At 39.7% G+C, this 52,675-nt stretch overlaps 2 protein-coding genes across 2 annotated transcripts; one reads left to right on the top strand and one right to left on the bottom strand.

Moving 5' to 3' along the window:
* Positions 1-9,620: 9,620 nt before the first annotated feature.
* On the top strand, positions 9,621-22,819 carry ezh2 (enhancer of zeste 2 polycomb repressive complex 2 subunit). Its single transcript, XM_084566188.1, has 18 exons — positions 9,621-10,612; positions 11,187-11,315; positions 11,410-11,529; positions 12,237-12,357; positions 12,823-13,002; positions 13,818-13,923; positions 14,911-15,074; positions 15,420-15,517; positions 15,656-15,893; positions 16,967-17,133; positions 17,359-17,494; positions 17,693-17,818; positions 17,911-18,089; positions 18,181-18,276; positions 18,689-18,770; positions 18,895-18,975; positions 19,050-19,134; positions 20,189-22,819. The coding sequence occupies exons 1-18, from the start codon at positions 10,391-10,393 to the stop codon at positions 20,247-20,249; spliced, it is 2,391 nt and encodes a 796-aa protein (XP_084422314.1). The 5' UTR covers positions 9,621-10,390; the 3' UTR covers positions 20,250-22,819.
* Positions 22,820-24,937: 2,118 nt separating this feature from the next.
* Positions 24,938-48,036, bottom strand: LOC311503463 (cullin-1). The gene is made up of 22 exons (XM_084566189.1): positions 47,807-48,036; positions 40,511-40,925; positions 39,524-39,698; positions 39,262-39,429; positions 37,842-37,892; positions 37,581-37,671; positions 36,297-36,460; positions 35,700-35,862; positions 33,573-33,703; positions 33,321-33,428; positions 33,092-33,198; positions 32,783-32,831; positions 32,569-32,700; positions 32,362-32,479; positions 30,832-30,908; positions 29,933-30,051; positions 29,221-29,326; positions 29,071-29,118; positions 27,838-27,920; positions 27,636-27,741; positions 27,410-27,523; positions 24,938-25,730 (listed from the first exon to the last, which is right to left on the bottom strand). Exons 2-22 carry the CDS (start codon positions 40,648-40,650, stop codon positions 25,650-25,652), a joined length of 2,331 nt encoding a protein of 776 aa, XP_084422315.1. The 5' UTR covers positions 40,651-40,925; positions 47,807-48,036; the 3' UTR covers positions 24,938-25,649.
* Between the last annotated feature and the right edge of the window lie 4,639 nt (positions 48,037-52,675).

Here is a 52,675-nt window from a genome sequence, read left to right on the forward strand (position 1 = left end):
GATGTAGCCTAACTGATGTCAGTTGATGTGTGTATGGGGGTTCGATTGGAAATAGTTAAAATGTCACACTCATAATTAATTCTACACTCTAAAAAGTAATACTGCATGTTACTTAATTAGTGAAACATTTTTACACTTAAAAATATTGAGTTGATTTGAAAGCTCTCAAATCGGTTAAAACAAAATAAGATAAGTGGGTAACTACTCTGTGGGCTTTTCTTGTGTCTTTTGTGTGTTTTGTTTCGTTTTGTTCTGGTAATGTCTTATATTTTCTTTGATTTTGTCCTTAATGTTTTTTTTTTGTATCTGTTTGAAAACTCAATAAAAATACATTGACCAAAAAAATATATATATAATTCAAATTATGTGTAGGAGATAACTGCAAATTTACTAATGACTTACTAAACAAATGTGTTGTACTGACTGATTTTTTTTTAACTTAATTTACTACATGTTGTATTTTATTATTCAGTGCTATAAACCAATATGACCAAGAGCTCACAAAACATTAAAGCTTTATGTTAAAATATTTTTTGTCCACAGAAAATAATTTTTTTTTCCAGCAGCAACAAGTGCCCTACAAGTGCATTTCAACATGGAAATTTATTCAAATACTTCTCCACAAGAACTGATCTGTATCACAACGACAGAGGGGTTCAGCTGGGGTCCAACAACATCCACTTCAACAAGCATCTTTTGAAATACTTCAAAAATGTATTTTAGAGTTTTGGGGTATTTAAGGTCCAAGGCATGAGTTAGCCCAAGCAAGTAGCAGCAGGCCCTGATGAGATCCCCAAGGTGGTTTTGTACGATGGAACCCTCAGTGACGATCCCTACATCCCTGGCTTGTCCATTTCCATTACGCACATGGTACAGAGCCATCATCTCTGCTGCCAGTTCTTCTTCCACATTGACAGCTGAATCATCAAAAGTGTACAGACACTGTAAAGGAAGCTGGTTAGAGCAGGCAGGATGTCACCACAATAAAATAAATTACCAAACTAACTACATAAATCAGCGATACAAATATCATGTTGTAAGTTGTCTATTATTTTAACTAGTATATATGACAAATATGAATCATATGAACAATAATAATAATGACTTCAACATTAATGAAGGTAGCCTATCTGTGCATATTCCCATTAATCCAGGTCATAGATATCTCACAGATACTCAAGTAAGTCAACTGGACTTAGCTATGTCTGTTGGTACCATATGTAGTCTTTATGTTTTTTTAAGACAGAGCCCAGCCTGAGACGTTCAGGTACATGAGAGACAACCTGCAAACACGAGCACATGTGGCACATGAAATTAAAAACCGAGACACCTAAAATTGAGCCGAGACACCTCAAATTCAAGCGGACTAAAAACTCTCAACAAAACCCCGTGAAGCCACCAAAACAGGAAAGGTGTGTCTTCTTTGACCTAGAAGTTCGATCCCTGGGAGAGGACTCGGTCGGCGTTTAGAGCAGCCTAAAAGACAACATATTCGAGCTACACAATGTTTCAAAGAATCCTATGACTAACTTAAAATAGTGTAACGCCTAGAGATGTTCAAATGCTAACGAGGCTAATTAAGTAGGTAAGCTAGCTTTGGAGAGGAATTGGCTTCATCGCGATAATAATGTTCGTCAAATGATATTTCATGCTCATATCGGGCTTCTGTAACTAAGGAGGGTTATGAAAAAATATACATGTGTTCAAAATTACTCACGGTTGAGTCATCTTCATCTTCTGTAACTGCTTGTCCTGTGAAGGGTCAGGTTGAAATTCCATTCATTCCGCTGTGCCCGCCAAATCCACTCTATTTACTTGATTTTTTTAAGTTACGTCTCCAATAAAATTGAGTTGACTTTTTTAATAATTGCAATTGTATTAAAACTAATTGCTATTCGTAGCGTATTCTCAAAAATGTTGATATATATATGTTTCATATACTAATTATTACAAATATTTAAACCATGTAATCTGTGAATCAAATACTAAATTATAAACTTGATTTACACATGTATATTTCACACAAATTTCCTGTTGGAGTTCTACTGATGAATTTCTATGTAGTCAAATCGAATACTCATCATGATGATATTCAGCAATTTTATTAAGCATACATACCTATATATTACTGTCACATTTACAGGGTCCTTAATTTATTCTTTTTTTTCTTTTTAGAGTGTATTTGGAAAAAAATGTTTATCCAATAATTTAGAATTAATTTAGAGTAGTAGCTTATTCTGATTCACATATTTTAATGACTAATGTCTTGCAATTCATGTGTCTTGACCCAGAAGAGGAGCAGACAAAGGTCCTCATTGTGGGTGTCCTCGCCGTGTTGGAGGATGACAACAGTGCAGCTCCTCAAAGTGTTGTGAGTGTTGCAGTTGTTGTGGAAGAAGAGCCTGTCCTTCAAGATCTCCCCGACCTGCCAACTGCTTTTGCTTACCTCTTTGGATTGATCTATGCTTTAACCAAAAGATCTCAGGTATACATTTGAAACTGTTCAGAAGGTTTTCATGGAACTTGGTACAGACCTCTCTGCAAGGGTCAGATCCCTCAAACTCCTTCAGGGAACCCATAAGTTAACTGATAAGGTTGGATCTGGAATTGTTGACCTCTAAAAGTTCCCTTCTCTTTAGCCAACACCATGTTAATATACTCTTGCTGTTACTTGCTCTCTCTCTCTATTATGTACCTCGATCTCCCACTCTCTATGCATTTATTCTGCACTTTATAGGGTTTTCTTCAACATGTTACATATTAAGATTTAGTGTTTGTAAATTGTCACATAGTATTGAGCAGTGTTACAAAAAAGAATTTGCTGGTTATTTTGAGACCGGAAGTTGTGGCTCTCAGTAACCTTGTTAACATATTTATTAGATTCATAGTTGTATATCACACTGGTTCTGTATGGTCTTGTATACATGACTCATGTTTGATTTTTTTATTCAATCTCAAGGTTTACAAGTATACAATCTAGCATAAGTTGACTGCTAGGACTGGGACAATTGGGTCTCATTAGTTTACTTGCATTTACTTGGCCTTGTTGGAAGGGATTTGATGCTGGTACAGTTTAAATAAAATAAATGTTTTGAATGTATATATTGCAGTTATTTATACATTTGAGTAGAAGTTATTGGTTCTAAATTATAAAGTTGAGTTACATTATAAACTATAGCAGTGCACAATTTTAAATGAATTATTCTGCTATACTAGCTTAACCAAATTAAAGTGGATTCTGTGTAAGAATTCAGAGTTTTTACAATGTAGAATTATAAATTAGTACAATTCACCGGAGAGTTAGCAGAAGTAAGGATTAAAAGTTATTACAATGGGGACTTCCGGTGACGCATGTTGCAGACAGCAGCTTAAAACCGAGCTCCGTCGTATCAACTGTTAATTTCCTATTACTATTTTAAAAATTGGCAAACTTGCACAAACTCGGCATGGCAACTACTTTGAGAGGCAAAGGCTCAAAACAGCAGCACACGAAGGATAAAAAAGAAAATCTGAAGCAGCTAAGGCGGATGCTAGCACATGCAACCCTGGGTCCAAAATTTTAGCATAAGTGGAGAAGTTAAGGAAAGGAAATTTAGACGGACAAACGCAGACCAGACTGTCGCTGACAAAAATTGAATCTTCCATGCAAGAACTGAAAGACGAAATGACTAAACTTTAAAAAAAGAACCACTGAGGCAGAAAGACGTATTATACGGAGAGCAAGAAGAGATGTCCAGGGAGGAAAGAAAGGCTCTGTTCAGCTTCAAGAAGGTCACTATGTAACCAAACTGCCTTTTAAAAAGGAAAATGTCACCATGCCATACAATTTCTTGGTGGCTAAGCAGCGTATTCATGGTCTGAAAAAGAAGTTTCAGGAGAATGCAAGTTTTCACGAGGAATACGCAGACTTTCTCGCTGATGTTACTGGCAAAGGGCATGCTGAGCAGGTACGACAGCATCAGTTAGAACCATGTGAGGGAAAAGCACCTCATCATGGCGTTTACCATCCAAGAAAAGGAACGTTACGAGTTGTGTTCAACTGTGGAGCAGAGTTTAAGGTGGTCTCTCTCAACTGTCAACTTCTGCAAGGCCGGAATTTGACCAGCTCATTGGTGGGAGTCTTGTGGTGGCCTGAAGGTAAACTGGAACAAGATCTCATGGAGCATAGCATGACTGTCCATTTATTTGGTGCTGTATATTCACCCAGCTGTGCATGCTTTGCTCTTAGAAAAACGGCTAAGGATAACCAAACTAGTTTTCAAATAGAACTAATATACAGAGGTATATACTTAAGTAGTTTTATTTTTTTGAGGATCTGTGCTTTACTTGTTTTTTTTTTAATCAGGACTTTTACTTTTACTCTACTACATTTAAAAGTTAAAAAATATACTTTTACTCTGTTACTGTGACGTTTGCCACCTCGTTAATCGTTACAAATTAAAATAGAAATATAATTAATCATCGAAGGGTTATCTGGAATGGGCGTGTCCGAGAGGAACAACGTACAGTACTCTCACAAGGTTTAGAGGTAAGGGCAGGATGCGCGGGGCGGCGGACATCAACATGGCTACCCTCCGCAGTTAACGCTGATGAGGAAGACAAGTAGGACGTTACCACACTGACAGCATCTCCTTCGGTAGAAGACGACAGTCACCCGTGACTAGGAGATAGGAGCCACTTTTTTGTATTCTTAGGCGGACAGACGCTTTATTTTGTTCTCAGGCGGAAAGGAGACACTCGATTCACTCACTCTACAAATGTCTTTTTGTTTTTGTTTTATCATACCACATCTATTTCATTCACCTGAAAGTGAAATAAAAAGAACAAGGGCAGAACCATTTTTGGTTGTTTTGCTTCTTTTTATGCATACTATAAAAATACTTTGTACTTTACTTGTACTTATGATACTTACAAAACTGTACTTATGATGGTATTTGTACTTTTACTTTTATTTTTTTCAAGTAGCTACTTTATACACCTCTGCCAATATGCACAGTCAACAGAAACTTCTATATGGACGACCTTCTGAATAGCCTGCCCACTGAAGACAATGCTGTCATCATGGTTCAGAACCTCAGAGTCATTTGCAACAGAGGAGGACTCAATCTCACAAAATGGATTAGCAATAGTTGGAAAGTTCTTCAAAACATTCCTGAAGAACACAAAGCAAAAAATTAACAAGGGCCTAGCTTCGCAATACAACCCCTTAGGTTACCTGTTGCCTTTTTCTGCCAGGGCGAAGCTCATCATCCGGTACCTGTGGGATAAGCAGCGAGGCTGGGATGACCCGAACTTACCTGTGGTACTACTTAAAGGGGAACTCCGGCGCAAAATGAACCTGGGGTTAATAACTAGGGCCGGGACTCGATTAAAAAAATTAATCTAATTAATTAGAGGCTTTGTAATTAATTAATCGAAATTAATCGCATTTTAATCGCATATAAATATTTGACCTGAGAACAGTGAGAAGTAATTTTTTTCATATGGATTTTTAGTATACCATTGAATAATGACTAAATTTCCCATCCACGGGGCCAACCAAAGCGGTCTCATCAGCTTCTTCTTTCATGTTCACTGTGGTTTGTTGTTGTCTGAAGTAATGAACAGTGTTGCCAACTCCTCAGGAAAGGAAAGTAGCTATTGGCTGTCCTAAAAGTCGCTAGAAGTCGCTAAATGACGTCATCGGCTAATTTGCATAATTTACCTTTTGGATGTAATTGTGATGGACGCTGTATTATTAACGCGCCTCCTTTATCCGGGCTTGGTATTGGCAAAATGACTCTAAAGAGACACTCTGGCACAGTAACTTAAGTTTTTTTTTTTTTAGTTTTCTTAAGTTTGGTTTAGTTTCTAGCCTACAGGTCACAGGCACAGAAGAACATGAGCATTTTTTGCCATAACTAGAATATTTTTAACATTTTTTGTACAAACGGTTTTTACTTGACAAAATTAACAATCTAAATGGATTATTATTTTATTATTTATTTTAGTGTGACAGTGAAGAAACATTTACATCCCGCTCTGTAAACCAGGGCGCGATCAGCGGCAGTTTTGCGCATGCGTCATTCGTTTGCAGTCTGGACGCGGTGGCGTGGTTCTCCCTCTCTGCTCTGACCGCTGCTGCGCGGGGCTACTGTGAGACTGACCGCCTGTGAGTGCTTTGGGACGGGAGAGGGGCTCACGGCTGCACCCGCTGCTTGTTGAGGACACTGGTAATGAACGCTAGTTGGTGCTCCAGTATAATCGGTCCGCCGAAACTCATCCAGTGAGAAACGTTCCGCGGTGCAAAAATAAGTGTGATTAAAATGCGTTAAAAAAAATTAACGCGTTATTTTTGTGTAATTAATTAATCTTAATTAACGCGTTAAAGTCCCGGCCCTATTAATAACACATGTGTACTGATGAACTGAACTCTCTTTCCTATGCTCTCAGTGCTTTCTTCCGGCAACAGACAGTTCAGTTTCCCCAAGATGGCGCCCACCTGGATATGCGAGCCCGACGCGAACGGTACTGTGTTCCTTTTTTAATAAACTGCCTGTATACTTGCAAAGTTCTCAATGGTTCGGTTTACATGTAGAGACCCTAGTTATGCTACCGTGTAAGTGTGGTGATATTGTGAGCCTTGTTAGTGGTATAGAAATAGCGATTTCTTTTTATGTGTAGGTGTGCCCCGAAGGCTAGCGTCATACGCTAAATAGCGGTTTGCAAGAAAACTGGTCACATTTGACTAACAAAACAAATGCATGAAAACAAATACCAGAGAACGGTCGAACTCGGTACACATGTGTTATTAACCCCAGGTTCATTTTGCGCCGGAGTTCCCCTTTAAGAGAGTAGTACATTTTTTTTCACAGTGTTCTGTTTTTTTTTTTCAAACTTTGTCTAGAAAGGGACTTTGTTACTAAAAATGTGCCACATGCACTAACACGGCCAAAATGATGGCCAGATGAAGAGGAAAAATTTGCCAAAATGGACAAAAATGTCCCTTATGATGCATGAGGGCAGAGAAAATAAATGCATTCTATTTTAACAGTCCTGCACTAAATCTTGTCTTCGTGAGGATTCTTTTATTCACCACTTGTTTCAAATAACTGAGAGAACTGTTGATTCAACTGTGACTTCATTATAGAAGCTATGCTTTGTATTATTTTGACATTTTAGTCAGTGAGCTATGAAACACTTGAGACTTTAATTCAACTGTAGTTCAACTTCCAGTTCAACTGCATCACAAATTCCATCATCTAAAAGCATCATCCAGCTGAAATGGCACGTTTCTGGCGCTGTTTCAACATCAACTGATCATTCCCTGTGCTTTGATTTAAGGAAAACGCGTATCTCCGCTATTAATGAACGCAGCATAAAACGTGTTCGAGCCATCAACCAATCGGTGCATAGAGGGGCGGGGCTTAATACACTTGACGACCCTTGCCCTTGCTGTCTGTGGCGATAGAATCTCATTCATTTAACAAACCTTCTCAGACTTCGTTTTATTTTCAGGACAACCTGACTCTGTTTATTAGTTGCTAACTTTACACAGCAGCTAATATGAGTGTTGTACAGCTCCAGATGGAGAGCTGTCAGCTCTGCTTGTTCTCCACATGAGCTGTCAGTTGAGCTGGAGACAGATGGAAGAGGCAGCATCCCGACTGAAACACTCGGCGGCCATAATGAATTAAATACACCGCCGCATACACACAGTTTTGACTTATTACCAGTTGTTACAAACGTTTTAGCTCATTTACATGAAAATGACAACTGACATGCTTCAAAAACACTGGTTGAAAAATAAATGTGAGGCACAGAGTTTGTTGGTTTAGTTGGCAAACTACATATTCTGTGTTTTGATTTTTATTCCGATAACATACGAGAGAACAAAGGGAACCTGTCCACATGTCCCCGTTGCAGGGCCCCCAGCGCCATTGGCTAAAACCGTTAACCCCATCCGACCAATCACGTAACACCACACTGAAAAACTCGAACATCGGCTTCTGTGAATGGCCTAAACGTTTGGCGCCTCTTGAATCTGCTGCAGTCGTAGTGGGCGGTGAGTGCCAGACGGTGAGCAGTTTGAACAGTGTCTGTGTTGAGGCGGAAACACTGAATTTGAACAAATTGTTTATAGGCAAGTTGTAATTTATCGGTCCAGTTCCCATCCAATTACTTAGTGTGTTCGTGACAAAGCCAGGTCTGAAGTGGAGAAGCGGTCGATTTTTTGTTTGCGGACTCTGAGTACGTAAAGCCGGGTGTCGAGCAAAGTGAATTGCTCCCTCCTCCTGGGCTAACTGCTAGCTAGCCGTCGAGCTAACATTACAGCTAGCCGTAACACGGAACAAGCTAATCCCAAACACAAAGGACGACTTCTCCGGTGTTTGTTATATCGATTCCGAATCACACCGTTGAATGAGGACTGATCCTCCTGTACAGGTGAGAGAAGCTGTCAGAGTCGGTGTCTTTTTTCGCGGAGCCTTTGTTGCGATTCAAATGGCCCGGGTTCGTTCTTGATGCTTTGTGAGAGCTTCAATCTTTGTTAACTAAACAACTGTTAGCTAGCTCGCCGGGGGTGTCGTGCCAAATTGTGTGTCCCTGTCAGAATTTATATCCTCGTAAAGATGACAACTTTTTAGCATAGTTATTGGAGAGAATACATTTATCAAATGACACAAGCTAATGTTGCTGTAAGAGCCATTCTCACCAACACTTAGAATCCCTGCGAACCGGGTTGTATGCTAGAGGAAGCACATTTTTAGGGAATACAAACTTGGCACGACATGCTATCGTTAGCTTGAAGCTTGCTTAGTGGCTAGCGAACCAAGTGTTCCAAAAATCTGCTTCATAAGGTTAATAATAAGGTTGTTGTTTTTTTTTGTTTTTTTTTAATGCAGTTGTAACTATTTTCTCTGTGTTGTTATAGATAATACTAGTTGTTTCTAAGCGTAAAGTGTGTTTATATAAACTGTGAAGAGTATTTTTGAAACAAGAGTGATCTTTGACACTAATCTCAGGATCAATATAAAACCTCAGTCACGTAAGGGTTTAGTAAAAGGAAAGGCTATTTTCTCACTATATCAAAAAATGATTTGTCTACATGCCTTATGGGGGCGATATTTAACCGCATGCCTCAGATTCAACATCTTATGAACAGGAAGAAAGGGGTGGTTTGGGTTGCTGACATGTGACACAGGAAGCTTTCGTCTCACCTGTTAGAGAGGCAAGTCATGTCAAACAGCTCGATGTGATGCATCTAGTCACAGCGAGCTACTCCCTAAACTAAACCCCTTCATGAAAGTCGTAATTTTCAGAAACATAAAGTGAAATTTGTTTATAGATCTTATAAACTGTGTACTATATGATCTCATTGGCAGACACAATGTATAATAAGCTGCGCATTGCCAGCAAAACGCATGTGATTTTACTGAAATTCTTCAATTTTTTATTGGCACACTTAACTGCTAGCACTCGCACCACAATCTGTGGTCTGAAGATTAAGTATGGCAAAATGTGCCATGCCAGTGCAGTCATTTTCATGACAGCAGTCTGACACGTCTAATCTAAAGTGTGAGAGTCGGGCTGAGTGCCCGGGTGGCAGATGAATCAGAGTTTTGAACGTTACTGTCATGAATGGGTGAAAAGAGTGAATGCATGGATTTCCTGATGAACTTGGTGAGCAGATTTGGCAAAGGGTGCTAGGGAAAACGTGGATTAGACTAAATAACAGCAAGACTTTAGTGTTCAGTTCAATCTGGTTTAACAGCTGCACTAACTACATCCTCCAAAATGATCGTCCAGTTGAATCACCACCTTTCTGACACTGTTTCAACATCAACTCAACATTAGAACATTCATAAAGGAGGATTTAGTGTTAGTGTAGAAAACAGAAAATGAAGTGGAAGTTTATTACTGGTCTTGAGACATGGTGATCTGGGGCTATAGCACTGCTGCCAACCAACCTCCTGGGTTGTTGTGATCTTTAAAGATATAAATGTGTGGGAAACTATTCATTTGCACAGTTGTTACATTGTATTTCTGTCTGTTTTGGCTAGTTTATGTTTGAATCGCATATGTTAACTTGTACTCTAGTAAATGAAAAACATGGCAACACCAATATTTCATTCTAAACAATAAGAATTAATTTTAATTTACTGTATTCAGTCATTTTTGATAGTACAGAATCAGGATTCATTTGCTCTGCCTCTGTTGTTGAGTTTGACGAGTTGTGCTGCTTTTTGAAATGAAGTTGATAGTCTACATCTTCGAGTCTCCAAGAAATGTCTTAAAGGTGGTCACTGAAGGGTAAAATTTGAGATAACTGTCATCCACATGCCAATACAAAGCCAAAATGTTAAAGTGATGAATACTTAAGAAGTTGGTCAAACTGGAGCAAATCAAAAGCATGCCCTCAGGTGGTTGTGATGTTCTCGCATGTTTCAGCCCCACATTCCAGTGTAAAAATATAAAATGTGAAATCCTCATCGATCATTTTGTCTGCAGGTTGATCATGGTGCTGACAGGGAAGCGATCGGAGAAGGGTCCTGCCTGCTGGAAGAGAAGGGTAAAGTCTGAGTACATGAGGCTTCGACAGCTGAAACGCTTCAGACGCGCTGACGAGGTCAAGGTTTGTTCACACACAGACCTTCAGTGCAGATATCCAGAGAAGTTTAAGGTGTGGTGCATATTACAACAGACTTGCAAACACTTACGCATGAGTAAAGGCCTTCTCCCCCACACTGGCATCCAAGTGATATCCATAGGTTATCAACGATTAAAAATGTTGTGCAAACATTGGATATAGCCTAACATCATTTTCATTTATATTTATCAACTTTTTTTTGTGTGTGTACAAGTGCATCTTTTTGCACCACGGTTAGTGTGGATGGTAGTTTTTTGATTTTGGTTAGGCGTGTCAGATTTATGATAACTGTCTGTATAAAAGTCCATGAAACGGTGTGTTATTGTCCACATGGAGGTTGTTATCTTCAGTCTGCCCGAAAGTTGGCCCTTGTGTTGGAGTAGATCAATAATGACAAACATGACAGTAAAGCTATTATTTTTTTCCCCGCTTTCAGTCACTGTTTTTACAGTGGTGGGTGGCTCAACCAATCAATTGTGAGCATCCTGTGAAATGATGGCACATTTCTGCGATGTCCTGTCTTTACTTCTTTGCAGTAATTTTCTTGTAACTCTTCCAGAGCATGTTCAACACCAACCGCCAGAAAATCGTGGAGCGAACTGATATTTTGAACCAGGAGTGGAAGACCAGGCGAATCCAGCCTGTTCACATCATGACGTCTGTCAGCTCTTTAAGAGGGACCCGAGAGGTGAGTGGACTAACATTGGTCTCACTAAAAAAATAAAGCTTCTTTGATAAAGAGAAATGTTCTGACTATGCGTTCTCTTTGCCCTCCTCTGCAGTGCACAGTGGACAGCGGCTTCTCTGAGTTTCCTAGACAAGTCATACCCCTGAAGACTCTGAATGCTGTGGCCTCTGTGCCGGTCATGTATTCCTGGTCACCACTGCAGCAGAACTTCATGGTGTGTATTAACCTTAAACTTTACAATTTTTATATCCCACTGTGTAATAGAAAGACGGGAAACGTCTTTCAAGCGTCTTGCTCTCTGTTTAATAAATTTCCTCACTTTTGACGTCGTTGCAGCACTTCAACAGATAAGAGCTGAACAAAAGCAAAGACATGTGAAAGATGGGAAAATACTGTGGAAATGTCACAAATCTCTGGAACCAATAACATTTGTTTGTGAAAATGGCTTTCATAGCTAGGTAAAATTGTTTCAAAACTGAAATATCTCTAAATGAATCGAATTGGGACCCTGTGACTGGACCCTGACCCTGTGGAATCGACTCAGGAAATAAGTAGCGATATCCATCCATGTTTGTCAGTGGTTGGGAAAGCTAACTACGGCTGCGTGTTTCTAATGAGTTCTGGCTGAACTGTCCTCGATGCTGGACAATGAGTCCCACCCCCTGCACGGTGGCCTGGCGGAGCAGCTACAGTGACAGACTGCTTCACCCTCGATGTGTGAAGGAAAATTGCAGAAGGTCTTTCCTTCCTGCTGCTGTTAGGCTCCATGGCGAGCACTCCTAATATGTGCAGTGTGTGTGTGTGTGTGTGTATATATATATATATCATCTATTCTATCTCTGTCATTTCTGCATGCTGTTGCAAACTGCAGTTTCCCCATTGTGGGAAAGGTTTTTCTTATTCTTATTCTTTTTGCTTCAGGTGGAGGATGAGACGGTGCTACATAACATTCCCTACATGGGAGATGAGATCCTGGACCAGGACGGTACTTTCATAGAAGAGCTCATAAAGAACTATGATGGCAAAGTCCACGGAGACAGAGGTGAGAGTCAGCTGAGCGGTACAAAGAAGTCTTGTTATCATACACATAAAGATTGTCTCACTGTGAGAATTTTAGAAAAAGTCAGAGGAACAAAAAATAGTCTTCTGCATCACCACTTCAGTGTGTACTGTTGGGGGCAATTTCCATCAGGACAAAAGAGCTTATGAGAAGATAAATTGTGATTCAGGAAGTGCAGTAAGTAGTTTAAAAGCTTATCAGACCTTAAAACTCTTTAAAATGTGGGACACGATGTTACAAGTCTGGAAATCCAAATTTTTTTTGTGTTTTTTGTCTCTGTTCTTCTGCAGTTTTCAGATCAACGGTAGAATGATGCTTTTATTTTGTAATCTACCAGGAATATTTGACTGATTAATGCAGTACAAAGAGCATATGTTGTATTTTCTGTTTCCATTTTTGTCCTCTCATTGCCATATCCTTTTTTGATGCATGTGTTTTGCTTTGCAGAGTGCGGCTTTATCAACGACGAGATCTTCGTGGAATTGGTGAGTGCTCTGGCACAGTACAGTGACAATGAGGATGATGAAGAGGAGGAAGAACAGGACTTCAAAGTAGACAAGATGGACCTGTGTGATGGCAAGGAGCATCCAGAGGATGCCCGCAAGGATGGACTGGTCAACAATGAGAGTAAGGTCACAGCGAAGATCTGTGATCATCATACAACTTTTTGATCATAGTGATGGCTTTCAGCCTTCTAGTGTTGCTTTCTTTTGCTCATGGAAAACAGACAGGAACCATTGCTACAGTCTTCTGATAATGAACGCAGAACAGAAAGCAACATTATATAATTAAATGAGTGGTATAAACATTAACAAGCAAAGAGAACTACAAAGTGCTGCTGGTGCTTTGAGCCAGATCCAGTCAGTGTGTTAACTGCGTGTCAAACCATCTGGTAGTTGTTGGTCGTTTTAGTTTGGACCTTCAACAACATAGCCTAGGAAGTGTACTTCCTCAAAATACCCAGCTGTCCTTTCTTTTTTTACTTGCAGTAATTAAAGTAAAAGTAACTGTTGGTCAGCATTTACTTTCTCCAACATGAGCTGCTCCATTTAAAGCACACAGAGAAACTCAACACAGCTGACTAATCGCTAAGTGGAGGTTTAATTACAAGCACAAGAATAAATACTTTCACTTTTGAAGCTCCTGCATAGGCCTGTTGCATGAGTATGAACCAAGCTGGAAAAATAAACCTAGCTTATGTCGGAGTGCACCAAAGACCCACAGAAATGATCGCTGCTCTATTGCCAGCCCTGAGTTTGATACATTAATGGATTGTCTCAAATGAAAGAAGAAAAAAAGCTAATGTGAAACTGTACAACATTCAAAGCTTAAGAAGACGTTACTGCCACACCAGAGAAGGGTTAAAAATGTCTTTTTCATCAAGGGTATAATGAAAATAAGGCGTTATTCCCTAATGGAAAGTGTGTGTTTGTTGTCTCCAGCCCGAACCAACAGTGACACCAGCAAGAAGTTTCCTTCTGACAAGATTTTTGAAGCCATCTCCTCCATGTTCCCCGACAAAGGCTCCACTGAAGAGCTCAAAGAGAAGTGAGTGGGTTTGTTTGTGAGTGTGTTACAGCATCCGTTTCTGCACAACTGTGGGAAACTAAAACGTCATCTTTCAGATAAGTTTTTGTACAGCGCAGGCACAGTATCTTTGTTTATGATTCATTCTCATTTGGTGTCAGCAACATAAATATACAGACATGTTTGTATCCCGTTCATTGTTCATGCATCATAAATGCTAAGGGTGCATATTTTTAAGTAGAGTGACTCCTCGAATTCCATTGTTAGACAACAACAGATGTTTCCTCCTTTTGTGTTTTTTTTCTTTTCTTTTTTTTTTTTTTTTTTTGGTCAACTCTTGGATGAAATGTCCTCAAGAAAACTCAAACAAGTCTAGTTGCCATTGTTTTGTAAAATTAGGAGGCACATTTATACAAGTTGCTTCTTCAGAATGACTGGTGGAGACTTTGGGTATTTATTAGAAACATCTGTGGGTGGTGTCCACTGGAAACTCAACTGACAATGACCAGATACTCACCTGAATCAAATTGTCAGACCAAATTGTCAGACTAATGACCATTTAACGGGTTGAAACCTTTTGGGTATAGATATTAAGACCATAAGTAGCTGATGATTAGTGTCTCAGTCCACCTCCCCTGTTCAGAGAAGAGGAGCTGTGGAGTAGCGGTTAGAGGTGCAGCTTTGGACCGAGGGGTCCCAGGTTCGCCGCTCGCCTGGATCTAACCCCTACACTACTAGAGGGATATCACACATCTTTGGAACCACTGACATTAGTTTTAAGTAAAATAGTTTAAAAAGTGAAATGAATTGAGTCAGGGCCCTGTCAATCAGAACTGATTCAGAGAATCTGTAGCGATACCCAGCTCTAACACAGGGTGGTTACAGCCTTTGTTGACAGGATTTATAATGTTTTGACATGAAGAAACGCTACAAATTGTGACGTGTGCAAGTTTCATTCAACTTGTAGCAAAGAATTCAAGCAGCTTTCCTTCATTTATATATTTTCAGGTACAAGGAGTTGACGGAGCAGCAGCTGCCTGGCGCTCTGCCGCCTGAATGCACACCGAACATCGACGGTCCAAACGCTCGTTCTGTGCAGCGCGAACAGAGCCTCCATTCCTTCCACACACTGTTCTGCAGGCGCTGCTTCAAATATGACTGTTTCCTCCACCGTTAGTACTCACACACTCCTCAAACCTTTCTTTGCAGAGCTCTCTTGTTATTTTTTTGCTGAACTTTTGTCAGCCTGTGAGAAGTAATTTAAAGCTTACACTTGTCTGCAAAGAGTAGTGAAATATGAAGTTTTTCCAAGTACCTAGGGTCATTTGTTAAAATTCTCCTGGCCGTGAATTTAAGATTGTATTTTTAACATTAAATTAAAAGGGTTAGGCTTAACATTACTGTGTCTGAAAACAAAAGTTGTTAATTGGTTTTAAAGTAAAAAAAAAAAGTATGTTAAAATCGATCTTTTTAAGAGACTTTTTTTGTTAACTTTTCACCTAATTCCGCTCTCTTAGCTTTCCACGCAACTCCAAACACCTATAAGCGTAAGAACTTGGAGAACCTGGTGGACAGTAAACCCTGTGGCATCGACTGCTACAGGTACCTGGTGCAGGTGAGTTAGCTGATAATGTGACTGGAGTGGTAGTCGTATTTACTGTATCTGAAACTATGACCTAATAAAATATTGGTTTGACCTGCTACGTTAAAAACACTTGTTTTGTGTCATTGTTTTCCTGCTGTGATTCCTCAGGACGGGATGGTGAGAGAGTACCCTGCAGGCGTGGTTGCTGAGCGGGCCAAGACGCCCTCCAAACGCATGGTGGGCCGTCGCCGCGGACGACTGCCGAACAGCACCAGCCGACCCAGCACCCCCACCGTTTCCTCGGAAACCAAAGACACAGACAGTGACCGCGAGCTTAGCAAAGAGGACGAGCGAGACAATGACAAAGATGATGAGGACAAGAAGGACGAGACCACCAGTAGCTCAGGTAACAATCTCAAGGAAGCTGTTGTAAAAGTCTCTGATGGATATTAACATTCCTTTTGGATCCTTGGACACAGATGGTAATGGTTTTATTTCAAATGCTTAGTTCCTGTGCTTGCTATTTGTTAACGGAACTAATGTTTTTTAAGGAACTGTTGAACCAGAGGAACTGAAGTAAGAAGTGAAAATCATAGCACATCACTTAAAACTACAACGGCTTAGCAAACTAGACCAGTAACAAGACAAATACAGCATTTCGCAACTTTCATTGTTGCATGATCAGGTGTTGCCATCAGATTAAAGGAGAAGATGAAAAGCAGGAAAAGGGGAATGAAAACTCCAGAGCTCTTGTCTCTACAGGAACAATCACACAGACTTTTTTCTGGTTAAAACATAAGCCACATCCAGCTACTGTCAAGTTCATCATTTTGTCTGTCTACCACCTGTACATCTTTCTCATTCCCTCTCTGCATCCTTGTTTGGGGCATTAATATGTAACATTGCTGCCTCCTCAGGCCCTTTTGAAGTGATGACTTTTTTGTTACGTGACAAATTGTTATGTCAGTGTTCCTGAAGTCAGTGAAACACCCTCGGCCTTTGAAGACACAGACACACTAACTAACATCAAAGAACTATGAACAACAAAGAGAGAGTGTGACGTCACCTCTTGAACACGGCACAAAGACTACAACCAGTGTTCTAGCACTATAATGCTTTTGGCAGCAGGTGGCAGTAGTCTGTATCCATTCTGTCCCTGTGACATTATTACAAAAACACAAAAATATTAAGATGTTGCCATTTTTTGCTTGTTTTTGTTTTTTGAGGCAGTATATGAGTTTATGTCTATGATTGTTCTCACTCATCCAGGTCATGGTAGATCCAATATTGATGACATGTCTTCAAGAAAACTCCACTGTCCAATTGACATTGTTTAGGTGTTTGTTTTTTGTGTTGCACTAACCCAGTGGCTCCACCGTGAATAATCCTGAGGCTTTGCAGATTAGGACACTTAAAGCTTAAAGTTTTTTCCACCTGGAATAATCGAATGATAAATGAACTTGATTTTTGTGTGTACAGAGGGCAACTCTCGGTGTCAGACACCAGTGAAGATGAAGCTGAGCAGTGAGGCTGAAGCGATGGAGTGGAGTGGAGCTGAAGCCTCTCTGTTCAGGGTTCTCATTGGGACGTACTACGACAATTACTGCGCTATCGCACGACTCATAGGCACCAAGAACTGCAGACAGGTGAGCCGCCAGCACCATCATGCTCTCATCATACACATTTTGGAAGTCTATTATACTCCCAATTTAGGCCTGTTGCTAAATGTCAGCTGCCACAGTGCAGAAATAGCTTTTTTTATAAGAAGAAACTGAAGTTTTTATATACAAATGTTTTCCTTTTAAAATAAAAAACAAAACAGAGTCTGAGAGGACGGGTTTCTGACATGTTGTCGTTAATGCGTCCTGCAGGTTTACGAGTTCAGGGTCAAGGAGTCGAGCATCATCGCTCGGGCTCCTGCTGAAGACGAGGACACACCGCCAAGAAAGAAGAAGAGGAAGCACAGGCTGTGGGCCACTCACTGCAGGAAGATCCAGCTAAAGAAAGGTCAGATGACTAAGTATGCAAGATGACAGTGGAATTTCTAATGAGAGAAAGCAGGAACATGGCACATGTTTGAAAATTATTGCTGCAAGGGTTACGGCTCTTTCAAATGAAATGAAATAAATTTGACCATTTTAAAATGCAGAGGAGGATGATTTTAAAACAGCCCTTCTGACCAGCATCTCATTGTTCCTCTTACAGATGGCTCATCGAACCATGTCTATAATTACCAGCCATGTGATCACCCACGACAGCCCTGTGACTCTTCTTGTCCCTGCATCACTGCTCAAAACTTCTGCGAAAAGTTTTGCCAGTGCAGCTCTGAGTGTATGAACACACTTTTTAAAATAACGTGTCCTGAATATAGGCAGTAGTTCTTGTGTGGATTTAATTTATTTGCACCTTTTATGCGGATCCAGGTCAGAACCGCTTCCCTGGTTGTCGGTGCAAAGCCCAGTGTAACACCAAGCAGTGTCCCTGCTACCTGGCGGTGAGGGAGTGTGACCCTGACCTCTGTCTGACCTGCGGCGCTGCTGACCACTGGGACAGTAAGAACGTGTCCTGCAAGAACTGTTCCATCCAGAGAGGGGCCAAGAAGGTAACGCACATGAGTCTTTCCCTCACTTACATTTCTCAGAACCTTCAATCACACCTCAAGTGAGGCATTTCTGAACCTGTTTCTCTGTCAGCACCTGCTGCTGGCCCCGTCAGATGTAGCAGGTTGGGGCATTTTCATCAAAGAGCCGGTCCAGAAAAACGAGTTCATCTCTGAGTACTGTGGAGAGGTAAGGAGCAACACATTTCTCCTGCTTGTTTTGTTATTGACCTGTGTATCTTCTCATTACAGCCAGCTCTGACCATTAACTGTTAGGTGTGCGTAGTGTCTTAACTGAAACCTTAGTTTGATGGTGTGCGAGCGCTCCTCGTCCTACAGACTGCAAAAGATCATTTATGTGACAAGACACATCACTCTGTAACATCTCTGTACGACTGCTGGTGGACTGTGTCTGTAGCTGTACAGACGTCTATAAACTAATGATCCATACAGCAGCTGTATTTTTTGCAGTAAATGGATCAGACTTTCCCTCATTCAGATCATGTAGTTTGTAAAATTAGTCAGACTTGCACTTCCACTTTTCATCAGTATATTCTGTTCTGAAATGATACAACTTTAAATGTTTGACCCCGTGTTTGCAGATTATCTCTCAGGATGAAGCAGACCGCAGAGGGAAGGTCTACGATAAATACATGTGCAGCTTCCTGTTCAATCTCAACAATGGTAAAACATTTTACTTTGAAGGTTCCACTCTGTAGTGAGTCTGATTTGATTTGTCTTTCATCTGCTGGAAGACTTTTTTTTGTTTTGAACTGTTTTAATAGTGTTAAATTTCTTTTCTTTCCAGATTTTGTTGTTGATGCCACGAGGAAAGGTAACAAGATCCGCTTTGCTAACCATTCTGTCAACCCAAACTGCTATGCAAAAGGTAGGAAGATCTGCACGCACGGGTGTATGGTAGATATACGTCTGTGTGGTAGCTCATGTGTCTGTCCTGTGTAGTGATGATGGTGAACGGGGATCACAGAATAGGGATCTTTGCCAAGAGGGCCATCCAGACTGGAGAGGAGCTCTTCTTCGACTACAGGTCAGTGACGAGGAGGAGGAGGAGGAGGAAATTACTGCAGTGACCTGAATGTCAGTCAAAGACTCTTGAAGTTCTGAAGTTCATTCAAGCTTCCAACTGAACTGTTTACTTGGAAACGGAATGAAATCATCTGATAAGAAATATTTGTTTACATGCCCCAAAACATCAATCACAAGTTGTTCTGCCCACTGTTTAGCTTCAGATCGGCCAGACATATTAGAGAAAAACAACTCTGTCTCCAACAATGAATTGATAGAGTAGAAGAAGATGACCAAGATGTCTCCACGTCTCCAACGTTGCTGCCCATGGACGTCCTCCATGTCCCTCTGAAACTCCTTACCTGATGTTTACCCCATGTGGAGCAAACATGCTCAGAACGAATGGATTTATTCCAACCAGAGAGGAACCAGCAGTTAGTAAAGGTTTACACCAGCCCTCTACGTCTAAATCATCAGTCTGATCTGACTGAGGTGGTTACATGAGGCTGTTTTATTCCCAATTTTGGTGAAATACTAGAGCCCATGGAAAGAACCAAACGTATGGAGAAGTGTTACTCCCTTCACAGGAGAAGATATTAATAAACATTAAATTTGGACAAATGTGCTACAGTGAAAAGAGGAACAAATATAATTTGAAAATGTTATTTTTTATTTTTTTTGTCTCATGGGTATTTTTCTAGTGAGCATGTTTTCAGTAGCATCCACATGTTAAAATGAAAGGAAACTGCTTTTATTTATATCAACGTTTGATCTTAATATATCGGACACAAAGCTGCTGCCTTTTAACCATCATCATCAAACCAAGTTATGTGGGTTTTAGACTGTTGTTTGGACAGAACAGGACATTTAAAGATGTCACCTCTGAGCATGGAAACATTTCAGAGACGAATAAATGACAAATAGACTTGATGGAGATAAAAATACCAACTTACATGTTAGGGTGCTTTTAAAAATCTAGAGGCCGTAATCTGACAGTGTCACTACAGAGTTTTGAACTAAAAGTGAAGAATGAAAAGTGTTTCGCAAGATAAATGAAACATTTTGATGTTCCTCAGGTACAGCCAGGCTGACGCTCTGAAGTATGTTGGGATTGAGCGGGAGATGGAGATCGCCTGATCTGGACTTCTACCTCCAACTGACCGACAACTCAAAGGCCTTACACACAAACACACCTTCACTTCAGGAAATCCAGACGACTTGTCAAAATGCTAGAAAGCTTCAGGAAAACTGGGAATATTTGAAGCTGAGTTTTTGTCTCTTTTTTTTTTTTTTTTTTTTTTTTAACTTTTAATATCAGTTTTTTTTTTGTCATTTTCTGCTAGTGATTGTTTTCCCCTTTCTTTGAATGGGATTCAGAAATCTTCCCTCTGGTGAAGGTGCAGTTCACCTACAAACTTAACTTTTTAAGACAAATCCATGACTGTCAAACTTCAGGGACCAAAATCCTCCACCAGCTGCTTTCACACCACCCACTGGACTGTCTGTACTCCTGTGTGAGTTATGGGTCAGTTGTCATGTTGTGTGAACACCGTGTGTATTTTTTTTTTTTTATGTGGTGTGAACTGAATCAGTCACACACTCCTCAGAGTGCCACATCACTGTCTGAGGCAGGGCAGCATCCACAAAGCAGCATCGCAATTTCATTTCATCCTCCTGCTGGATTGACTTTGGTTTTCTCCATATTTTGTAAACAAAGTAAGACATCTGAGCGCATCATGGTGGGATTTATTCAAATGATTAAGAGGAAATTAAATGACACGTATGTGAGCAGACCTCAGGACATTTTTTCTAATCAACTGTGAAGCTTGAAAATTAAAAAAAAAAAAAAAAATGGTTACAGCAGCTCAATTTTGTTTAGAAATAAGATAAATCAGAGAAAACGGAAAATCCTATTTAAAACAAAACTGGAACATGGCAGTGCATGGTGACTGGTTTTCTCAGATTTATTTCTGTCAACAAAAAGCCATTTGTTTCTGTAACCGCACTCGTGAGTATTGTTGCCTCCTCTTAGATTAAAATAGGACTCATTGTGACATTAAAGAGTCTTCACTAAAAACACCAGCAAATGTTTTTTGCCTTCAGGCTTGAACCCCTTGCGGTGTTTCTCTGAGCTGGAGATGATGCTGCTTTGTGATGCTGCCTCTGCTTTTGGTGCTGAAAGTGTGAACAGGTCTAAAATAAAAAAAAACGGGAAGCTCAACAGCAGCCGCCAGACAAAAACCTTTGGTCTGGGGACGGTTTCAGGTTCCTGCTGTTTTTTAACAACCAGAACCGCACTGCTACCGATGAAGGTTTTCATTCACGTTCTCCTGACGCTCTGTGTCCTCTCTGAAGTCTGTCTCTTCAGGTTTTCCCAGCAGCCGCTCACACTGATTCAGCCCATCTCTCTGTTAACCTTTGTTCATCACGAGTGCCGAACTTGAGATAAAAGTTTTTAGATCTCTTTAATCATCCTTTAAATGACAGTATTTTATATTAAGTTTCTCGTTGTGGAACGCAGAGAACAGATGAGTCTGAAAAGGGAGCAGATCTCCTCTCTTGTTAGGCCTCCCTTGTTCAAATCTCTAACAGGACACGTTTTGTCAGTAAGTCAGGAGTGACAATCAGCCCTGATCAATAACTGATCTTTTTTCTTCAGTGTAAATCAGCCCAAAGCTGTGGCTCTTGTTACAGTGCAGTATTTCAAAATTAAAGCTCAGTTCTGTGATGGAGCATAGAGATGCTGAAGTCGCTGTGAGGGTTTAATGGGAGAACTTTGTCTGCTGTGCCTTGAGTCCTCCCAGAACACTCGGTCCAGATCCTCTTGTCTGCTCCTTTAGAGAACCTCCGCTTACTGCACATGATGTCCAATCGCTAGAAAAGTTTTTTTTTTTTTTTTTTTTTTGGGAGCATTCCTCTTGTTAAACAGCCTTTTAATACCAACAATCACTCTCTGTGCTCTTTCCTGACATGAATCCTGGTGCTTGCAAAGACTCTCAGCCCAAGGTCTGACAGACTTTAAGCAATAGCAACCTCTTCTTTCCTCCTGCTGTGGAAAAAAAAACACTCCCTTTTATCTCCACCTTCTTCTACACCTGTAATTTATGACAAACTTCAGAGACATCTTATGACTTCAGGGCCTCTGAAACCCGGTGCTTTACTCGTACGGTTCCTACACGTGTCTGGAAATATTTGGAGGGTGTTAAAAAAGAAAAGAAAAAAACTAGAAAATGTTACAATGAAAGTGTAAATTTTTCCAAAGAGAAATATGTAGGAACTGATGGAGTTCATTTAAGGTCAGATGTTTAACTGCTGATCCCACTTTTCGTTGTGTTTGATTGGACTGATGGCATCTAAACATGCAGTTTGTATGATTGTGACAGATCCAGAAGCTTTTGCAGGTTCATGGTTGTGTTTCCGTGATTGGAGGAAGGCTGATTAACAAACCAGAGGTTCCATCAAATTATGTCTGAACATATCTCCTAAAATCTTTAGTAAGAATTCAGTAGACACATTCTCGGCAGTATTCCCGGCCCTTCTTGGACTCTTAACCGCAGGTTATTTATCGTTTCAGACGTCCACCTGCGCCAGCCTCTTCTTCTCAAACCAGGACCACTTTGTTCCTCCAATGACACAGGTGCTGATTTTGTAATGTTTACAGGGATTTTGTTGTTCAAAGTGATGCAGATTAAAATATTATAAATGGTTGAATTGCAGGTTTTCATTTGTAAAGACCACAAATGAAGAAGAGTAGTTAGAAATGTTTTCCAAAGTGTCTTTTTTTTTTTTTCCTGCAGGTTTCACACATCTTAAAATTTTAGTATCACTGAAGCCACTTGTTCTTGATTATACCAGCCACATGAAGATATAACATTTTAAATATGATTTTGGGCCAGCAGTATATAGGATGCAACCTGAACACATGGCCCATGAAAATTTAATTTTACTGATGGCAATTCCTAATTTTCTAAAAATTAGACCTTGGGTCAATTACATTGCGTTTAAGTGTGCTATATAAATAAACGTGACTTGACTTGACTTGACAAAACAAATTATTTAACACTGGAGGTTGTTTTATACACTGCCTAGCCAAAGAAAAGGTTGCCACCAAAAAAAAGGTCACACACTAATATGTCAATGGACTGCCTTTAGCTTTGATTACAACACACATTCACTGTGGCATTGTTTCAATAAGCTTCTACAATGTCACCAGATTTATTTCCATCCAGTGTTGCATTCATTTTTCACCAAGATCTTGTATTGATGATGGGAGAGTCTGACCACTGCACAAAACCTTCTCCAGCACATCCCAAAGATTCTCAATGGGGTTAAGGTCTGGACTCTGTGGTGGCCAATCCATGTGTGAAAATGATGTCTCATGCTCCCTGAACCACTCTTTCACAATTTCAACCCCATGAATCCTAGCATTGTCATCTTGGAATATGCCCGTGTCATCAGGGAAGAAAAAATCCATTGATGGAATAACCTGGTCATTCAGTATATTCAGGTAGTCAGCTGACCTCATTCTTTGGACATATGTTGCTGAACCTAGACCTGAGCAACTGCAGCAACCCCAGATCATAGCACTGCCCCCACAGGCTTGTACAGTAGACACTAGGCATGATGGGTGCATCACTTCATCTGCCTCTCTTCTTACCCTGATGCCCCCATCACGCTGGAACAGGGTAAATCTGGACTCATCAGACCACATGACCTTCTTCCATTGCTCCAGAGTCCAATCTTTAAGCTCCCAAGCAAATTGAAGCCTTTTTTTCCAGTTAGCCTCACTGATCAGTGGTTTTCTTAAGGCTACACAGCTGTTCAGTCCCAATCCCTTGAGTTCCCTTCACATTGTATGTGTGGAAATGATCTTACTTTCACTATTAAACATAGCCCTGAGTTCTACTGTTGTTTTTCTTCCATTTGATTTCACCAAAAGTTTAAGTGATTGACCAGATTTCTTCCTCAAAGACGATGGTCCTTCCAGTTTTTAATAATGTGTTGGACAGTTCTTAACCCAATTGTAGTAGTTTCTACAATCTCCTTAGATGTTTTCTCTGCTTGATGCATGCCAATGATTTGACCCTTCTCAAACAGAAAAACATCTTTTCCACAACCACAGGATGTGTCTTTAGACATGGTTGTTTAAGAAATGAGAAGCTACTCATTGCATCTGTTGGGGTTAAATAACTTGTTGCCAGCTGAAAGATAATCACCCATGCAGTAATTTACCAATAGGACCTGTTTGCTTAGTTAATTCCAGGTGCTTTTTTTTGGCCAGCCAGTGTATGTTGTGGCTCTGGGATTAATAAGTATATATACAATACACCTTTAATAAAATGGAGTTGTTATGGAGGCAGCAGGGCTGACCGTTTTGATTTACTCCTGGTTTGTCTTTTGGATCAGTCCAGATGTACACAGAGTTACTGCTGTCTGCTAGCTACTGCTAGTCCTTCCTGCAGTTCGTTTGTAGTAGCTGCAAAGAAACTGACAGGCACCAACTCAGGGTTGAAGTATTTCCAACAACAGCTCTAATTATGAGTCAAACAACCTAGTTTAGCACAAAAAAAGCTTTCTTTGCCTTCCCATCAATCACCTAATAACCTCATACTAATAGTGAACCTTGGGAGGGCCCTGACTCCTAGATTAGGAAACACTGGATTAGAGAAGAGTAAATAAAGTAGTATAAAATAATAGAGGTATTTTCTCTCTGTTGAAACATACCTCATAATGAAATCCAGATGACGAGTTTCCACCAGACTAAAACACAAAGTTAAGCAGTGAAACCCTCTGAGGCGTGGACAGAGTCTCGGGGAGGCGAGCACTAGAGAAATCTTTCCTTGTTTTTATTTATCACACATTTAGAAAATGAACCACACTATACAAATGTCCACCGTTCAGTAATGAAGCAGGCCTCCTGCATTAACCCAAACCGAGCTCAAACCAAAACAACTTCACCCAGGAAGAAGCGTCATGGCAGCTCTAACTCACCTCCTCCGGTCCGGTGGTCGTGCGGTGGACTGCGTCGGCCACCCAGTGACTCGACTCTTATTTTTACTTCTTAATCTTTTTTTGTGGTCACTGTGGTGCAGGTAGGCAGTAGCATGCAGAAACCTTTGGAAGCGGCTCTCCTCTGATTGGCTGTAGGCTAAGTCAGTACATTTGCGCTATGTAAAGAAGGGAGCAGGGTTTGTTTGTTCCTCTTAGAGTCTGTGGTTGTTATTTACAACATGACAATAGAGTGAGTCATACAGATGGGACGGGACAGTTGAGCGTGTAGATGGGTTTCCCAGTTTCAACAGGAGGGGTTATGATCCTTCATTGCTGAAAGGAGAACAGAACGTTCTCGCCCTCATCCTCCCCCCTCAGGATGGTGGTTTTGGTTGTCACAATGGGGCAGTCACACTCACAACATGTCCGTCGCTCAGAGGGATCCACACTTTATTACTCAGACATAAAATTAAAAAAAAAAAAAAAAAAAGAAGATAAGAAATAAAAATAAAAACGGAGGAGAGCCGGCAGGCAGGTTGGAGGCATTCAGGCCAGGTAGCTGTAAGTGTCCTTCTCGCCGTCCACTCTTTCCAGGTACTCCTTTTCGATCAGGATGTCGATGCATTTCTGTCCACAAGAGGGAGACAAAACCCAGAAGATTAGTTTGACTTGCTTTCTGTACACTTTTTAAAAGAATCCTTGTTGTTCGTAAACAAGGATTCATTTGGTAGCAAGGCAATGGCCGAGTGACATATTCTAAATCAAACACATGATTACATTTTTATTTTATGCTGGATAAAATATAATTACCAACAACCACACACACAACTAATTTAATCATATATTATTTTATATTTACTTCTCCTGAGTGTTGCTTTAATGAATAATAATAAAAACCCTTTTTAAAACATTTTATGGACTTTTTTAAAAAAAAATTTGGAGTAAAAGCTCAGACAAAAGAGATGGCAATTCATTTCTGCAGGAAGGCAACACAGACCTCACTGATGAACATCCAGGGATTGGACGTTGACATTGTGGATGGATATAAATAGCTGGGTGTTCACCTGAACAATAAACTGGATTGGTCGGACAACATTAATGTCCTGTACAAGAAGGGCCAAAGTCGGCTCCACCTGCTGAGGAGACTGAGGTCCTTTGGGGTGTGCAGGTCTCTAATCAGGACCTTTATGACACCATCACTGCATCTGCAACCTTTTATGCTGTGTTCTGCTGGTGTGGTGGAGTCACAGAGAGGGACAAAAAAGACTGGGCAAACTGAGATTCCAGAGGTCCTTTGTCCCTTCAGCAGTCAGACTCTTTAACATTTGCATTTCTTAGTACTGCTGCCGAGTGTCTTTCTTGGACATAATACGTCTATTTATACTACTCGTCACTGTATTACTTCAACCTGTGTTATTCCGTCTTGCTTTTTTTCTTTTTGCAAGTGCAATATCCACACTCATTTGGTGCAATACATGTTTTTGAGAGCAATTTGTCCTATTGGAGTTTGTCGTTATTCATGATAGTCATGAATGTCGTTATGTATTAATACTGAAATTTAAAAAAAAAAAAAATACATGCCATTTCCTGCATCCTCTCGTTAAGATATCTTGCTGAAGAGACTGGTTTCGCAGAACAGATCTTATGAAACAAGTCTATGTATGAGGGAGATCCCAACTGAAGCTCCACCTATGGGAGTACTGTCAGGCCTGAAAGCTGACTGGATTTAAAAACTATAACAACAGAGAAGAGCTGGACAAAAGCAAAGACAGATAAAAGACAAGAATAGGATGGAACACACAGTGGAAATAATAGGGCTGTGTTGAAAAGTGATTTTCCTATTCAAACTGATCTTGATTTGAAATATCTGATATGGATAAATAAAAACCTAGAACAAATACACGCCATTTCCTGTATGCTCTCATTTAAAAGAATTCGGCAACAAGATTAGTCCACTTGTGAAAGAGATCCAAACATGACAGAAGCTCCAACAGGACTGAAAGCTGCTCTTCTCTGTCGTCATACTTTTTGAATCCAACACGAGGAAGATGTTGTAGAAATACTGCAACCCTCTGGAACCATTGAGAACATTACTTCTGTGAAGTAATCTTTCCTAACTCGGCAACATTACTTGAAACTAAAATAACTCTACATAAATCAAATCGAAATGAAGCCTTAATATTGATCAGCAGAATTATGCTCACTGGTTCTGACTTCTTCATCTCAGCTTTAAACAATTAAACGATATAATAAAATAAGAGCCGATGAGGTCCTAATAAACATGCTTATCTGAGAGAGTGTGTTACCTTGATGACGGGGACTCTGGGTTTGAATCGGGACGACAGCTGGTTCAGGACTTCAGCCAGGAGCTGTTGGTGTTTCAGGACCTTCCTCATCTTCATGATCCTCACTATGGCAGCCTACAAATACACATCAACAGAGTTGATTAGCACATTCATCATTTTGTCTCCTCTCACACTCACACACACAGACTGGATTTAAAAACATCTGCTTTTATTTTAAAATGCTCACCTGAATGAGGAGCTTTCGGTCTTCCTCGATGTTCTTGTGAGTAGTCTCCTGCTCCTGTTTCTGCTCTGTCTTCATCGGGACGTTGATGTTCACCCTTAGCTTCTTGCTGCAGGAAGAGGAAAATTAAAAAGATCAGCATTGTGTGTTTGTATTCAAGGTGGATCTGTGTGCGTGTGGTTAAGGAAAGCAAGCCAATTCTCACTTCTTGTATCCGAGGAAAAGCTTGATGACGGTGTCAGGTTTGAAATCCACTTCATCCACGTTGGCATTCTCGTCCTCCATTACCTGATAAATAGAAACACCTTAGGTTTGTTTGGAAATCACCTGCCCACGTCTGCCTAAAACACAGAATTTAAAAACTGGAGAGCACTGAAGTCCGTCTGGAACAGGACTACCTGAGCTGGTCATGATTATTAATCTGTGCCACAAGTTTTAATTAAGTGAAAAGCTGCTCAATAAAAAAATAAAAAATAAAAATCAACTGTCATTTCTCCTGTCTGCTGGCATATCATTTAGTAAAGAGAGGATTTTTTGTGATTAGTTTATTCAGTCTTTGGCGCCCTCTAGTGGTCTCACACAGCCAAACACTTGTAACCGATGAGACACCAGGGGCCTCATGTACAAAGGGTGCGTGCGCACAAAAACACTCCGTACATATTTGTTCACAGAAAAGTTCAGATGTATCAAGAGTGTAATGACCGCAAACTTGTACGTGCCTCACGCCAACATCATGGCTGGCGTACGCTGGCTTCTACAGCTGTTGATCCTTTGGCAACACTTAGAGGTGATGCTGGAAAACTGTCATAAATGTGAAAACTATTACTCCAACCGATCGGGACTGTGCCAGTCAACCCTGAGCAGAGCCATGCCAGCCGTGTAGGACGGAATTATCCGTATGTCAGCCAGGTACATCAAATTCCCATACAATGTATTTCAGTAGGAAATCCACGCAAGTCTTTGTACATGAGGCCCCAGGAGTTTCCTAAGATAAATACACTCACTTGCCAGTTTATTGGGTACACTAGAGAAAACAATCCAGTGCTAAATCTCCTCTTCACAAAGGTTCTGGTATACAGCATTAGTCTCAAATAACCGAGAGAGCTGTGAATTCAACTGTGTTACATTTTGATGGCTGCGGTTTGTAGTGAATTGACACGTTATTATTATTTTGACATTTTAGTCAACGTGCTAAGCTAAATAACACTTTAATGTTTAATTCAATCCAGTTTAACAGCACCACAAACTACATCCTCCAAAATGATCATCCAGTTGAATTAGCACCTTTCTAATGCTGTTTCAACATCAACTGAACATTACAACAGCCATGAAAGAGGATTTAATGCAGGACTGTTACACTAGAATGTATTTTCACTAGTACACCTAATGAACTTGCTAATGAGTTTATGTAACAAACAAGTCAGTCAGTTTCACTCACCAGCAGTTTGGATTTTAACAAGATCTGCAGAACTTGAACTAGAATGTCCTGGAAACAAAAGGAAAGTTTTGTTCAGTTTAACCTGAAAATAAACAATCTTCTCTGCACCACACTGAAACTGTGACGGCATTTCAGGATTGAGCTTCTTACAGTTTTGATCTGTGTGCTGTCGGTGAGCTGTTGAACGGTGTAGCTGTCCTCTGTGTTGTACTGCAGCAGGATGGCCATCTGGAAGGTGGAGGCCTGCAGAGTGTACCTGTTAATGATGACAACAGGCTCAGTACAAACAGCTCGGCCTGATGTCTCACAGTAACTAAATAAATAAATACAGACGTTCAGGGGTTGCAGGTCAACCAAAAATTTTCATTTCACCTCAGAGTGAGAAATCTAGGACCCAGACAGGTTATATTTTCTGTAGTGTCAGAGATCCACAGTTGAACTTTTAAAACACACCTTGTAGTTTATTTTCACCCACACTACAACCTGCTGTCCTAACTACTCACTAGAGCACTGAATGTGGGTTAGTCCGCCAGTGAAAACAGTCGTATTCAATTTGATTGTTTCTATTTACATTTTATTAGTTATATCTGCACTGCTGCAAGAGGCACTTAAAATAACTAACACAATTATTTCTTTAAACACTAAGCCTAGTGTACAGAACTGAAGTACTTCTGTTATTGGTTTTTATTTGAATTTATTTAAAGGAAAAGATGAAAATGAAGAATCTTGTGATGAATGACAATTGAGGGTCTCATGTGTTTTTAGGGGAAACGTACTCATGACTTTAATAAACGTCCTGGTAGATTAAGAAGCCAGGCAGAGTCACAGTGCCCCCTGCCTGTGAGCTCTGACATCGTGTTACCTGTTCTTGAAGCAGTTGGTGACCAGCTCTCCTTTGGACAGGTGATAGAGCCAAGTCAGTTTCCTGCCGCTGTGTCTGCTGGCGTAAAATGCTGTGAAGCGCTGATAGCTTCGCTCCAGCTGCACAGAAAGAGATAAGAGCAGAGGTTCTCAAAAAGTGGTCCACGGACCTTATGGTACCTTTTTAACAACCTCTGCAGCTCATAGGGATTCAAAAGTGAGAAAGTCCCTGCAGAGATTTAAAGGTGGACTTTCTTCTGCTTTCAGAGGACTGCTGCTCGATCAACCATAAGGGTGCTCCAATCAATCAGCCACCTAAATAATTTGGTCTGCCACTTCCGTAACAGCAAATCAGATGACGCAAGAATTGTGAGATAATTTCCTGGACAACAAAAGCGAAAGTGTACCTCTGTGCACAAGAGTAGATCACAAGCGACTTTTCAGCTCTGCAGCTCATATTGAAAAATGTTACATTGAATGTTTTTTAATTAAAAAAATATATTTATTTAATTCTAATATGTTCTGCTTTTATGCGTTATAAATGCGTACATTGTACTATTTTCTATCAAGTAGAGTTCTATCAGGTTCAGTATTCCTGAGTAAGTGATGGAGATAAAACACATTTTACATCTAAGTGAAACCACAGTCTTATAGAACTGAGTCAAAATACATTTTTTGAAGCTGCTTCAGACAGACTAGTATCAGCCAGTAGTGTACCCCACCATTAGCTGCTAAATTGCTGATGGGAGCACCCCTAATCAATAACAGTGTGTTGATGAGGTGTTTGATTTTAAATCTGTTCTTGCTTGTGCAAACATCAAACTGGATCTTTTCACTGTTCATTGAAGGTTCAACTACAAACCAGAATGGCTACACTTCAGCGTCAATAATTTAGTTTACCTCGGATGGCAAAGCGAAGGTGCAGGACTGCTGGAAAGGCCAAGACCCAGAGCTCAGAACCTGGATACTGAAGTCCACTGCAACACACAGATAAAATAAGTCAGTTTTACTTCCATCGCATTCTTGGTAAGCTTTCATGCAACCCCTGACTGATTTATCACGCAGAGCTCAAAAACAGAACCTTTTGTGTATTTGTGAAATCACAGTACACTTTACAGTATAACTGAGTTTTCCAGAAACTGTTTATTGAATAAATTAATTTTCTTCATCTGATTCTCTTATTTTATTCCACAATGAGTCTGAGTCTTGACTTTAAAAAAGATGTCAACAATAGCGCTTTCTGTGTTTTATCTGACATCAAGATGAACTCATCAGGAATGAGCCAACGCAAGAAGAACACTGCCATCTTAAATCCATTAGTTTGGTTTTCTAAAAGACATTTTCTTTGTGTGTGCGTTTTACACTATTGGAGTGAGAACATTTTGGTCAGTCCTCACTGCTTTACAAGCAGTGTTGGGAACGTTACTTTAAAAAAGTAATTAGTTATAGTTACTCACTACTTGTTCCAAAAAGTAACTGAGTTAGTAACTGAATTACTCTACAATAAAAGTAACTCGTTACCAGGGAAAGTAACTATTTGCGTTACTGTTAAAAAAAAAAAAGCTGCTATATGTCAAAGAATTTGGATTCTTTTGAGCAGTTTTCACAAGTCAGTTGAAATGAGTAGAACAGACAGGTGGTTTGTACATAACTTCCGATATTTATATATATATTTTATATTTATATTTATATTCTATTTATATATATAATATTTATATTTCGATAGGGTTTAGACAGCGAGCTATCATCTGTGGTGGAGGTATCGGTGTTTTTGGCCACTAGCGTTGTAGATGCGTGTCGTTGTGTGATGCTTCATTAAATTAGAGTTGCTTACATGTACGTTCCTCCCTTTGACCACAATGAATTTTTTTATTTATTGAAGTAGTGCTTATATCTCTACCTTGAAAATGCCAACTTTTCATCGGATTGCTCCTGACTCGCCATCTCTGCTGCTTCATCGAATCTCTGTTTAGCTGTTGTGTGTGTGTGTGTGGCGCGTGTGCTGGCATGTGTGTAAAATCACTGGCTCTGATTGGCTACCATGAAACATGACTCTGCCTTAGCCAATCATAATCGCTTACTTCGTTATTAACCCACCTCCTCACTAGGGTGAGCCAGGGGTGCGTTCGGATTACAGTTTATTCAATCAATGCATAGTAACGCACCGCATTTAACCTCCAGTAAAGTTAACGGCGTTGTAACGACGGGAAAAGTAATTAGTTAGATTACCCCGTTACTGAAATTATAACGTCGTTACCTAACGCCGTTCTTTTAAACGGCGTTATTCCAAACACTGTTTACAAGGCTGTTCTGCTTTACAGGGTTAAGACTTGGATTTAGAGTAGAGGTTACAATTAGGTTATGGTTAGGATTAAGGTAAGAGGCTAGCAAATGCTAACAAAGATAAAAAGTTTGTGAGTGTTCACTCACAGTCCAGAGGTTCTGAGTTGGTCAGGTGTTTCTTGAACTGTTCGTTCAGGTCTTTACTGACTCCAATGTCCTGGAACATTCGCTGCAGCTTGGACGTGTACTCAAACCCACACGCTTGCTGCAGGAAAATAAGTCAGAACGAGGAAGTGTTAGTGTTCATGTGAGCTCACACAGACAGAAGTGCTTGAAGCCTGTTGTGAATCAGACCTTGAGTTTAGAGATCATGCTGGCCTCTGCGTCATCGCTGGCGCTGTTCTGGTGGACCAGACGTTTGGCCAGCATCTTGGCGTAAAACTTCTGGAAAACATCTTTGTCTTCGATGTACTTGAACACAACCATCTAGGAGAGGAAACACATCTTAACCAGATGCGAACACACTCAGCACTCATACAAATGTACTCTAAAATAATAAACACTTTACCACTTGGTTGAGTGTGTCCTCCAGCTCTGCCTCTTCTGGGTTTTTGGAGCTGAAATACAGAATAACTAATAAACCAAAATTGCTTTAACGGTCAACAAGTCATGACATTTCTACTAACAGCATGTAAAACTGTTCAAACTTAAACTTTATGGACTTCTTGTCTGTTTTGACCACAGCGCTACAGATTGTTTGGGAGAAAGGAGATCTTGATGAAGACTGTGATAGTGTTAAATGCTCAACAGATCAATACACTCTCATGGTCCATTCACTCCATTTTTGTAGACTTTTCATTTTAACCACATCAGCTACCTCTTCTTCAGTAGAGAGTCGCAGTATCTGGCCAGCAGCTCGGGAGACTTGCTGGATGACTGAGCCATCCTGGTGACAGCGTTGTTGTTGATGAAACGACCACATGCCTGTGAAGACACAGATCAGCCATGTTAACCCTTGTATATTTTCACTTGTCTGGTAGTAAACAACAGACTTGGATAAACTCATAGACATTATGGTCTCTGATTTACTTAAGAAAGTGGCTCACCTTATCAAGAGCCGCCACGAAGCCGGCGTCATTGTTGAAGGCAGACATGACCAAGGCGTTATACTTCTTATGGACATCCAAGGTGGTCTGAACATACACTTTGGGGTCCTGGAAGAAACACACATCTTTCATTTTATTTTTCTTCACCCTTTATTAATTTTAGTAGCCCATTTTGACTCATAAATCCAAAGCATGCTGTGGATGACTATGACTAGTGAGAATTGATATCAGAAGGGAAAAAGTGGTCCATACGTTGAGCGCAGCCTCTCCACATTTCTCAATGGCAGCCAGGCCCTGGTTGTGGATGTGAGTCTCTAAAAGTTTCTTCAGTTCTCCCAGACCATCTGTGATTCGCGACACCAGGTTGTACATCCGGCCTAGGTCTAAGAAGAGATACAGAGTGGCTACACTGTTAAATAGAGGATTGAGAATCAAAAACACAAATCATTTTGAATAAGAAATCAAAACCCTAATACTCCCTGTCTGAGTTGTGTAATGATTGATCTTTAGTAAAACTGCATTTTAATATGATTTTGTAGCTGTGTGCTGGGCTGACAGTCTTCCTCTGACAATATTATATTTTTGTTTAAACTAGCAATCCCCTACAAAGATCCTGATCCTAGAGACAGTCTCTTACACATTTTGGTATTTGGTACATGTGTACATACATACATACATACATACATACATACATACATACATACATACATACAGTCAAACCCGAAATTATTCATACCCCTGGCAAAATTTGCCAGGGGTATGAATGCCAAGTTTATTCAACCAACAACTTTTTTTCTTGATTGGAAATGAGACAGGCGTCTTCCAGAAGATAATAAGACGATGTACAAGAGGCATCATTGTGGAACCCTTTATTGGCTATTACGGCAATGAAACGCTTCCTATAATTGCTGACCAGCTTTTTGCATGTCTCCACTGGAATTTTAGCCCATTACATCTTTAGCGATGAGCTCCAACTCTTTGAGGTCGTAGGGTCTCCTTGCCATCAACCTGATCTTTAGCTCCCTTTACAGATTCTCAGTCAGGACTCTGGCTGGGCCACTGCAAAACATTAATGCTTTTGTCCGCTAACCATTTCTTAACCTCTTTTGCTGTGTGTTTTAGGTCGTTGTCGTGCTAATTATTGCTCCCACAATGATGCCTCTTGTACATCGTCTTATTATCTTATATATACACACGTGTGTATATACACATATATATATATATATATACGTGTGTGTGTGTGTATATATATATATATATATATATATATATATATACATATACACTGCCTGGCCAAAAAAAAAGTCACCACCTGGATTTCACTAAGCAAATGGGTATGAGATTCCTATTGGAAGAGGGGGGTGTGTATATATATATATATATATATATATATATATATATATATACACACACACACACACACACACACAAACTACCAGTCAAAAGTTTCGATACTTAAATCATTTTTCTTTATTTTCATGATTATTTACATTGTAGATTCTCGCAAAGCGATTTTGAAGAATCTAAAATATGAATCATATTTAGAGTTATTTCACACTTTTTTGTTTACTACATAATTCCATATGTGTTCATTCATAGTTTGATGCCTTCAGTGAGAATCTACAATGTAAATAGTCATAAAAATAAAGAATAACCATTAAATGAGAGGGTGTGTCCAAACATTTGACTGGTACTGTATGGAGCTGTGAGGAAGTGTCCTTAAAATGGTTCTGTCATTTGTAGCTCATGGGTGCTGTGCTCTCTTCAAGCTGCGGCCTATAAATAATCCTTTCTGACAGAAAAGAAACTCTAGCATCACTGGATAACTCCGACAATTCCACAAAAAGCTCACATTTCAACATATAATAGTGTCAATACTGGGATTTCAATAATCAAGCAGTAGATGTTTTAACTGACCCTAAATAAACAAAACAATGAACAAAGGAACGAATCTAAGGATAAATCAAAAAACACTGCTATTGGAAATGGGTCTACATTGTACGTTTAATCAAGATTTGGGGGGATTGCAAACCAAAGACGACTACTTATATATGTGGCACACTGTGTGCTCAGATCTGTGGAGGTGATTAAAACACCAAAACAGTTAGTAAATCAAAACTGAAGGTGTTCACTGTTAGAGAGAATGTTGTTTCACATGTTTATATTTCGTCTTACTGGGTGAATGTGGCATCTCAAGGATTAAATATCTCTGTAGTACATCTGTGAGTTTGGACTAAATAAATATATGACTTGATTAACCTCAAATAAAATGGTATAAAAATTACAAACTCTGCCCAACACTTAAACTAAGTTGGAGCTGTAAAGTTTCTGTTGTCAAACCCTGAGCTTTCCCACAAAACAAATAACTTGCAAGTTTACCTTCATTCTTGTCTGCATCCAGGAGGTTCTGAAACTCAGTGTGGAAGATCTCCAGGTGTTTCTCGATTAGGACTTGCTCACACTTCCTGGCGAGTTCATCCTGGGTGGATTCGTGGAGGTAAACCTGCACACGGCGCTGCTCCTCCAGGAGACGGGCCTCGGCCTGAGAAAACCACCCAGAAGCAAAAACAAAGTTATAGATCGGAGATCATCACCTTCACTCACTTGACTGGAGGGTATTTCTCAATATGATATGTTCCCGTGATTGTCACTGCTCAAATAGTGTTCCACTCCAAGAACACATCTGACTAAAAAAAATAAAATGCCCAGATGTGTTCTTGCCCTGCTCATTTATCAAGGACACGTCGGGCGGTAACTTGTGTAGACTCGGGACAGCCATGTATCCCAGAATAGTATCAAGTACACTGCTGTTCCAATTACAGAATAACCGGGCTGTATCCTGTGTATGTAAGCAAGTTTGAAGAGAGTTGAGAAATGTTTATGGACAGTTTCAAAAGCAGGACATATGCCAATGATTGTGTTGACCCCTTTCATTCACCCACAGCTGTGTGCAGCGATAGTGGAAAGACTTCCTACCTTTTTCATGTACTCTGTGACGGGGTTCTGCTGCAGGAACTCTGTGCTCTCACGTGTGTAGAAACGTTCTGTGTCAGTGAGGAACTGACATTCGAAGTACTCTTTGTACACAGACAGCGTGGGTCCTTTAGCAAAGGCATCCTCCTCGTTCAGGCCCAGCTCCACTGGAGGAAGAGGAGGAGATAATAAAGAGCAGGAATTAGAGAAATTATTATGAAAACTGCTGATTCAACTGTGTTTGTAGTGCTATTGAACTGACACATGTTCCTATTATTTTGACATTTTGGGCTAAATAACAGAAACCCTTTAGTGTTAAATTATGGCAAAATAAATTAGAATATCTTTATTGTCATTCTAACATGGACAATGAAATTAAGTGTAGGTATTCAGTACAAAACTAAATCCAGTTTAAATAGCACCACAAACTACATCCTCCAAAATAATCATCCAGTTGAATTAGCACCTTTCTGATGCCAATTCAACATCAACTAAGCAGAAGAACAGTCATGAAGGAGGCTTGAAGGAGGGTAATTTTCACTATGGTGCCCAGTGTTTTACCAGTGTTTTGTCAAGTGAGGGTATATATCATTTGATAAAAGGAACTTGTAAAAATAAGCCTTACTTAATATGTATAAACCTGGGCATGGCAGGTTAATCAGACTGTCACAGAACTATAAGGTTGAAATGCACCTTCAATAAAGTAAAAACTACAGAAGAAATTTAATGTTGGAATACTGCTACACACCTCTGTATTATAGATAATGCAAAACATTGCACAACACAGTCCATAAACAGGTGTGTGGTCATAAATTTGAGGCTTTGGTATCATGATCTGTGCAGGCTATCATGAACATGGACAAAACAAAAGATGCACAGCGAGGTCGGTCTTGGAATTAAACTGTAAAAATTTCACAGATTAGAAAGGAAGTTAAAAATAATTTCGTCAGGATTTACAGATTTTGCTATCAGCCCAAATTGTGCTTCTATAGTGTGGAAATAGTCAGAACAGATACACAGAGCAACCAGAAAAAAAATATATTTCACATTATTGTTTATTGGTTCAATCATAATTTCAGCTCAAATGAACAGCTGATTCCATTCAATATCATTTAGAGATATTTTAGTTTTCAACAATTTTGCTTAGGTATGAAAGACACTTTCCACAAACAGAGGCTTTGTGTACATCCAACACAGAAGCATAAATCTAGCTTTACTCCCATTATGTCTGTCTATGCTAACAGATGGTTGTTTATCTTTACTTCTTCATTGTACTTAAGGACTTACCATAAGACTGGACGACACCACTGATCAGCCTGGTGTTTATGGTCTCGCCATTCCTCTCTCTCTCTATCAGCTTCAGAACAGCATTTGTTACCTTAGAGAGACACAAGTGAATTTAGTAAACATACTCTGGACAATAATGATGTCATTTAGAGGCAAAAACTAACAAAGAATATATATAGAAATATATTACATATATTTTCTGTTTTTGTTGCTATAGTTGCCATTTGTCACACCACTTCCATATAAAGCAACCAAACACACCTGTTTGTTGAGGGGTCGGAATAAACACTCCCTCCAGGTCACGAGTGCCAGCTGGGAGAAAACAGCAGTGGGGGTGAGGGAAGAGGAGCAAGGTTAACAAAAGGTCAGCTTTTTAGTCTGCATGTCTGTTCGAGTTGAATGTCACTGTACCCTTTATAAAAACAGGCAATACTGATGAAATAACTTACATGGCGTGGGAAAACACTAAGTGAGTGCATGTTATGTTCATACAGGCATTAGGTAACTTAGGGATATGAGACTCACATAGGCTAATCCAGTCATCTGATCAACACCAAGAACAATTACAGTTTGTTTGATAAGTCTAACACATTTATTTGTCTGATAAGATACAGTAAATGTTTAACAGCAGATGATGCTGTGTTTTACAGTGGGGAGAACACAACAAGGGTGCTCCAATCAGCAATTTAGCTGTCTGAACTGGCTTCTAAAAATCCTTATTTGGACTAATTTTTATACACACTGTGGTTCAAATAATAAGAAATCCATGTGTTTTGTTTACATCAGGCAGTTAGGAATACTGAACCTGGACAACTGACAGAAAGTTGTAACACTTAAAAGCAGAACAAATATAGTTCTGCTTTTCTGGGGAATCAAATATTTTTAAATAAAAAAATATATGTGCACAGAACATCAAGTAAATGTAAGGCCACAAAGTTCCAGTAGGTTGATAGAAAGAACGAAAAGAGTCTTTATTAATTTACTCCTTAATTAAATTCCAGAGGCCTGACAGAAGAAACCAAAACCAGTCTTCTCGTCTGCAATATGAGCTGTAGCGCTGAAAAGTCTCTATCTCCACTTGTGCACGGTGCACAGAGGTAGTCTCATGCTACTTGGGGCTGCCTTTGTTGTCCAGTCAAAAAACATATGTGTCCTCTTTGAGGGATGACTAAAGCAGACTAGGACATCACAAAGCAAACCTGGTACCAAGTACTTGGATCTTGAGACTATTTTAGATGTGTGACAGGAAAATAATCTCACAGTTCTTCCGCCATCTGATTGGACAGAGGTGGCCGACAGAGGTAGTCATTAGTAACTTAAGTCATTACTAACTAAAATTCCATCCAAATTATTTAGGTGGAATTTTAGTTAGTAATGACCTGTGATTGCTTCATCAGAGCATCCTTAGATTAGTATAATTTTCTTTATATTAGAACTAACAGAAATGCATAATGATGAACACATATGTGTTATATTGTTAAACCATCGTCTCCCATGGTAACAACACAAAACATACAGCTTTGTTTCTTTACAAAACATATTTAAGCATGAAGATCAGAAGGTGAAAGATTTGTTTATACATTTAAACACACCTTTAGCATCAACATCTACCCGCAAACATCTGTTCAGCACTGCTAACGTATAAAAACAGAACAGAAGCCTATACATATGTCAGACTTACCGAGTATATCTCATAGATACCCTTGCGGCCCTCATCACACTCTCGTCTGACCCAGTGGCGGTTGAGGTAGGCGCAGATCCCGTTGAGGACCTTGCTAGAAAAACGATAGTCCTCCCACTGCTGGGTGTAAAACTTCAACACACACTCATCCATTAGGTCCTCCCCATCCTGGAGAAAAATAAAATAGGTGTGTGTGTGGCACAGGTTGGGAGGTGTAAGGGTCTCAAAATGCTAATAATTAAATGTGATTTTGAGGGCTCACCTTAAGCAGGCTGGTCAAATAGTTCTTCAGGAACTCTTTGAGTCGCTTGTAGAGCTCCAGACCTACAAACTGAGCCCCACCCGGAGTATTGGACTTTTTGGAGGGCTTGGCTGGAGGCACAGAGCCCCTGCCCTGGCTGGACTGGTGGACGCTGGTACAATAGTTATATACATGTCTGAGGGAGGAGTTAAGGTCCAACATGGGGACACAATACATCACAGATTAGAGTATGCTCACTGAGAATGTAGTCACACTCTGCATTCCTCAGTTCTGGCTGCTTGTAATGTCATGAGCAAGTATTTCAGGAATGTACTCCGGTGTATAAAAAATATTATTTCCTTTATACGCACCAGACCTGGTAAAGTGATACGGACAAGCACAGTGTCCATCCTGTGTACTGTTTAAATTAGTGCAGTTGTCTGGATTGCATTACAGTTTTGATATTATTTTGCTGGGTGCATTCCATGCCTCAGGGAAATGGTACAATATTTAGTGTCAGAAAGGCGTGTAAAAACAAAAACGTGTTATCTTAAAAGTTATCTCTGTACTTGACACACATCCTGCACAATGTATATTTTATGGAGATTGCATATGAAAAGAATGATTAGGAGAGGGAAAAACCTTCCTTTTTTTTATGACTAAGGACATTAAGAATATATCTTTATCTAACAGATCTTAAATTGCCTTGGACAGAAGTAACAATCCAGTGTCACAAACAAATACAAAGGATGGATAATGGGATATCCTCACTGTACTTAATTTGTAGCTTCAAAGAGAAATTACAATAATTTTAACAGAAACTTGGGGTCTAATCAGATACTGGTCAAATGTAATTAGAAGATATTTGGCAAAAAGATACTTTGTTTTAAAGCTTAGGCAATAATATATATGGGTGAGAAATTGATATCAGGAGTATCAGCTCGAGAGAAGATTAAAAATGCACACAACAGTAAAACAGCATAAACCTTCCTCGGTTTCTCAGGATACGTGTAGAGTTCCATGTAGCGCGACTTGGCCATGCTTTGCCGCGTATACACCTGCTGGATGCCAGCCCGCAGGTCGTCCCATATCTGGTCCAGGCCTATTTGTTTCAGTCCATGGGGGTTTTGGGTCCTGTTTGAGGACATTGTGCCACCCCTCGTCTTCTCCTCTCCCTACCAAAGCCCTCCCTTTCCTGCTCCGGTGAGCAAACTCCCCCCGGCTGCTCTCCACGGATGATTTTGGTCCTTACACGCTCAGCCCTCAGAGTTTGCAGTCCATCTGGCAGCAGAGGCAGTGCCTTAGGAAGCTGGTTGTCAGTTGGGAGACGGGATGCAGTCCCACTCTTCACGCCTGGGTGGCGTTGTCGGCCACTCCTCCACCTAAAAGCTTTGTCAAGCTTCACCAAGCTTCACCAGATGACCTATGAAGAAAATCAAATAAGTAGAAAACACACTTTTGAATAATGATCTTTGATTTGGCTTCAACATGTCTAAAGTCAGACCACAGAGTGACATTTCTCATGAATAATTTTAAATTCAAGAATCGAACAGAATAGCTTCAGTTTTCACGGTGGTGTAAGTAATTAGCCAGGTAGTTTATATGGATATATGTGCTGACACCAGGGTCTGAGCCATGGAGACATGATGCTGACCAGACCCTGACGTCACACAGATAATGACAGATTAGTCCACTTCAATGCCTCCCTGATTTCCTGCACCAGTACATTCAAAGCAGAGCACAGTCTCCTCATCTACAGCATTAATTCTGACCAAAACTAAATGTATAATCTAACAAAAAGAAAGACACACTAATGTGACAGACCGGCCTTATTTTTAACAAAAAATAATTTATGTTCACTTTTGGAAGCACTTACATATGATACACTCTGCTAATATCGAAGTGACTAGCATACTATTACACAGCTGGTTTAACTGTGGCACTGATGGCAGACCAAGGAGGCCAGATCATTAAGGATAATTGAGAGACCTAAAGCTGTAATTTCATCCCTGCTGACAGGACACTAGGAGAAGATAAATGAACATCAGCATTTGCAGCATCAACATCTTTCAAGCCACCGAGACTGAGAAAACACTCTTTTCTGAAGTACCTCACACGGATTCTAGGTATACATGCATCTAAAACATCAGAAAAAGTCACAAATCAAACACAAACTGACTAACATTTTCCTCTGAAATGTGATGTTTGAGAGTTTTTTTTTTACTACTGGCTAGACACAACCAGCAATAAGGAGTTGTTACATATAGGAAACATTGTTGGGCCCTTTTCAATATTTCCCAAAAGACCATACTAAATCATCAAAATCAATCTTGAGAGATTAAGAAGTTTAGAGTCTTTGGTAGCTCTGCATGAAAACAACAAAAGGAGAGGCGAGAGAAAATGCTTATTAACTTAATGAGATACCATTAATGTTTGGTTATGGTTAAAACATGCAGTTATCAAAATGACTTTGTTGTTACTACACAACATTTAACGTCACTGCACAGTCATATTAGAGTCCCAGAACATTTAAGAAGAGTTGTCAAAAATGACCAGCCAGAATATGTGGTTGTTTCTGTGTGAGTGCAGCCAAACAGAGCATAGAGAAGAAGGGTAGATACTGCTGTGTACATGTAGGCAGCGCTGCTAAATTTAGAAGGACCACGCATGCAGCAATGCCCGTCTCTGGCCATTCACAGCCATTAGGGCCAGAGGCTCAGGATGTGACACAAGTGCAATAGTCCGTTAGTGGAAGTGGGGAGGAAGAAGAGTGGCCTGCTCTGTTTACTTCCTGTTCTAGCTGCCGCTGGACAACGGATGAACACTTGACGACTAAGTGACTTCAGTGATATGGCAGCTACAAATCAGCAGCAGCTCCTAAAGCCATGGGAAAACAAAATGCTGAATGTTGGGACTTTAAACAAGACAGAAAATGTGTGGGTTTGTGGTAGGTGGCTCAGGACTGTTTTAATGCAGTGCACATACCTATATTCAGATACTACGAACTATTGGAATGTTGAGGAAACTAATCTCTTTTTACTGCAAGCCATTTACAGCCAACAGTCATTCCACTGTAAAGAAAAGTTGCTATTTTTTGACTAGAGTTGCCAGACAATTACACATTTTCCTGTTTTGTTCAAGAGCTAAATATCACATAAGACAAAAAGCAGAACATTTTCACAATGGAAAAGTTTAACACGAGAAACTATTCTTCTTAAATTATTATCAAACAAGTTGTCTTTTAATGTTTCTGTACATTAGGGATGTACAGCAACATTGGTGTTCTCTTTGGCTACCACAAAAGTACTCTTCCCCAAATGTAAAACAAATCAAGGCAGAGTCACTATTGTGTATATTAGGTTTAAGGGCCAAGAGGAAGTCTTTTTTATGTTTATAATATCAAAAAGTGAGTGAATGAAAAAAACAAACCTAATGTATTTTAAACTCATCTGGCTCTACAGAATTAGCTCTTTGACTTGTTTTCCCTGACAGCTAATAAAACCAAACCATTTTCATTTCCTAGTACAGCAAGAGAACGGTTAAAGAAATAACCTGTGTGTGCCATACAGTTTCAATTTTTCTGCTAAATTCTCTGCAGAGCAATTCAACTGTCAACAATAACAAATAATAAATAATATAACTTGATTAAACTTAATAAAGTTCGATAGTGCACAGGTGTTTACTTACAAAACAAGACAATTTTTGTAAATAATAATCAGAATGGGACTCGGATCGGCTCATACAGAAAGACATTTCCCAATGCCAAAGAAATTTTTTAACTTCCAGAAAACTCACATGATCATTCCCAAACTGCTCAACAGAATCTAGATGCTGGTTAGCATATTGACCTGATGGATACTGAGCAGGGCACTTTGGATGCAAGCCCGCACAGTTGACTCAGACTCCAGACCCAATTCATTCCACTCCTCTACAGCTGACTTTCTTTAACATCAGAAAGGCAGCCCTACCTGAGGTCCCCTAATAGTTACCATGGCAACTGGGAGCCAGACAATACCTCTGAATGGCCATTGGACTACAGAAGGTAGAGCGTTCAGTCTTTTCGTCGCTTATGCTTCTATTCACTGGCGGTAAGAAAGGTGCCCTTTACAGCAGCACTGGAATCAGATTTCAGATTCCCACACCAGAGGGTACTAGATATGTCCCACTCCTGTATCTGACCTATAATCAGTTCCAGAGCTATGTGACCAGGAGTAACAGGATGTGGATTCAGCTTGCTGAGCAGCGACAATTTCTAGAGAGCTTGTTGTGAAACAGGAAGCCCATGCCTGGTCATTGATGACGATGCCACGTTCCACCTTCATACGCTGCAGGAAGGCAGCAAAGTTTAGAGGTCATGACTTGTTTCAGGGAACAACTAACCTATATGTGTCTGGGCCACAGCCAAGTTGTCAACAACTCAGCCTGTTTACGTTTATGCTGGTGTCGCTTTGCAAAGAGACAAAACATAGATTATCGGATTCAAATAATCTAGAGAATATGGGTGCAATTAGATTAATTTAGAAACTAATTAGGCGCTTAATCACTATATTACAAGAAATAAGCAACTGCTCTGATAAATTATTTCAGGTTTTATTTAATTCTCAATGCAAAGCTTTATCCTCTTCCTTGTCATATAACGGTAAACTGATGACTTGTGGTTTTACAGCCGTTTGGGAAATTACAATTGTTCTCGAGTCTGACAATTTACACAATTAATGATAAATAAACTATTTTACCCAATAAAGAGCAGATCAACTGATGCTGGAAACATTTGTTAGTTGTAGTTCTATTTGAGATACACCAACCCCAAAACCCTAGATTTGTGCTGATAGTGACCCAATTAAGCAAATTAGGTACACATTAGATACAATTTCACAAATATTAAACAATAAAATATTTATAGGACCAATATCTCTCGAGGACATCATATTTAACATTACCAATACATTTTTTTAACTATAGCAAAGAAGCAGAAAGAAACTTGAAATATGACTGATTACACAGCCTGAAGCACCTCACCACAAACATATAACAACCAGTATCATTTACAATAAAATACTTTCTGTGGCAAGATTGAACAGAGGAAAACAACAAACCCAGTGACAGCTTCCAGCAGTGGCACACAAATTAAAAACAAATCTTCTTCTAATAAATTTCTCAGTGGCAAGTGTGTTACATTTAAATAATATCCGAGATCTTACCCTGCTGTCAGCAGGATCCAGCAAACGACTGTATTAGGATTACCAAGTGACGACATAGTATCTGCTGAGGTGACTAACAGCCAAACCTAACCTGCTTTTAGCTGCTTTCAACTGTCCCACACTCTGTTCGTAGTGCAGCAGCTATTACCACAAGTCAAGAAACTGACTGAAGAGATTTGCTGAACAAAGGATGCAGAGGAGAGAGGGAGGGGAGAGAGAGCGGCGCTTGTGGGAAAAAAGCTCAGCTCAGTAAATGAGATTACCCTGGTCACCGTGTGTCCTGGCCAGACTCAACAACCTAATACCCTACATTTAAAAACAATGCAAACCACAGTAAAACACAAACACATGTCATCGCAAATTAAAACTCTTAAATCTGAGTTCTGGTTGCTGATACAAAAGCATCAAACTCTGCTAGTATATATGCATCTGTATCGTTGAAATTCTTAAACATGCTTGCAAGGTGCGTCTGTGTACCATTGTGTGGCAGGTTATGGCAGCAAGGGAGGACATTTCATTAGCGTAAGCTGCTTTTGATTTCTGCTGCTCTGCTCAGCATTCAGAAGAGCAGCCGAGCAGACTCACAGCCCCTTTAGATGGACTTTATAATCACTGTCCTGTCACGTCATGGCCCCATGTACATATTAATCAGACAGAACTGGGTGGGTCAAACAAGGTAAAGGAGACGTTAGCAGAGCATGTACCTTGCTTAGATGACTCTGAATTTTAGATTTTACTGCATGTTTTGAGCCCATCCTCATTAAGCAAATAGTTTCCAATAATAACGGCATGTTTACATAGTGTCGATTTGATGATAGTGATGCACTAGAAAGTGTGCATGTCATTTTGTGCCGCTAAACACGGACCGATTTGAGCTGTGCACGCCAGCATGATGCCGAGGATCAACTAAACACAGCATGTGTCAGTGAGCTGTTGCGAAAAGAGCATATCAGGTGCAGCACATGCTCCAAGCACTATAAACACCTCTGGAGAAATTACCTTGAATAGAGATTTCCCATCACATTACATATGGAAATGCTGCATTCCTTCTCAAAGCCACAGACTATCTGAACACACAAACAACTCCACAACAGAAATATTACTGTCAAGAAAACAGCTGTCAGCACTTGGCCGTCCCAAGCTTCAAGAGTTTTACCAAACAAATATGCCTCTCCTCAAACTGACAGATTCCACAACATAAAACATTCTCTCATCTTATGGTTGGTAAAATCAAACACACGTCCTCCCACTCAAACAGGTAGATTTTCAGGGTTGAAATGTGTCTATATATGTAAAATTATACCTCATCGCTCAATATACGCTGTAAGAAACTAAGACAAACTCAAGATATAGCTGACAACAGCTGTGATTGGTCCAAAGCGCATTTCCTCATTCATGTCTCTTAGACAGTTTTACAGCATAAATGCAACATGTTGTTTTTAACATGTACACATGAACATTTAATGACAATATATAACATGCAAACTGTACGTACTGTATAAATCCATGAATATGAGCATATATTGCATGTTTTCAATGCATTACATGTACATTTTAACTCACTAGCTAGTGCATCAGATCCACTGGTGAAATTTTCTAATATAACAATTATACATTAAATCTACTCTTCATGTTCTGGTATTCAGCATTCAGCATAAACTAATTCCTCGTTCATGACTGTCCTAATTCTAGTAGATGTTGAAACAGCATTAGAAAGGTGGTAATTCAACAAGATGATCATTTGCGAGGATGTAGCTTGTGGTGCTATTTGGGCTAGCCCACTAAGTACAATGTCAAAATAGTAGGACCATATGTTGGTACAACACAACGAAATTCAACAGTACTTCAAACACAGCATCCACAATGAAAACAGTGAATGCTGAATCAACAGCTCTCTCAATTATTAGAAACTAATGCTGAATAACAGAACCATCACGAAGACAAGATTTAGAGCAGGGTTGTTGTATTATTATGCATTCGCTTGTGTACCTATTGAACTGCTAAATGGGTGTTTCTAATATTTATTTCCTTTGCACAATTCATATTGATTACATCTAAAAAACAAAAACAAAAAAACAATGGACTTGTCTATGTGAAACTAAAGTTGAATTCTTTGTCATACTTGGTTAATAAATAATAAGAAAAATCCTTACTCCAAGTTTGAAAATAATTAAATAAACACAGTATCACAAGTGCAGCTGCCCTGTGCCAAATTTAAAACTATATCGTCTTCTATGTAGTCCTCTGTATAAGCCAATGCTGTTACAAATATTTTCAATATGAACTTTTCAACCCACAAAAATGGGAAAAATAAATTGACATGTAATTTCCTGGATCTCGGTCTCTAATAATGATACGTTGTTAGATATACCTGAGATGTTTCAGTTTAAAACCAACAAAGTGAGGTAACGCAAATGACAAATTGCCATAAACCACATAACATCTTTTTTTAAGCTATGTTCATAATACCTTCAGGCCAGGAAATGAGTGATTTTAAAACAGCTTGACTTTTCCTGGTATTCCAGGAGTGAGAGAGCCTGGTGTCAGATTCAAATCACTACCCTTAACAGAGTCTAACCATTCAGTTTGAGAACGAATAAAGTTTTCTTAACCTGGACACTGTAATCGTCTAAAAGGCAAGGCGTAGTTAAACCCGCTTCTGAAAATAGGTGCTGCGAGTATCCTCTGCTCAGCTCCGAATGAGAGCTACGCAACACTGTTAGCAACACTGCTAGCCGTCATTAGCTTGTCAAGCTCGATTAGCCTGTTAGCTTGTAGGTAACGTTAGCTCCGCTGCCTGTCCGTGGGTTGGACGAGCTTTAAATCTAAATAAAGTCTCATATTGGTTCACATTTATTAATGACCTGGATTCGGGCGTGTTATGTTGGGATATAATTAAGACAAACGCTGTCTTCACCGAGCCAATCGTGAGACTAACTGACTGGTGTAAAATGGCAGCCTAGCTTCTCGGCATCTCAATAATGAGTCAGGAAAACAGTTCGCTAGCCGTTTAGCATTAGCCTGCTAACTCTTAGCTAGATTGATTGTCACAAGAAAAAGAGCGCCACCATCCAACGTCCACAACCCTGAAATGTCTTCTTACCATTTTAAGGCCGTCGCTGTCACCGTATAACCGTTGTATGGGTGAATTTTCGGGTCCCAAACTAGTCTCCCCCGCCGACTTAAGCGTCTGTGTGTGTGTTTGCTGTCCGTTGCTAACTGCGACCGATCTGCTGCTTCGTTCGCACAAAGATCAGCACAGCAGCCACCGAATCACGCTACCTTCAGGGTCTGTCGGAAAATCTACAGTCACAATCGTCAAATGGATAGACTGAAGGACAGAGTGAGTGTGAGTGGAAATGTTTAGCATGATGTTTGTTTGTTTGTTTGTTTTGTTTTTTGATTCATAAAACACAGAACAACCAAAAAACAAGAAAGGATATTGTATGACTATTAATCTAAAATATACAACTGTTCACGATGTCCCTGTTTTATTTGTTGCCGTACGTGAAGTAAAAAAGTGCACGATACACAAAAATAATTATCCAACTAGAAAATTCCTGCGGAAATTTTGACTGTGTCAATGCTGCTGCCTTCCTGTTCAAATTGTGCGTGGTAATTCTCTTATTCATCTATCATTTTTTCAGGAAAAACCTCATATTACAGTACTCAACTCAACTCAACTCAACTCAACTTTATTTATAAAGCACTTTAAAACAACCACAGCTGAAACAAAGTGCTGTACATAGGTAAGACAAACTATTCAAAACAGCGAAACAATAAAAATAATAAAAACAATAAAAGCACTAAACAAAAGCACAAAAACAGGGTTTCATGCTGGGTCGAAAGCCAAGGAATAAAGATAAGGTTTTACGACAAGTTTTAAAAATGGACAGTGAGGGTCTTGTCTGATGTACAGTGGTAGATCGTTCCACAATTTGGGAGCAGCAACAGAGAAAGCTCTGTCCCCTGTGGAGACATTGAGCAGAAGTGAAATGATGGAGAAGCTCAGAGGTAAGGAGCGAGACCCTTTAAAGTATATACTGTCATTAACGTTAACGTTGTTATAAGACATAAACGTTTCCTACTTTGTGTGGTGGAATAATATTTTGCAACTTCACACAGATGCACTTTATTTAAAAATATCATCCTTTTAAATTCTAAAACTTCAATATTACGTTTTAACTTCTGTGCCGGTTTGATGACTGTGACAAGCTCCCGCTAGCCAGTGGCGGTTCTACATTGAATTACAACTGAAACTGACATTAAAAGACCGTAGACTACAATATAACTCTAATACAAAACATCCATGAATTGCACATTTAAATAAACATGCCCTTACATGCTAAATGTCTGTCATTAGACGCTATACTAATCTATCTTTCAGGGAGGAATAATTAGCTCCTTGGTTACTGCTTCGAACTCTATGCTTGGTACATTTTTAGTTATGACTGGTTAAACTATGTTTTGTCACCAAATAGAGTTGTAGCAAATGGCTAATGTTCATCTTTGAAACTACCTACAGATATGAAAATTCCGTTGGCTAATTTACAGGACCCTACGTGATGGAAATAAATAATAAATGAACTTGGAACAGTTTTGCACAATCTTATGGTGAAATTAGATCTGGTGTTTGTTAAGACGAATTACTGTTGTATAAGCATTGCAAGCATAGCAAGAAGTCTAACAAACGTATACCACCAATTAACATTAGCCCTTCATTCATGACATGGATACTGTAATCATACAGAGAGAACATAGCATACCTTTATCTTTTGCTCGTTTCTCCTCGTCTCTTTTCTTTTTTTCCTAAGCTGGGCACCTGATGGCTTTGACCTTTTTCTGTCCATCTCCCCCAGCGCTGTCACTCACGACCAGAAGTCAAGACTAAACCAATTCACCTTGGTGACCACATAATCGTTTCGTATTACCTATTTTTATTTGGCCATTTCACACAATTCATGAATACAAAAACGTGCAGGAATTATAGGCCTGTATTTATAATATTATGAATGAAATGTGCGTTATATGGAAGAAAGTCAAGGTGTGACTGACTTTAGATTAGATTACCCCCCGTCCGTTCAACTGTCCCCCGCGCCCCCCTCCCCTTTCTCTTTCTCACACAGCTTCTGTGCACGGCACCTTCTCAGCTGCAGGGGGCGCCAATATCCCCACACAGTGATATGACAGATAATAGAGAACCATGTAGCGGCGCAGAATTTTTTGTCCAAGTGCTCTTGTCGCCCCCCTTGTGTCATGAAAAAATGCCGCCCCGGTGCTGCTGCTACTGAGTTTGGGACTTAGTTAGGGAGGATTGTGGGGCTAAACAATTTAGGGCTTTAAAAAAAATGAAGGTTCTGGTATTCAGCATTAGTTTCAAATAACTGAGACAGCTGTTGATTCAACTGTGTTTTCATTGTGGATGTACCGACACATATTCCTATTATTTTGACATTGTTGTCAGTTTAACAACACAACAAACTGCATCCTCCCAAATGACCATCCAGCTGAATTACAACTTTTCTGACGCTGTTTCTGCATCCCCTTTCAACAATCACAGAGGTTAGTACAGGGCTGTTTTATTAAAATAAATTCGTTTTCACTAAGGTGCTTAATGAGTGAGTGCAGTTTGCTTATTTCTTTCCAACAAAAACCTCTTACATTCGCAACAAGTAAATGTCAGAGACTACGAGCATTCAGTGAATGCACCATCCAAGTCAGAGAATGGCGTACCCCAAGAGGACTACAATCATGGCTGAACAGAACAGCTATTGCAATACTTCTTACGCATGCGCACTTGTCTGTGTTGGCCTAATGTGACGTTTTAATTATGCATGCCTGAGACAGAAGCACGACGCTGAAATTTAGTCCCATTCATTTGTGTATTCATGTGTTTTATGCAAAGACTTTACACGCAACATTAGGGTCATCCTAATAAAAACAACATGCAATAGTTTAAAGGTTCATGTGCTTGTCTGTGACCTTAGCCTCACTGTTGTATTTAAAGTCCCTTGACTGTGATATTAATCATTTCTCATTCTAACAAAAACACACGCAAGCATTTATGCAGCATGCTGCGTGGTCGTCTTCATCATCATCATCATCATCATCACTGTATACCTTCAGTGTCACTCAAACAAACGCGTGCGACCTCTGCTGGTGGACGACAGAATTACAGAAATCCATTCTAATTTTTTGTGTCATCAAGATAAAACATGATTCTATTGCTTCATGTTGTAACTAAAGTCAAGTGAGAAAAAATATCTCATGAATATCATGAATACAGATAACTCTAATAAGAAAAAAACAAATATTGCACAGAATGACATGATAAATATAATTTTGAGAGACATGGCACCTGCAGTTAGGAGGATACTGACCTAAAATTGGGTTTAATTTTTAATATAAGGATATATATGTTACAAAAGTCAAGGTACTGGTAAAGTGTCCCTACCACATGATCTATTAATACCTAATTACCGTGTCTGCACTGACAGTGGTTGCAGACAAATATTTTGCTGGTTTATCAAAACAAATTGTACATTAAAAAAAATGAAGACTCATCTTTAGTGCATTTTTCAGGTATCAAGACACAGCACCAATTTTACCTTCATTGAGACATGTACTTAAATTACTTAAACTGATGTCAGGAAAACTTATTTCAATAATGCTGACAGATGATATTCAAATTTAATTTCAGTAGTACAGAAACTCTCCTCATTCCAAACATAGTGCTTTTACAGGAGAATCATTAGTGGATTTTCCCCAAACATCTCCCTAGGTGACTTACCTGCAGTTGATTGACCTCAAACTCGTGTCTGTGCTTTTTAAATCATTCTCAGACCGAAAAATGTTTTGTTTTGTTTATACGTATATATTCATTCATTCATTCATCTTCTATACCCGTCCATCGCAGGGCTAACACAGAGACAGACAACCATTCACACTCACACCTATGGCCAATTTCACCAATAAACCTAATGAGCATGTCTTTGGATGATGGGAGGAAGAAGGAGTACCTGGAGAGAACCCACGCAGACACAGGGAGAACATGCAAACTCCACACACAAAGGCCCAGTCGGCCCATGGATTCGAACCGGTGACCTTCTCGCTGTGAGGCATCAGTGCTAACCACCTCTCCACTGTGCCGCCATATATATATATATCTATATATCTATATATATATATATCTATATATATATAGATATATATATATTTTTACAAACCCATTTCAGCATTTTTAGATCTTTAGACACCTTTAGACACATTGACTGCACGAATAAAGGACAGGCAGTGTGTCAGCAGCATCCAAACACCAGTAGGCGTAAGTAAATCTATTTTTAGTCCAGATTTAGTCCTGGGCTGCCCCTTGGATTCAGTGAGGGAGGTGGGTGACAGGAGAGTTCTGGCTAAACTGTCCTCCATGCTGGACAATGAGTCCCATCCCCTCCATAGTGACCTGACAGGACTGAGGAGCAGCTTCAGTCACAGACTGCTTCACCCTCGATGTGTGAAGGAAAGATACAGAAGGTCTTTCCTTCCTGCTGCTGTTAGGCTCCACAACGAGCACTCCTAATATGTGCAATATTGTTACACCTTATGGTGTAATAACACCAGTCTGTGCAATATATCTATTATCTATTCTATCTCTGTCATTTCTGCATGCTGTTGCAAACTGCAATTTCCCCATTGTGGGACAAATAAAGGTTTTCTTATTCTTATTCTTATTCTTAAATGTATAAAACACATAAAACATGCAGTATAGAGATGTGTGTTATCTTTATAAAGTGACCAACAGTATACATAATCATAATATATGTTTTCATGTATAAATGATTCAAGAATTTCACAGCACATGTTTCATTAAAATCGAGACTTTAAATATGTTATTTCTGATCTTCAGTGGCTGCAGTGAGGAGACATAAGGAGACACTCAGCTTGTCAGGACAGGTGTTTCCTCCATCACCAGCTT

Source organism: Chelon labrosus (assembly GCF_963514085.1).
Source record: "Chelon labrosus genome assembly, chromosome: 18".
NCBI lineage: Eukaryota > Metazoa > Chordata > Actinopteri > Mugiliformes > Mugilidae > Chelon > Chelon labrosus.

Bases quoted from the DNA above. Each gene is read 5' to 3' on its own strand.
- ezh2 (XM_084566188.1), top strand. From the start codon at position 10,391: ATGCCCTCAGGTGGTTGTGATGTTCTCGCATGTTTCAGCCCCACATTC. The intron at 11,316-11,409 runs GTGAGTGGACTA...CCTCCTCTGCAG, and splicing joins CTTTAAGAGGGACCCGAGAG to TGCACAGTGGACAGCGGCTT. The intron at 18,090-18,180 runs GTAACGCACATG...TTTCTCTGTCAG, and splicing joins TCCAGAGAGGGGCCAAGAAG to CACCTGCTGCTGGCCCCGTC.
- LOC311503463 (XM_084566189.1), bottom strand. From the start codon at position 40,650: ATGTCCTCAAACAGGACCCAAAACCCCCATGGACTGAAACAAATAGGC. The intron at 33,199-33,320 runs GTGAGCCACTTT...GTGTCTTCACAG, and splicing joins TCGTGGCGGCTCTTGATAAG to GCATGTGGTCGTTTCATCAA. The intron at 27,921-29,070 runs GTGAGTGAAACT...TCTATTTATCAG, and splicing joins TGTTAAAATCCAAACTGCTG to GTAATGGAGGACGAGAATGC.